We start from the raw sequence: 66,540 nt of genomic DNA, 5'->3' as shown, positions 1-66,540 counted from the left end.
CCTTCGTCTAGGTGATTAGAGAAGGATAGGAATAACACAGTGGGAACAAAGAGGTCAATGAAGTCCCCTTCGTCTAGGTGATTAGAGAAGGTGAGGAATCTGCACCAAGATTGGAGATTGATGTAGAGGACATGCTGAGAGAAGCGAAAGATGGTGGAGGGCTTGCTAAGGGAGATGGTGTTCTAAAAGAAGAGCACGGTGAGGGTGGTGTGGGAGGCATAAGGGATTTTGGAGAGCTTGCTAAGGGAGATGGTGTTCTAAAAGAAGAGCACGGTGAGGGTGGTGTGGGAGGCATAAGGGATTTTGGAGAGGATGGTGGAAAAGGTGGTTCTGGAGATCTCCTCATTGATGAAGATGTTGTGTTGGAGGAGGTTGAGTTAGAGGGTGCAACTCAAGGAGGCTAGAGGGTGTTTGGGGAGGGATGGCAAGGCTAGGTAGGTGGATAGTAGCCATATATCCATTAGGTTATCCACCTTTTTCTCAGTGGCAAGGCTAGGTAGGTGGATAGTAGCCGTATATCCATTAGGTTATCCACCTTTTTCTCAGTGAGGCAAAGGTGACATGCTCCTGTTGGGGTCCAGCTTTGAGCTCTAATAAGTGTTTTTTGAGTTGAGCAATGGTCGTGTCCTTACATTGACGGCCCTTCAAAATTCCTTTGTGGTGCTCAGACATGTGGTTTTGTGGACATTGTCCATGAGCTGCTGTCAGTTGCATGCCATTGTCCTAGCTCTTTGGAGTGCTGTAGTAGCTTGGGTGAGGTCCTCTGCTCTGGCAGCTCTAGCCCCATTCATCACACCTCTATGTGAAGAACCTTCAGCTTGTGTTCTTTTAAGTCTCATGCTAGCAGGCGATGTTGGCATGCGAGAGGGAAGAGCTTGTTGCATTGCTTTTTATTGGCAAGCCATGTAGGTGGTCATGTTTCTAGCAAGGTTCTAGACAAGCGAGGAAAAGGTGACCAGGAAGTCTAGAAGGCATCCTTGAGTGGAAGAGGGCTTGCGAGAAGCTTTTTGCTAAGGAGAGGTGTCCTTCCTATATCCAGCGGCGGTGGGTCTTAGTAATGTTCTGTGCCTCATGAGAACTAAAAAAGGGGCTTTTGAAATGGACCGCCCTCCTGGCACTTCTAGGTACATTCTCAATGAGAGGGTCTGAGTTGTGGGAGGGGCCATTGAACTGAGTTGGTTTTGCATGGTCCTAGCTGAAAGTTGGGCCTACTATTGCCTATCAGCCCTTTGGGGGTATCCATCAAGTTGGTTTTAAAAAAAATGGTAAAAGTTTTGCTAGTAGTGGCCTCTTGGTCTAACCTCTACTTCTTAGGATTCAAAGAGTTGATTGGGGAGGAGGCCTACTCGTCGGGGTGGTAGTGTGTTGGCAGCTATAAGGTTTGGGTAGCTCTTCCCAGCCCGTGACGACATAGTAAAGAACTTTGGTGAGGATCATGGGTACCCCACTAGCCGGGTTCACCTAGATGCCATGGAACTCATGTGGTAAACCTTTCTTAAGATGGGCAAGGAGGGAGAGGTTGCATCTAATGTACCTGTCCATCCATTAGAGATTGGTCAGCATGGTGAGGATGCACACTAGGGTGTGTAGGTTCGGGCAAGTGATATCCTCCCATTCGACTCCATCCTTATTGATCATTGGGCCCCTTGATCTTGTCTTGGACCAGGCCAAGTGCTTTACCCAGCTTCTGGTCAAAATCTATAGTTTGAGGCAGGTGTAAAGCCTCATCATGAACCACGTTGATGATGAGGGCTAGGGTCAAGTCGACACCTGTGGTGTTACGAAGTGTGCCAGTGTTGAGGTGAGGAGGGTATCATAAGATAAGATGAATCAAAAATAGGTGGTGAGGTCGAGGCTCCGAGTGGGAAGAGCTGCCAGCCCCCACCAACTTCAAGTCTGGGAGGTGCTCTACGTCCTTTGGTTTTCTAGTGATCTGGTAGCACTCATGGGTGTGGTAAGTGAGCTTGTGCTCCACCTTCTTATTAGACTAGATGTGGCTATGGATCATGTGGCCGCCGACTTCACGGAGCAGCTTCACTCTCCTAGTGGGGAGCTTGGCGACTTTGGTGGACTTTCTCCTAAGGAGCACAATATCTGAACAAGTCTCTGAGGCACCAATAGCAGCCTCATCATCATGAGGATAGTGGGAGGATGCTGAGGGTGTTGAGATTTGAGGTGACATGAGATTTGAGGTGACATGAGAGCTAGAGAGAATGTGATAAGAGTTGAGAATTATTCCACATTGATGTACAAGCCCAAAAGTGTACCTCTTCATATAAAGGGGGCCATTTGAAGCAATGAAATATGAAGCGAGCTCTCAAGCCTCTTTATGAGTACAAGTCTCAATCTTGTAACCTAATTGTGCTTGAGTCTAACCTTAATTAGTTTAGTAGTTAATCATTATGTTTAAGCATAGGCATCATCCACCTTAGATTAGCTTAATAATAACATAATGTAAGATTAGGACTAATCACCATAATCATGCACATGGTATCCATGATTTTCAACTTGGTATCAAAGCCTTCCTTATCCCCACATCACTAATCTCAACTCATATCAGCTTAACCTCTTTACTAATTAACTAATTAGCCACTAATCATAATCTTATCCATTCTTCCCCCTTGTGGTCCCAATTTGAAGCGCTTGGCATTTCTTATTCTCTTAACCATTAGCCAAGACATTTTAGGATTGCTTAACCCTAGGCGAATCTATAGCTCGGAGGAATTGCCACAAATTGACGTCTACGTCCAGAAAACGGTGCTTCTACGCTGATTGGTTTTTTGATCCATTCTCGATCCACACTTTCAATTGGCCTAATTTCTCTTAGAGGTAGTTTAGAAATGCTATAAGTTATCTACGTCTCAAATCTTGAGCCATTTCATCCATTGTGTGAGCTACAACAAGCAGAAACACAGTCGTGGATTTGTGCCATTTTAAACCTAATTTTTGGTGGTTTGAGGAGGATTTTTAATGTGCCATTTTTTCTCATCAAGGACAAGAAGCCTATGCAAAAAGCCCCATCAAATTAACTTTCCACCAGGTCAATTGAAGGCTCCAAGTTTCAACCTTGTTAATCACTATGGATTAGCACTTAATCACTATCATTAGTAGTCAAGTAGGAAAAAATTAGGCTTAATTAAAGTCAAAATTGGAAAATTAGAGTACTATTCCACTGTGGGAAACCCTCTCTTGCATCAAAATCTATCTTATCCACTTGCATTACTCAATTGGAGTGAGTTTTTATCGCCAATTGTACTGAGACTAGACACTGGCCGCGTGAATCATTATCACATGTGCAAAGACCTTCCCGACTTCTCATTGCATATTGTAAAAAGGGATAGACATTGTCGATACTATCAGTAAGATCCCCTTGTTGTACATGATGAATAAACTCATATTAGAGCAAAATAAGTTTAATGGGGATAACTTTTACACTTGGCAAATGAAAACCATGTACACATTGATGAGAAAAGGGCTATGGGATCTAATTGAGCCTAGTGAAGATAGTGATAGCACGTCAGTTAACACATTCAACAATCACAAAGCACTTGGCATAATAGCTCAGAGCTTGGGAGATGAAGTTAGACATCACATTGCATGGATAAAAGATTGCATTAAGGAGTGGGAGGAACTCAAGAAAGTCTTTGGAAGTGAAACTAAGAGCTCCAAGATTAACCTTTTAATGCAGTTTTACAGATTGGACAAAGAAGAATCTGACACAATGGCAACTAACATCAAGGCACTCAAGCAACAACTAGCGGGAATCAAGAATAAGATTGAAGACGACGATGAAGTGGTTGCAGTTCTCCTCAACAACATCGACAAAATGTCCTCTGATGTTCTTGTGTCCACACTAAAAAATGTCGAGAAAACTCTAAGTGAAGTTGAGTCTTCACTACTTGAGCGTGAATCTAAACCCAAAAACACATCAAATGTCACTTAAGGAATCAGTCACAATGCTTTGCTTGTTGGAAAAGGAAAAACTATCAGATGTAATCATTGTGGGGCAAGCTTGGTCACATCTTTATAAATTGTCATTTAAAAAATAAGCCAAAAAGAACTTGTAATGCTTGTGAAAGGATTGGGCACCTGGAAGAACATTGCTACTCCAAACAGAATCAAGAAAATAGATATATGGAAGAAGATCACTTTGTGGTAGAAAATGCAATTCAAGATGCCTTTAGCTCCAAAGCTGTCCTCTAAAATCATTGTATGTCCTATCCTTTGGCACCAATGATGTAGCCAAGGTAGAAGAAATAGCCAAAATTTGTAATCCTATTCTTAGAAGAGACCTCTAGACCTCAAAGATAGGTTGAGTCTTTATCAAGGGGGACCTCACTCTTACAGATGACCTCTAGGCCTCAAAGATAGGTCAAGTCACCATATCAAGGGGGGGTGTTGAGATTTGAGGTGACATGAGAGCCAGAGAGAATGTGATAAGAGTTGAGAATTATCCCACATTGATGTACAATCCCAAGAGTGTACCTCCTCATTTAAAAGGTGGCCATTTCAAGAATGAAATATGAAGTAAGCTCTCAAGCTTGTTTATGAGTACAAGTCTCAATCTTATAACCTAATTGTGCTTGAGGCAAGCTTAATTAGTTTAGTATTAATCATCATGTTTAAGCATAGGCATCATCCACCTTAGATTAGCTTAATTATCACCTTAATGTAAGATTAGGACTAATCACCATAATCATGCACATGGTACTCATGATTTTTAACTGAGGACTCAAAGGTAGAGAGGATTTTGGATAAAACTAGCAAGAGTTGGTTGGAGAGGGAATAGTGAAAAATGAGAGGGGAGCCCTCTATTTTTATAGTATTTTACTTAGGAACATATGTATGTAGTGGTGGGTACGTACATTTGTAGACAATTCTTAAGAACATGCATACACAAAACAATGTACACACGTTTAGAACTCTGAACATGCATGCTAATATGGTAATGTATGTGCATAGAAAGTGGAAACGTGCATGCATAGATGTGCATGTGCGTGCGTAGAAAGTGGGATATGTAGATGTGAACATGCACGTGCATCTTTCACATGGTTTTTTTGTGCCTTAGTTAATGATGTTTTGATAATGAGCAATCAAGGTGATGGGCCATACCATGGACTAGGTTCTCACCCAGCATGGCCCCCCATCCTGAGATGTACCTAGAAGGCCACTGATTAGAGAACCAATTGACAAAGACCCTCCTTCACCAGTCTCCTTTTCTTTGCTTTCTTCTTTTCTCCTTATCACTGCTTTCTTAACTTTTTTTTTTGGGGGCTTATTCTTTGACATTTTTCATTGTTTTTCTAATTGGGTTCCTCTTCATCTGGCATGGGTGAGGTACCTATTTTTGGCCCACTTAGCGAGGCTTAAAAGGTGTCAATTGTAACAGGAAAATGGGTGGTGCAAGGCCTTTGATTACATCATAGGTTACTGAGTTCAAGGTGGAAGGAATATCATGTCCTCGAGGTATGTTTGGAGACAGCCATGGGGCTTCATGAATTGGTCAAATTTTGCCTTACCCTTTACTAGGGTTACAGGTAGGGTTTTTGTGTTTTTGGCAGCCTTGTGTTACCATTGCCATCTCTCCTTTGTTCTTTTTATCGTATTTGAAGAGGTCACGTGAATCGATGGTGTGACCTTAGGGACCCAAATGCTTCTATTACCTTCATAAATACCCTACCCGTCATCTTTGGTTAGTGCATTTTTGTTGGGGTTGTCGTGTTTGATGAGTCAGCTTTGACTGTGTTGCCTTAGGTAGCCAAAGTTTTTTTTGTTCGGTATAGTATCCATGGGTTTGACTATCTCTTCTGGCATTACATAACTTGTAAGCTTGGACATTTCCCATAATTATTTTACATGAAGCACATCACGTGGTACAAAAAAATGGCTTGAAGAAGTTATCGCATGTTTTGGAGTAATGTTAGCCCAATGTGGTAATACATAGTCTTTGATTAGAGCCTATTTTGGATACCCATAAGAATCACACTGCTCATATAAGACTTGTTTCTCATAAGATGCGTAGCTCTCCTATCCACGAGTTTCCACCCTATTGGTAGATTCACCAGTACTATTGTATTGGTGAGGTCCTTAGAGGAATTGGTAAAGGTGGTAGGATTGAAGGTGGATTGAAGGTGGATATGGTAACTATGGAGCTCTATACATACCTCTTATAGTAATGGGGATTAAGTAGGCAGACACTATAGCTTGTGTAACCTATACTACCAGATGTGAAGAGTGGTTAGTGGGGCTAATGGCTACCTTGGCATGAGGAGCATCTATTGTGGTGCCAAAGTCCACTTTACTGGGTTTCCTTAATAGCACATGAGGTTCACATGGCACTGGCAACATTTGAGCATAATGTTGTACAAGCCTTAATAATGCTTCATGCTTATATACTTTTGGTGCTAAATTATGTACCAGACGATAGCTCTTGATGGAAATAGATGTGGGTGTTTAGCATAAGAAATCGGTTGGGGTAGTCCTTCAGGCTGCCCTTGCCAATGCTGGCCTAATCAGTTTAGTAGATTGTTTGACAACTTATCCATGATCATGTAACTAGGAATCATTTTGGTGGTGGACCCCTTAGCTAGAGGCTTTGGATGATACATCCCTTATCTCTATATTTGGGTGGGGATGACTTCTACATCCTTATCTTGTAGATTGTCGGTACACCGCCTCACTCTACCTTGTAGCAACACTCATCAAAGATGTGGACTCATCGAGATAGTCATGAATCCTCTTTCTCTTAAGACCAATCATGGATCGATCAATGAGCGATAAGTCATCTAGCCTTTCTCTGGGACTATGTCTAATGACTAGAGCGATAAGTTATCTAGCCTTTCTCTAGGACTACATCTAATGACTTATCAATCATCGATGATGAGTGAAAGTCACCTAGGCTTTCTTTGGGACTACATCTGATGACTTATCGAGTAATGAGTGATAAGTCATCTAGCCTTTCTCTGGGACTACATCTAATGTGGAGAGGTTTTGGACGATATATCCCTAGAGTCTTAGTTTGCATGGATGACTTCTACATTAAGATTGTCCCCACTAGGTACACTACCTCTCAGGTAACACTCATCGAAGATGTGGACCTATAGAGATGCTTGTGACGCCTCATCAAAGATGTGGACCTATAGAGATGGTTGTGAAGCCTCTTGCTCTTAAGGCCAATCATGAATTGATCGATGAGCGATAAGTCATCTAGCCTTTCTCTGGGGCCTACATCATCATCTCACTTGGAAATACTTGGCTTTAGTAATGTAGTTCCTCTTGGTCTCACCTTCCTCTTACTTGAGGTTGTAGATTTGAGTATTGGGTTTCCATTTTGCCCCATTGAGTGAGAATCCCATAATGAAAGCACATTTTAAGACCTTGTAGTTATCAAGTGGGTTTAGTGCCTTAAACCACTTGCCTACTTTGCCTTCTTCAAGGAAAAATCCAAATGAATAGATCTTGGTGGGATCGTCTATCCTCCCATGGTTTTGCAAACTTGATTAAACTTCTCTAGGTGTACTAAATGAAATCTCCAATTTCATCCTTCTCTACCTTAACCTTGACTGTATTGAGCTTGTCTCTAGTGGTTTGGTAGATTTTGGCTTGATTTGGAGCTTATGGTCTCCTTGTCATCTTTAGTGGTCACTATCTTGGCCTAAAGGATGCGTTTGTTTAGGTTAGCATTCCATTGGAGTAGGTCTCATGTCAATCCATGGCCTGAACATAGCAAAGCCAATGAATCTCATGTCATTTCATTGGCCTGAGCATAGCAAAGCCAATTAAGATCTATCTGTCAAACCCTTAGTCAAACCCTTAGGTGTCATTTCATTGGCCTGAACATAGCAAAGCCAATTAAGATCTATCTTAGTCAAACCCTTAGGTGGCTTAAACTTTATATCTTGTAAATGCCTAAGGGCATCTTGTTCTCATTGACAAGCTTGACCACAAGGCTCATGCCTATTATTGGTGGGGTTTTGGAGGTCTCCTAACAATCCTTGTTGATTATGTTGACACCTTCACCACCATCCAAGATCATAGAGATTATCATTCCTATGTATATGATAGGTAACATGACACTCTCAAGAAAACCTTAGAAAGTGCACTAATCCTAAGGTCTCCCAACTGGGATATTATTTTTTATGTGCATATAGATGGCTCGGCTTTTGTAATTGGCTGCATTTTAGCTCAACCAAGAGGAGCATAACTTGGATTTTCCTGATAGCTTTGCTAGCTGTTAGTTTAATGATGTTGAACAAAACTACACCACAATAGAAAGTGGACTCTTAATGGTCTATATTGTATAGACGTATTGCCATTATGTACAAACAAATTTGTATTTTTTATAGACCATTAGGCATTAGTCAATAAGCCATGTGCTACAGGAAGGGGGAAGGATAACTTGATGGATTATGATTCTTCTAGAGTTTGATTTCATGGTGTGACTATAAGATTCCTCCCCAGCCTCTCAAGATGTCCAGTATCTTCCCCTGTAATCAAATCCCTCTTCAGATATATAAAAGATTTTGTTTCCACCTATTTTGGCTTAGAGAGAGAAAATGTTCTAGAGAGAGGTTATTCAGATTTTAGATATTGTTGGATGGAAAAATATCTTTTCTTATTAAAATAAATTCTCCCGAAAGAGAAGTTCAAAAAGATATTCAGAAGGTGCATTAGAAATTAATTATAATCTGTTCAAAAGGCCTTTGAAAATTTTAAATTAAGGTTTTGAGGGGCCAATCAGATTCATCCAAATGTGTGGAGGAGATAAATAGAAGAAAATCCGCCCAAAAATGAGTAAATACTCACATAAGATGAAGAGTGGACTAAGGATCGAAGGAAATACTAAAAAAATAAATTTTTGACACCTCAGAGTGGGGATTCCCCCTCATGAAGGAGGCGCCTATTTCACGTGTGGTGGAGTTTTAAATTCCCAAAAATTGAGATATTTCATCTCTCCTCTCTTCTAATTCAAGTCTAGTTCCAAAAAGTAAGCTAAACTGACCCAAAAATGAGCTTAAAGTGGATCTTCACTCAGAAGGATCTCAACATGGGCCAAAGATGGTGGATGTAGATCCTGCAAGAATTTGATTTTGAAATCAAGTACCGCCCAGGCAAAGAAAATGTGGTAGCAGATGCCCTTAGCAGAAAAGCTTCCCTGCTTGCAATTACTGTAGTGTCAAATCCTTTGATTATTGAAGCAAGTGAGAAGATCATGCAGGATAGATTCTTTGGCCCTATTGCTACCCTACTTATGCAGGAAAGCAACTCCACAGGAGTTGAATCGAGTTTAAGGGTACAGCCTGGATGATGGAATTATGTATTATAATCGCAGACTATGCATTCCCAAATGATGGGGGAACTAAGGGTCAAATTCTGAATGAATCCCATGATAGCCTTATTGCAGGACATCCAGGTTTCATCAAAACCTACAGGTCTGTGAAGAAAAGCTTCTTTTGGCTTGGTCTAAAAAAGGATGTGCTTAATCATGTACGTCAATGTCTGACCTGTGTCAGAAAGTCAAGGCCAAGAGAGTAAAAATGCCTGGGAAGTTATATCCATTAGACATCCCCCAGATGAAGTGGGAATGCATCAGTATGGATTTTATTACTGGATTACCCTCAGTGCAATCAGGTTACAACTCCATCTTCGTGGTAGTTGTTGATAGACTAACCAAAGTTGCCCATCTGATTCCAGTAAAAGAAATTTACACTGCAATGGATGTGGCCAGAGTGTTTCTCAAAGAAATCTTCAGATTGGATGGCCTACCTAGAAGAATAGTAAGTGATCGAGATCCCAAATTCAGGTCAAGATTCTGGACTGCATTTTTTGAAGCAGTAGGAACTTTCTTGGATCTCAGCACAGCTTACCACCCTGAGACTGATGGTCAAACTGAAAGGGTGAACCAAGTAATCAAAGATATACTTCGGTCATGCTGTGGGGCAGGGAACCCAAGAAGTGGCTAAGCTATCTGCACCTAGTCGAGTTCGCCTACAATGCTTCTTATCATAGAAGTATTGGGATGAGCCCTTTTAAAGCTTTGTATATAGACAAGATTGCTTAACTCCATTAACTTGGTCCGACCCATTGATTAGGGTTAAGATGTCCAGACAAATGCTTGATGACATGGAGTAACAGATGCAGTCAATTCGTAAAGATATAAAAGCTGCCCACCAGGATAGATAGAAGCAGTATGTAGATAAGAAGAGGTTAGGCAAAAAATTCAAAGAAGCAGATATGGTCTTCATTTGAGTACGCCCCAAAAGAAGTTCTCTATCTCTTGGGAAGTACAAGAAGTTATCCCCTAGATATTGTAGACCATATCTGATTACAAAGAAAGTAGGTGACTTAGCCTACGAGCTTCTTCTACCTCCTCATTTCAAAGTACATAATGTATTTCATGTCAGCCTTCTTAGATGAAATCTTAACTTCTTTAATCCAAGGGCAAATGGAACTCCAACCTGAAGAAATCCTTGATGTTCGAGAAAAGATTCTCAGGAATAGAATTCTGAGAGAATTATTGGTCAAATGGAAGTTCTATCCTTTTGAAGATGCCACCTTGGAGAAAGAAGCCAAACTGTTACGAGATTACCTCCACTTTGTTAGATGAGGACATCTCGCATTTTTCAAGTGGGAGAGAATGTAAGATTCCTCCCCAGCCTCTCAAGATGTCCAGTATCTTCCCCTGTAATCAAATCCCTCTTCAGATATATAAAAGATCTTGTTTTTACCTATTTTGGCTTAGAGAGAGAAAATATTCTAGAGAGAGGTTATTCAGATTTTAGATATTTTTGGATGGAAAAATATCTCCTCTTATTAAAATAAATTCCCAGAAGTTCAAAAAGATTTTCAGAAGGTGCATTAGAAATTGATTATAATCTGTTCAAAAGGCCTTATCCAAGGGGTCCAGATTTTTTGAAAATTTTAAATTAAGGTTTTGAGGGGCCAATCAGATTCATCCAAATGTGTGGAGGAGATAAATAGAAGAAAATCCGCCCAAAAATGAGTAAATACTCACATAAGATCAAGAGTGGACTAAGGACCAAAGGAAATACTAAAAAAATGAAATTTTGACACCTCAGTGGGGATTCCCCCTCATGAAGGAGGCGCCTATTTCACATGTGTGGTGGAGTTTTAAACTCCCAAAAATTGAGATATTTCATTTCTCCTCTCTCCTAATTCAAGTCTAGTTCCAAAAAGTAAGCCAAACTGACCTAAAACTGGTCAAAAAATGACCAAAATGATTTGGAAAATCTAGAATCAGTTTGCTTGTTTAGAAGCTCACTTTTTCCTATAAATAGAAGCCTCCCCCTTTGTTGAAGCCTCCCCCTTTGTTGAAGCTTAATGGTGTTGTATGCACTGTTACTCTACTCTCCCCAGAGCCAAAAACTGTGAATTTATTAATAATTCATTAGTTTTTGACCATTCCCTCTTCTAAAGAATTGGTGGCCACTCTTATTGCAAATAAGAGTAGATCTCTCAAACCATCAAGCCAAAGGAAAACTCCTAGAAATTCATGTAAGTTAGAAATCATACTTTTTCTTTATTCTTTTAATGGTTTTCTAATTTTTGTTATCTTTAAAATGATAAATTGATGCTATGCCTTGTTGGAAAGGCTTTCCCCCTCACTCATTCTTAAAATCAGCCTTTCTTTATCCTAGATAAGTAATCTAATTGTTGGAATTAAACTTTTCATATTGTTTCTCTTTTAAAAGTGGAATTTGATTAGTTTAGAATGCTTCGAACCATTTGGGGATAATTTTTAAGTAATTTAAGGTTAGGAAAAATTGAAAAATGGTCAGCCATACAAAGGAGGTTGTGGCAAAATTTTCTAAAATTTTGTGAAATAAGTTTTATCTTTTATTATTCAAAAAGAGTAATCCCCATCCTTTAAGTATTCTAAAAGTGTCATTTTAGGCATAGAAAAATGCATAGTAGAAATATTTTATTATAAAAGTGTTATTTCCATTAAATTTAAATTCTATGCATAGAAAGATGCATATTGATTATTATTTTTATTATAAAAGAGTGTTTCTCATTAGATTTAAATTCTATGCATAGAAAGATGCATATTGATTATTTTTTATTATTATAAAAGAGTGATTTTCATTAGATTTAAATTCTATGCATAGAAAGATGCATATTGATTATTTTTTTATTATGAAAGAGTGATTTTCATTAGATTTAAATTCTATGCATAGAAAGATGCATATTGATTATTTTTTTATTATAAAAGAGTGATTTTCATTAGATTTAAATTCTATATATAAAAAAAAATATTGGATAATTTTTTATTATTATAAAAGTGTTACTTTCATCAATATTGATTTTTATGCATAAAATGATGCATAAAAGAATTTTTTAATTATAAAAGTGTTACTTTCATCAATATTAATTTTTATGCATAAATAGATGCATATTTTTTTTTAAATTATAAAAGTGTTACTTTCATCAATATTGATTTTTATGCATAAAATGATGCATAAAAGATTTTTTAATTATAAAAGTGTTACTTTCATCAATATTGATTTTTATGCATAAAATGACGCATAAAAGAATTTTTTTAATTATAAAAGTGTTACTTTCATCAATATTGATTTTTATGCATAATTTTTTTTTAAAATTGCAAAAGTGTTGCTTTCACCTATATTGATTTTTATGCATAAAAGTGTTACTTTTATCAAAATTGATTTTTTAATGCATAAATAGATGCATAAAAGGACTTTTCTTTTATATAAAAGTGTTATTTCCATAGAAGTTGGATTTTATGCATAAATAGATGCATACAGAATTTTTATATCAAAATAAGAGTTCTCTTTAATCCTATGTTTAAATCCCATGAATATTGGAAAATAAATATGTAAATACCCAGTGAAGGAAAATTATACCGTTTCATATTCTCTAGGATGGTAATGAGAAAGTTCAGAAAAACTATCGAAGTTGGAATTTTAGATAAATGATTAATTTATTCCTCATAGGAATTCGTGACTAGTTTTGAATTCAGTTAAGCAAAATACTTAATGAATGAATGACTAGTTTTGAATTCAGTTAAGCAAAATACTTAATGAATGAAATTCAGTAAAGTAGTAATTGAAATATTACCCTTCGAGAAAGATAGTTCAGGGAGAACCTTTCCAAACTCAAACCCTGAATAATCAGACTATGAACAAGACGTAACTCCTTCTTCAATTTCAAGAAAAGACGATGTGACCAGTTCAGTAATCTACACTTAAATCACCCACCGAATCTGAAACTAAGTTGGGACCTTTGATTTTGATCTGAGGATCAAGAATTCGGAATTCGAGGAATTCTGCTTGGGAATCCAGACCAGTGATCTAGAAGTCTTGGGATATGGAATTAAGATATACTCATTGTATTCAAAAGAAAATCAAAACTGAAAACTTGCATAGAAACGCTGTTTTCTTAAAGGACTGTCTTACGCCAGAATGTTGGGGAGGGAGCATTTGGTATATGTGTTTTCCAAGGGAAGTTCAGTTGCAACAGCTGGCGGGGAGTGTTCAAAGCACGGCTCACGCGGCAAAAACCTACCCAGGTCTTGACCAGCCTAGGTATGGTGTAAAATGGTTTGCTTCCGGTACGATGGGCGAGGGCCGACGAAGCGGTCCTGGAGTGAAGTGCCAGGACACCTAAGGCGGCGGATCCTGGAGGGTTCTGACCAGGCGATGCACGGGCTCGCGGTGCTTAGGACACCCATGCGTATGTCGTGGAAGATATATATATGTATGATGACGAGAAACTTATTGTAATCTGTTACTGGATCTCGTTGTTGACCTGCTGGTCTTAACGGAGAGTCCATAGTGATACTGTTTTTGTGAGAAATAAGGATTGAATGGAAATTTTGAGTTATGACATCTGTAATCAATAATTGTTTATCAATGGATTGTTTTATAAATTAAAGTTTAAAGAGGAGTGTGTGCGTATCTGTATTCTAAAAAAGCAAAATTTAAGAAAGGCATTCAATTATGGGTGGGTGAGTACTTGTCTGGTTCTACCAATTCCAGTGGGCGGTGGCTAACCCATGGGCCGGATGGGGTTAGGCTGGAATCAGTAGAGTTTTGATAATAAAATTGATCAATAGGAATACACTTAGAACTCGAATAGTTAAATAATAACCTGAAGACTTCTCAAATGAATAGATCAACGGCTGTGCCTGATTTAATTATTAGGAAAAAAGCATTGATTTCTTCAAGTTAAGTCTGTAATAGTTTCCCTTCTATCTGGTTTATTCAAATGAAGGTTAGTTCAGTATCTTGATCTCATTAGAAAAATTCGTTAAGAAATTCAAAATGGTGGAATCGTCCCCGTTTTTCGGGCATGGGAAATTTTCCCGGTTTCGATTTTCGGAATGACCACCAGCTTAGTCTCGTGCCCAGACATTCGAGGGCGAGGCCCCAAGTGGGAAACCCTGCCCCGTGCAAGAGGGAGCTGCCAGCAATCAGGAATCCACCGCTGCGCGGAGGGGGCAGTGGGATCTCACAGTGTGACTGTGCAAAAAGGCTTGTGGCATGTGCATGCAGATCAATTGTCGTGCATCTCCAATGAAGAAACATCAGTCTGGGGGGCAATTATACAAGCTAGGCGGCCAAGATAGGATCATAAGGTGCTATCCTCAATAGTTTGAATATGTCAATGTCCTTGAGTAAGCCCACTTTGGCATTGCTGGGGGGGCATTTCTTTGACAGACACCACCACCACCAAAAAAGTTTCTATTAACAAGCTTGTGGTGGCCCACTTTGTTCAGAGATACAACTAAATTTATAAAATGTTGTGATGAATGTCAACAATTTATTGGGGTTCACAACTGTGATAAAATGCCCATGTACCCTGTAGTGTCTCTACAAAAATTTGAGAAATGGGGCATTGACTTTATTGGGCTGTCTAGCAGCTCAAGGAACTCAAGCACGATTTATCATTCTACCATAAATTTACTATAACAAATGAGTTTGAGGCCCATGTTACCACAAAGGTTGATGCCAAAGCAATAGCCAAATTCCTTTACGAAAATATAATTACTATATTTGGTTGCCCATTTGAACTAGTAAAGCGATAGACGGATCCACTTCATTAATGATCTAATCAAGTTTCTACTGAAATTCGTGGTAGTGCATTGAAAATCCTTACCCTAGTATTTCGAAGGCAATGGCCAGGCTAAGAGTACCAATAAGATTATCTATGCTATCTTGACCAAGATAGTGATGAAAACATAAATTACTAGTTCCGCTTTGGGTTTACAAAACAGTCTATACGGTAGCCATATACATGACACCTTTCAACTTAACATACGAAACAAACTCTACCATGCCAATGAAATTCTTAATACTAAGCCTAAGAATTACCATCAACGAAAGGTTGATAGTAGGAAATGTACTGATCGACTAATTGTTTGAACTTGAATGCTTAGATGAAGCTAGACTACACACCGTCTACAGGATGATAGTCAAAAAGTTGAGGCGCAAGGAATGGTTCGATGAAAAGCTTAAAGACAAAGATATCAAAGTTGAAGACATGGTTTGATGAAAAGCTCAAAGATAATGATATCACAGTCAAAGACATGGTTCTCATGTACAACACAAAAATCTAAAAGCATAAAGTAAAGTATAAAGGGATGGGACCATTCCTTATGTACAAACTCACCCTGCAAGGATCAACATGCATCCAAACTCTTAGTAGTGTGGAAATGCAAGGATTCTTCAACATTAGAAAAAATAGATACTAATATGCCCCTTTAAGTGTGAATGCCTAAAGGCCATTCATTAGAAGAAAGAGGTGAAAATAAAAAACCCATACTAAAACATGAAGCCCAATGAGAAGCTAAGGCTAGACAAGAAAGTTTGCGCAACCGCCTCATTTCTGTTAACATGGCCTAGGTCATTGCCCTAGAAGAGAAGAGAGGGATTGGGAGGTGAAGCCCACCAGCCTCTAGCTAGGCATGACCACAAGAAGTGGCCTAGAACACAAGTTTGCACTCGTTAACATGAGCTAGCCATAACCTAATGTCCCATGCAACTTGGTGTGCATTGCAAACAACTGTTTGACACCCACAAATGTGAGAGTTAAAGTAGTATCCATGGCACAATCGATGCTAGATAGAGTGGGAGGTGCAAACTACTACCTTGTAACTTGTTTGCTTAGACAGGTAATTGTCCTAATGATTGATGAGGAGCCCATTTCTTGTCAAAGTTAAACAAGAGAAAACCATTCAAGATGTCTCCAACCCATTGAACATCCAAAAATTTTCCACACTCTAGCCATGTCGCTTAAAAAGAGGCCCATTCTATACTTGACCCCGTAGGGGTAAGTCCATTAAAAGCCTCGCCTAAGTAGGATCCACCTGTACCATCGAGTATCTCTCTCACATAAGTGGCCTCTCCAAGAACTATCACAACTAACACTACTACTAACATTTCTAACCTTATAGAATTAGGATTGTCGGTGTCAACCATCCATTCCCAACAACCCTAATGTTTCCATGATAAGGGCGATACGTGGTTGGTACAAAAGTAACACAAGTAACACTAGTACTACTAACATTTCTAACCTTGTAGAATTAGGACTGTCGGTGTCAACCATCCATTCCCAACAACCCTAATGTTTCCATGATAAGGGCGATAAGTGGTTGGTACGAAAGTAATGCTCCAAGCATAAGGTTACTATGAAGGGAAAAAGAAAATCTAGGTACCCAAGAGGAAGATCCAACATAGACCAATAAAAGCCATTCCACCGACTAGACCACATAGCAAAACATTGAACCCCAACCTCAAACCAAAAACATGGTTCGTCAACTCGGAGTGATTGGAAAGTGAATGATTGGGTTGATGCATGTTCTCTCCTTCTTCCTCCCTTTCTCTTCCCTTCCCCCTCATTCTCTCACTCATCATGGTATTGAAGTAGAGGAGGTTGAGATTTTCGTCTCTCTCTCTCTCTACGATTGTAAGCTCCTTCGTAAATGACAAAAAAGCAGGTAACGTTGAGGACCCTAGCTCTCCCACAAGAGAGGGATACTTTACCAAGAGTTGGCTAGTGGTGCAAATCGGTAAGACCCTTGCATTCTTCCTCTCCTTCTCTCTATCTTGCAAGGCTGAAGTGTTCTCAAAATGGTGAATATGGTGTATGATATTGAACACAAGAAAGCCAATCTTGCATGGGACTATGGTCATGGCTTAGGGCCATGTATGGGGGCCAAGGAGAGTTGATTTATAAGTCATGAGCACCTTCAATGTGGTGCATGATATTGCGCACAAGAAGGCAGGTTACACACATGGGCTATGTGGTGCATACATGCGGGCCTACATGGTGCATAAAGCCATTGTTCAATGGCCACTGCTTAGGGCCATGCATGGGGCCACCTTTTTGGGCACCTTGAATGTGGTGGGTGATATCATACACAACAAAGTAGGTCACACATGGGCTATGTGGTACATATACGATGGGGGTCTACATGGTGCATAAAGTAGTAGTAGAACTAGATAACTAGACTAACCAATTAAGTAGCATTAACCAAACTATAATTAAGTAGCAATAACAAGAATATAATTAAGTAGCACTAATAGGACTAATTTGCACTTAATATGCTACTATTGGTGTTGAAATAGCAAGTGATGTTGGGTAGATGTTAGGAGTGTAAGGGAGTGTTATGTGACCTTGAATCAATTGTATGAGTTGCATAAGTCATAGAATATTTTTCAAAGGCTCAAAGGGAGCCCAAATATGATGGAACGTCATGTCCATGTGGAGGCCAAAAGTAGGAGCCTAGAAGAAGGTGGGAAAGAGGCCAAGTGGGTGCTCACCAAGAGAGTTGGTGCTCAAATCTAGGAAAGAATAGTGGCAACCCATTCAAGATTATGGGCCACACTTAGTGGCTAATGGAGATGTATTCAAGCCTATAAAAGGTCATCTATTTAATGGATTATCATATGAGCTTTTTGCTAAATCTTTTACCTTTGTCATTATGCTCTACTTTTATCACTAGTTTTGTCATTAGTCCTAATCTCTTTCCTACATTTCTACTATGTCAAGATGTTGATTCTAATCCATTTCTACAAACCTAAACATGAAATTCAAGTTGATGCTAATCCATTCTATATACCCTAATCCTTCTACTATGTCAAGATGTTGATTCTAATCCGTTTCTACACACCCTAATCCTTTCTAGACATGAAATTCAAGTTGGTATCAAATCCACTCATTATCTCTTGACTAAATATGCATCCTACTTAACAAAATCATTAGCTTCACTAATTAGCTACTAAGCTATTTTCCCCTATTTTCCCAAGCTCCAAAATCATCAAGAATCAAAAGTTCTTGGCTCATCTATTGAAAGAAGGCACTATTTGGATTATATTTTTCAATTCAAGAAGCTACAAGACATTAAAGGGGGATAAGTGTGATCAACCCACAGCTTCAAAAAGGCTCTAGCATAGGCAGGGTGCGTCTATTTAGCGAGCCAAGAGCAGTGAGCACTGAGCAGTGAGTAGAAATAAAGTCCTTGTGAAAGTGAGCAAGTAGGGGCATGGTATGATGTTAAGCGAGCATGTAATGTTAAAGAGAAGAGTGAAACCATAGTGCAACTCTATAATGAATAGAACAAAGAAGACTAAAAAAGTTTAAAAATGACTATTGCCAATAAAGCATTTTCAAATGAATGGTGCGGATATAAAAAATCACTACAAAACTCATACTACTTGGCTCGCTAAAAAGACATTGAATTGGTCATTGAGCTACTAATAGAAACAAACTATTGTTGCAACCACATGGAAACCACAGCGACCAGAGAGCATATAAATCAAGCCATTAAGATGCACACCAATTTTAATAGCCATACCACTGACACAACAATATAATACTCTTTAGAAACCATAACCATAGGATTTAAAAATTTTATAATCCAAATAAAAATTGTCCAACAATCAGCTACATGCTATTGTAAAAAACATTCAGAAGCATAACATCCATCAAAACATTACTTCCATAGTCCCAAAAAAATGATTGTCTCAATTAAAAAAAAGACTATCTCTAATGGCATTTTGATGTAGACATGTGATCCTCATAACTGCAAGAGACACAAAGAAAAGAAAATAAGCTTTATCAATACAAAATTATTCTCTACTAACATATTTATCTTTTCAACATGCATACCTTTGCTGAGTATGGTTCTAACAGGTGATCATAGATCCGCTCATCCTTGTCTAACATTATGACATTGCGATCCATAAATGCTGCCACTAGCCCAAGAGTTCCAGTGCCAGTAAACAAATCCAAAATCGTGTCCCCAGGACGACTGAAGATGGAGACGATGTATTTGCTAAGCCGCTGACCTCTCTGACAACCGCCCCGCCATGGTCTACCCTTTCTCTTCACCAGATCCTCCGATGGCACTCTTGAAAACGCACACAAACCATTAACCATATGCCATAAAGATCACCGAAAATCATTTTAAATTCTATCTTGATTTGAATGCATATACATACATGTCAAAGATAAGATCTTGCCCTACATCAAGATCATCACCTAGTGCCAAATCCCTTAGTTGATCCCCATGCATCACAAAGCTTGTAGCAGGAGATGTTGAGCGAACAAAAACAGCCAATATTAGACAAGTGACCTACAAGCAAAGACACATTGGTTGTTCATGCATTTTCACCTTAAATGGGACAAAGAAGATTTGCACAAATGACAGCCCCAAAGAGAACAACACCAATACCTGGGTAGTAATCATTTGCCCCATCTTCTTCCCAATAGGTGGAGTACACCTCACAACCTGTCTATGATAAATGCCAAACCCAACGCTCTGTGCAACCTGCTCAATGGTCACTCCTTCTTCCATAGTGTAAAGGCATGTAAAGAAGCCTCGATCCAAGAGACAAGAATCAACAACTTTAAAAGTAGAGTCGTACATGCCATCCCCAATCTTATTCCAATATGGAACCTTGTTTGCAACACAACCTCCAATGATGATATTTGAGGGGAAGTCTGCAAATATCAACTCCACACAGTAATCGGACCCTCTACTCTTGACATTCCCTACTGTGCAAATAACATTCATGGCATCACGCACTTGCTTTCCCAATGAGGATGCATCCTCCATGTTCACAAAAGTAGCTGCAAGGTCCTCAATACTGACATTGAAGGCATAAATGGTTCCTATAGACAGGTTTTTGACATTTAACACACATAGTCTTAAGTCAAAACAATCGGATCACGATAGAGATGAGGTAGGAAGCTCACATACCTGGAGCTTGCAATGTCTTGGTTATGATGTCAGTTGGTTGTATCCCACCTGTACTATTATTGGATGTCTGTTGTTGACTCTGCTCCTTATTTGCTTCCATTGCTCGATTCACCTCCAATGCACGATTCACTATTTCCCTTCCTAAATTCACTGGCAATGACTTACGAAAAGAAGCCGATGCAATCGATGTTGCATGTGATGTGGATGTGGCCTCATTATGATCAATTTGCTGGCTACGAAGCTCCAATATAGACTTATGTTGGCGATACAGATCAAGCTCCTCCTCAGGCACATGGTTTCTTTCAAGGTCCAACCACCACGGGCAGAAACGAGACTCTATGCTTGACATGGCCTGTTCAATGACAAACATGGGTAAACACAACTCACCCTCAATATGAACATGTTTCTCAATCATGGATTCAAAATGACAAATTCAATCACTTACTCTTCCAAGCTTCAAATCGGCATACATATAAGATTGATTGTCAACACAAAGCCACACACTAGCGAGAGGGGGTAAAATATCCAATTGGTGCTCCTCAATTTCAGAAAGCAACCATCTGCAAGCCAAAGCCCAAATGATAAAACAACACACAGAAAGAAGCATGCATGTTTTTTAACAAGGAATATCTGGGTTATGTTGTAGGAAAACCTATAAACGACTCACCGTGCAGCACTTTGTAGGCCTGGTTGATGGTCAATATCATGGCTAAATTTTATGCCTCCTTCGTGCACTTTGAAAGCCCTTTTGAAGTACTTTCTTCTGCATAGAACAACAAAAGAGGTGAATCGGCTCTCACCTGGCAACCTGACTCGATCGGCATTTTTAATATCATTTTGGATTCTCAAACCCAGCTCCGTGATCTGAAGCCAGTAGGAGTACATGTGCAGCCATTCCCTAACCTTTGTCTTATCATTTGGCATACCCTCAAGTGATCGCACTGCAGCCTGAGAGTTGTCCAATAGCTTGACAATGTGAGCCTTATCTGTGTCTCTGATGCAAGCAGAACCTATCATATTGAGCTTTTCCTCTGTGGCCACATGATTGGTTGACGCGTGCCATGGGAGGGAGAGCACTGCACACCAAAAGGCCTCACCATTGGAGGGATCAGCAATCCTTGCATATTTTGATGTTTTTCCTCTGTAGAGAACTTCTACCTTTCGAGTCACATTCTCCCTAGCAGACTCGGCAAGTGGTCCATTTGATGCCTCATCAATTTTTTGCTCCATCTCGTCCTTGAACAAGAGCCAAGTCATAATCTGGATTGGCAAATGAAGCCAACTAGGCCTTCCTCTGGCAGATGCACTCTGCATCTCTCTCTCAACCCACAGCTTGTCCTCATTGTCCAAATGTGCCATGAGAGTTGTTAGGTCGGACTCTCCCAATCTTCTTAGTTGAAATAGACGATCACCAAATGTGGTTGGCACAAATGCATAATCATGCGTCCTACAAAACAAAGAAAAAATATGTTAATATTCTTGAGTACAAACAACTTACTTGACATAGAAGGAGACTCTGATAACAAATTAACTTACTTGTTCAACCTGGACAATGAAAACAAAAGCTCACCCACATCCCTCCGCTCGAACACATAAAATTTATAGAGAACAGAACAATGCATGGACAAATCCCCTTGAAACCCTGTAATAAAACACAAAATTAGGAAGGACAAAGAAGCATAAGAAACTATAACATCCCAATGAGAACTCACCTGTAGAAATGCAGTCCATCCAAGCATTGTGTCGATTATTACCATCAAGAATATGCACCATTTTTCGGCTCAAGTACGGACCCCAATCAGGGTCAAGTGCAAGAGTTTCCTCAAACTGTTGATTCACAGTCCTCCAATGCTCATCCCAAGATTCCTCCCTCTCTTGTGTCAATGGTGTCTCCTCCCCTTCCAAGTCCATAATTGATACTGTGAAAGCTCCCATGCTCTCAATGTACCCACCTAGTTTTTTGAAGCTTCGAGTAAGAGACTTATCTATTGAGGGAGAAACCTTTCGGATTGCCTCCGTCTGGATCATCCTACAGAGAGGAACACGTGGAGGTGGAGACCTAAATTTGACTCCTATCCTATCTAAAAAGGCTTGTGGAGTAGATGTCTCAAGAATCTTCCCAAAAATATCAACCTTATTTTTTTTCTGCTTGCTTCCTTCACAGTTTGGGTTGTGACAACTGTTTCTTCTTGATCCTCTAGTGGATGTGTGTTCTCTTCCCCCTCTATCTCTCTCCCAGTATCCTCAGTATTCTCACCTTCATCCTCATTATCACCACCTTGAGTATTCTCACCCTCATTTTGATCACCTTTATTTTCCTCAATTGCCCCCACTACATTTTGTCCATCCTCCTCATTTCTTTCATCACTATGTAGATGCTGCCTATCCATATCCACCTCCAGGTTAGTGTCATCTATGATATGTACCGCATGCTCCGTAGTAGGGTTTGAGGAGGCGGCTTGCTCCAAAGTGCTGGAAAAATCAGCTTGCCTCCTTGTGTGTCTCGATGAGCTCTCACCTGGGCCAACCTGCACACTCTTTTTCCGCTTAGCAAGAGGTAACTCATCCATTTTTGCACAACAAGAACCTTTCAAGCAAGATGCTCTAGTGAAATGACTCGAACTCATTTGAAAACCAGATAGCCATGCAAAAATACAAGAACAAATCTTCAAATAGTATTCTACTCGTATTGTATAATTAATTGATTATTTTAACAGCAAATTCAGTAATACGACACAAACTTAAAGAAAAGGTGGCACATTCACTAAAGAGATTAAATTCAGTACTGCAACACAATCATCAAACAAAGGTAGCACATTCACTATCCAACAAAACGGCCAACTCATTAACGAACAGAATATCTCTGAGATTATCATATGGAGTGCTTTGGCCCAAATTCCAAGGCATTCAAAGCCGTATTGAATATTTTAAAAAAATATTCATTGGAAAATATTTACGGAGCCCTTTTCAGGTGTTCAATTCAAGGCATTCAAATTTATTGGAAAATATATAAAGATTCGATAGCCCAAATCTGAAGGCATTCAATATTGAGTACTAATAAACTTTAGAAGTGATATTTCGCAATCCAACACTTTTTTAAGGACAAACTTTTTTCTTTTTGTGCTATTGTTCTTTAGATGCACATGTTTGCTGGTCTCCTCTCTCGTCTGTGTGAGCCGTTTCTCAACCAAGAAGACATCAAATGTGAGTTTTTTGAGCTTCTTGTATACTCAGAGTCTGCATAATATAGACAGTAGTAAGAGAGACAGTCTATGCAATGTGTTTGAGACAGCACCATATAGATAGCATGTTCTTACACTACTCTCTCCAAATTTCTGCTGCCGGGGGGATCCAAGGGGGGCCGGATTGAAACGAACTCAAAATCGTGATGATTTTTTCAATGCTCAGCAGCAAAACATCCTATTATTTTGTGCGCTGAGCGCACAAATTAATTCAAGAAAAATAGCATGAAGTAACGCCGCACATCTCATACTGTGTGTGGAGTGTGGCGGCAGCAAAACATCCTATTATTTTGTGCGCTGAGCGCACAAATTCATTCAAGAAAAATAGCAAGAAGTAACGCCGCACATCTCATACTACTGTGTGTGGAGTGTGGCGGCAGCAAAACATCCTATTATTTTGTGCGCTGAGCGCACAAATTCATTCAGGCAAAATAGCACAAATTCATGGATGATGATACCTTTCTGTGTCTCTTTGTTGGGGAGAAAGATTGGAGTGGGGAGAGGGCCCTGCGCATGAGATCAGCGTTTCTTTGCTGGACGTATGATGCTTCATGATCGCTTCTCTGCGTGTGTGTTCGAGGGAAGATGCTTCTGTGCAGAGGACGACTAAAAGCCTTAAGTAATTGCTTCATAAGAAGTAGCCGACTACTAAAAACCCTAACTTAGGCACTGGACAAATTTCTTTATCCTAACACTAATGAATTTCAACACTAAAATTTAAGGGTTTGGTCAATATTTTTTCGATTTTTTTAAATCTATAGCACAGTTATGCTACGGCATCCAACTGGTAGAGTTTTTGAAATCTAACAGGAGATTATGAAAAAGCGCAAGAACTAACACAAAGCAAATATGTGTGTGTGTGTGTGTGTGTGTGTGTGTGTGTACGCGTGTGTGTGTGTATACATACACACACACACACAAACATATATACATATATACATGTACTCTTTTTAATACCCTTCATTATGACTGTTTTTGCAATAAATATTTTTATTTGCTTCTACCCATAGTCTTAAAATGAGCCTGGTAAAATTGTATTATGGCTAGTATATGCTATTGATTAGAGCAAGAACATCTAGTATTAAAATATTTTTGGCTAATATTCAATGTAAATTCCTTAATTGTTGTTGTGATTGCATTATGCAGGGAGGCTCGTGTTTTCCTCCATTCTACAATGGGTGCATGCATCCGAGTCCCCTTCTCGAATGGCAAATGTCTTGTGTCAATCAACATGATCCGGGGGAAGCTTGGAACTATTGGTGGGATAAATGTGGAGGCCTTACTTGAAATTGGAGGAGAGTATGAGCCCATTTGTCCTTTACACTTGTATGCAGGGATTGGAGACGAGGCATATTTTATCCTGGAGCATTCATTGTCCTCTGTATATATTGCCAAATCAGAGAATTATTTTGAGACCCCAGAACAAGGCCCCTCAACTATATTTCCTCCCGGTTCTCGAAAGAGTACTCCAATGTAAGTGGCATTAACTTTGACTTTGACATTTTTTGTTTTGCATTGTGCATTGAATTAGAGAGCATTGTGCTTTGCAGTGACTTGGACACTGAAGAGATAGAAGAAATCAATGTCCAAGCACATGGGTCATTGCAAGAGGAGATAGAGGTCTCTCCTGTGGAAAAGTGCTTTCAACATTTGGAAGAGGAAGATGTTCAGTTTGATAATGCGGTCTCTTGCTTTCAAATAATCCGCATGTTACCTCCTACTGATGTCTTGCACACTTTAATCCATGATTGTGATTACAAAGGCAAGGTAAAAGAGCTTCCCAAGGTGTACCCAGAGTTCAGTACATATGAGCTTGAAGGTGGGAAAGGTATGGAAGGGATGGAGCAAAAATACGAGGGCAACATTTGGACAAAGCCACAAACGCAAACTAGGGCCAATAAAACTTTTGTTCTTAGGAAGAGCTTCTGCGGGGGAACCTTCCAGTGCATGAATGAGCACTGCTCCTTTAGGACACGTATGAATCAACCAAACAAACTCCATTGGAATGGGCAGCTGATAAAATCTCCAAAATATGGGAATTTAGCAATTGGGAGCTTCGGGAACCTTGAGTGTTTTTTCTGCAAGCATGTGCCAATGTGTCTTAAAGAATGTCCTGCTTGTGTCTATTATTTTATGCCAAAAGAATCAATGCACAGCAGACTATTTATTCATTATGGCAAACATACACACATGGTTTCCAAGGGAATGTGCCGAGCATCGATACGAAATATCAAGGCCTTCGTAGCACGTGCAGTGGGCATCGACCACAACGCTGGGCCCAGAAAGATACAAATGATTGTGGCAAGGGAGGTGGTTCTAAGAGCATTCACTGATGATGACAAGGCACAGGGAGAATTCATGACAGAGAGGGAGCTACAGGAGATGTCGCAAGAGTTGCAAAGTTTGATAAATGTCAAAAAGTACGTAGGAAGTGCAATTTAGCAAAGAATAGTATGCAATTATCATCTTTAATACACTAAGTATGCTTTTATGAATGTAGGGTGAAGCAGATGGTAATGCAAACACGAAAAACAACACGGCCTCTGGGTGAAGGATATGAAGCCATTCTTAATCTAAAAAGAACATGCCATTTTGAGTTCTTCCATGGTTCTCGATTTCCATTGCAAGCCACCACTACTACTGAGCGTTGCTTTATCTTTAAGATGTCTACTACTGGACCTGGTTCTGGGATTGACATTGTTCGGCGAATGGACAAGGATGGTAATGGGGATCTTAATCAAGCATGGGTCTGCTTTGATCATGTGCATCGAGTGGATACTGGATACTGGATGGCATACAATGGGAGCACATGTTTATGACCACATGTAAGTTACAAGCGGTAGAGAGCATTGCTTAATTTGTGTCTTTAATATAACTCTGTTTCCATTTGTGGCATGCAGGATTGGTGAGCTATTGACAATAGCAACTTGTGAATTTAGAGAAGAGGATGAGGATGCTCAAGTCATGTTTTGGGAAAATATGAATTTGGTAATGGTGGAGCACACAGGGAAGGTAGCAAATTTTTTTGGGTTTATGGCGGATGAGGCTGGCGCTAACTGGAATGCAGTGAGACGTGTCTTCAACGACGGAAAGGAGATGATTGAAAGGGAAAGGTCATGTTTATGGCATTGGGAAGACAACCTTTGTGTCCACACGCAGAGGTACATCTATAGCCCACATCAAGAAAAGCACAGGGAGATGTGTGAGAAGTGGAGGACTGCCCCAAACAAAGAAAGTGCCCTTCAGCAATTTCGCAGGATACGAGCATGGTGGGCAACTGGGAAGGCAGCTGATAGAAACATCCCTAAGCTTCTTAGCTGGTTAAGTTGGTGGCACTATAGGGTTAGTCGATGGGGTCATTTCATTTTAAAGGTAATGTTTGTAAGAGATTATTCATTGTATTATTGTGTGCCTCCTGCATTGTTTTTAATCAATTTCTACCACTCTTGTAGGATGGAGAGCCTATTGTCAATGCTCTTGTCCCAAGGACAAATATGTTAGAGACCAAGCATGCAAGCTAGCAGGGGAGGGGTATAGGCAAAAGATTAGTCTTTATGATGCTTGTGTGACAGATCTAATCAATGCTTACTTCCAATGTGCCAGACAACTGGCTTTCTTGGAAGGAAAATACACAGGTTGTGGGCCTACATTGGAGCTTTTGGTTGAGAGAGCTCTTTCTCGACAGAAAGCAAGTCCATCCCCAATAGCTACCTCACGAGCAGTGGATGATGCAGTGGGGCGGGGACCCCTATGTTTTCAAATAGGGTAAAATTCAAGGGTGAGAATAAAACTATTCGAGCCAAAAGGCCACTACACGACTCGACAGAAGAAAACTTTGGCAACTCTAGCCATAGGCCTGAGTTTAACTATGTGACAAGAGAGAGGTTAGAGCCTGCAATAGAGGTCGATGAGCAATGCAAAGTTTTAGAGAGCCTTGAAAGTGATGTGCATGATACAAAGTGGGCCTTGCGGAGGATACCAGCAGTGAATCGAGTTGAGTGCAACCACTGGGCATCGGGGAAAAAGTGTAGCTCAAGGTTGCGAGGGGGTGATGTCAGTCCTTGTTTTTGGAGTGATTGTCAACTATCCTCCTGGAAAAAGGAGAAGTATTGCTATTTTTGTAATACAGATGTTAGGCACACTTGGAAAATTACAAAGACAATATTACATCCACCAGAGGATGTCCCTTGTGTTTGGCCCATTGCTAAAGGTACCAAGTTACAAGTGAAAGAAGCCTGCAAGCTTATTAGAGCAGGATATGACATTGGTATTCCTCTTGAGTTTTTTCTAGAAAAGGAGCTTGCAAAAGGCACTAGCGAGACAAACAAGGAGGTGAAACAATTTCCATATCGACGAGGAATTTCAAAGGCTGCATTTTGTCAAATCACTGCGGCCTTAGATATGCATGCAGAAGTTGTAGGCAGCCATATACATATAGAAGGGGTAAAGGAAACATTTAGTATTAATCCATTGACCAATGGGAGCTAAGACACACCTCTGATAGAGGTCACTATTCAGAAGAATCCAATGTGTTCATGTGTGGAGTTCAGAGATAGAGTGGCCAAGAAAAGACCATATCTTGCATGCAAGCACATATACTTTGTGTTCTTAATGATTCTTGGACAGGATGTGAACAACAATATGCATATTCATCAAGTTTGTATTTCTGAGAGAATTGTAAAAGACATGCTAACTAAGTCTATTAGAAGTCATCCTCAACAGCTTTAGGAACCTGCAACCCACTTTAGTTGAAATATGTATGGGGGTCATGTCATACCAGCTGAACCGTAGTCCGAGTTTATTAGATATTGTTTTGGAAATGTTTTGGTTATTTTATAAATTTTCCTGTCTATTGTCTTTTGTTTGCTAATGGCTCTCCAACATTGTGAATACTATAGATTCAACATCTTTTTAGCGAGCCAAGCAATATGGGTTTAATAGTGATTTTTTGTATCTGCACCATTGGTTCGAAAAAAAATTATTGCAATGGTCATTTTAGAACATTTCATGTCTTCTTTGTTTGATTGCTACAGAATTGCACTGTGGTTCCACTCTTCTCTTTAACATTTCATGCTCGCTTAACATCATACCATGCCCCTACCTGCTCACTTTCACAAGAACATGAGCTCTACTCATTGCTTTGTGCTCGCTGCTCTTGGCTCGCTTTTTGACCATCCCCGCATAGGCAGCGATGAAATCTAGCTAGTGGAAGGGGGTAAAAAGCTCAAATTTCTCATCATTTTTGCTAAAATTTGACTCAGGGTTTATCATATATGGCGTGGAGAGTGTACACATTAGTTTATTTGATGAAAGCTTGAACAATAAACACTTGACTTTAATCTTCAAATCATTCTTTGCTCTATTAGCAAAAAATTACCTATGTATTAACACTAATTATAGCCAATTGAGACATTAAGGGTTTTACTTTACCATTAGGGTGGTGCTCTTATACATCATCAAAATCACTTTTTCCCATGGTTTGGTACTCCAATTTTCTCCCAAAATATGGGTATTCTCTAGTTTCACAATTTTTGAAATTGAGAAGTATTAATCAAATGAAATGCATCTTTGTGAGGGACTAGACATTGGCATCGGGTCATTCCATTGCGAAGACCTTCCCATCCCCATAAGGAAATCATGACAGCTCCTCTCATAGTTGATAAATTTAATGGTAATGGTTTCTATACATGGCAAGTAAATCTTAATTTTGTACTCATGAAAGAATACTAAGTGGAATCCTAGATTAGAAGGAGAAGGAAAAAAGTTTTGGCTTGGAAGAGATGAGAGAGCCCTAGCCATTATTGCATTAGGCCTAGGAAATAAGTTCATCCATCATATTGCATTGAAAGAAAAATCTAAAGGAGCATGGGATAAACTAGAGAAGCTATTTGGTGCCAAACAAAAGAACTCTAAAATTAGTCTAAAAATGTATTTTTTGGGGTTAGACATTAAAGAGAGAGTCACTCCATGCTCAATTAAATAAAATGAAAAGTGTTATGCAACAACTTGCACGTGTTGGATCTCTAGTGGGAGGAGGATGCCATAGCAATCCTTCTCAAAAGCATGACCTTAGAAGCATTCGGCCCGTTGGTGGCTACCATGAAGAATCTACCCAAACCAACCTTCATTGGCATTGTTAAAGCAATCTTGATCAAAGAGGAGAAAAGACTCAAAGTCAAAGTGGGTCGACCTTCATCACACTATGAGGAGAAAGTAGTCTTCACTAAAGGACCAAGCAAGAGTGAAGTCCAACTTTTGTGGTAGATTAGGCCATATAGAGTGAAGTCCAACTTTTGTGGTAGATTAGGCCATATAGAGAGTGAAGTCCAACTTTTGGGGCGAAAAGAAGACTCCAAACAATACTCACCCATACATAATGATAAAAAAAAGAGACAAATGGAGGGGCTTCCTATAAGAAGGAGTCTAATCATTAGAACATCTCATTAATTTCCTAATCTTGTTTAAAACTTCAAGCCCTAGGCCAACATTGTAGCCTATAAGGAACCTATGAGTGATAGACCACTCTAGCAAATGACTAAGAGTGTAGATCCATTGTATGTATGGTGGTAGTAGTCCATCACTTGAGGGGGAGTGTTGAAATAGTAAGTGATGTTGGATAAAGGTTAGGAGTAAGGGAGAGTGATATGTAGCCTTAATCAATTTTATGAGTTGCATAAGTCATAGACTATGGTTCAAAGGCTCAAAGAAAACCTAAATATGATGGAATATGTGGAATGTCCAGCCCATGTGGAGGCTAAAAGTATGCACCTACTAGAAGAAGGTGGGGAATAGAGGTCAAGTGGGTGTGAGATGGTGTAAAAATCTAGGAAAGGTTAAGGGTAGCTTAATCAAGATTATGGGCAACAATTTGTGGCCCATGAAGATGTACTCAAGCCTATAAAAAGGCCCTCAATCTAATGGGTTACCGTATGAGCTTTTTGCTAAATCTCTTGCCTCTTGTCATTATGCTCTACTTTTATCATTAGCTTTGTCATTAGTCCTAATTTATTTCTTGCATTTTCACTATTTCAAGATGTTGATTCTAATCCATTTCTACACTAATCCTTTCTAGACATGAAATTAAAGTATTGGGAGAGGTAGGTTTTTAGGATCCACATATCGCTTTATGGACGTTGATCAAGAGTTAGAGGGTTAAGAAGTGATGTAGCATCACTCAAGTGTGCCTTCTGGAGAATGAGGGTAACCTACTTGACAAAGGAGAGTTCATTTTCTCATTATAGCTCAAGTGTGCCTTCTAGTGTGAGGGTTACATACCTAAGAAAGGAGTATTCATTACCTCATTGTGTGAATGTGATGGTGACGAGATAGAGGTGACTGATGAAATCAAGAGATCGTGGCTCACACTACCATAGAGAGAAGTGGATGTAGAATTTGAAAAGAAGATCACAAGAAAGAGATAATTCAAGTTCATGTTGAAGAAAATGTTTTATGTTTGGGAAGGCAACACCTGCACCATGGCATGTATAGCTTTAGTTGAGAAGATCTACATGGAGATAAAAGCAAGGCATATAAGGGTGATGTGTGCATGTTGTAGACCCTAGAAGGACTAGTGTAATTGCCTTATTAGTATGGCTTTAGCGAATAAACTTATAAGTATCTCTTTTTTTACTTGAAAGTTTCCCTTTAAGTCTCTTGATAGCTTTGATTTCTAGAAGACAATTCGAGTTGTCATTGCATGTTACTTTCTACTATTTAATATATTTGATTTCTAGATGATAATTTGATTGTAATTATATGCTACCTTCTACTATTTGATAACATTGATTTCTAGAAGATAAATGGAGTTATAAAATTGCATGTTACTTTCTACTATTGATAGCCTAAATGAACATGCAATTATTAAAGCAAGCTTGAGAGGCACTCTCATAATGTAAAACAAATTTATGAGTGAGACCCAAGTCTTCATGATATATTTTCCATGTGAGGAGGTCGTTGTGATAAAAAAGTGGAAAGCAAAGGAGGCTAAAGAAAGAAGCCATGGTTTCCCTTGACTCGTGAGCTTACTTGGCTCATCTTGTGTTTTAGGTGAGAAGGTTTAAACACTTTTTTCCCTTGACTTGGGTTTACTTGGCTCATTTTGTGTTTCAAGTGTGTGGACTTTATTGGATATGGGAAGTTATAACATTTTTCTTAACTATTGTTTAAAGGAATATAATGTTGTAGAATTGAAGAGAGAAATGGATAGTGTGGCAAAAGTAAAGTACCTGAGGAACAAAGATGTGAGGCTACAAAGAAACAACAACTTACTATCCTCAAGAAAATCTTAGATAGAGTGGGCAAGGTAACAATCCTTTATATGTAATATATGTTGGAATTTTATAAGTGGATAAAGTTTCTTCCTTTTGAGTGAGGGTGTTGTGCACGTGTCCTACTTAGGTATTGCACTGTATTGATCCTAGGCATGGGATGTATGGAAGTCTAGATTATTTGCATTGCACTTTGATAATTTAGAATCCTTCATGACATTATAAAAATTAAAGTCTCTAGCCATGGAAGAATTTAGGATGGAGGAGAAGCTTATGTTTCTTTCTTTTGAGTGAGAGTATTGTGCATGTTTCTTGCACTATACAAATCCAAGGCATAGGGATGTATGGAAGTCTAGATTATTTGCATTACAATTCCATAGTTTATAATCCTCCATGACATTATAAAAATTGAAGTCTCTAGCCATGGAAGAATTGAGGATGGAGAAGAAGCTTATGTTTTTATCCTTGATAGAGGAAAATAAAGTGATGAAGTATATGTGCTATGTGACTATGTGTGGAAGAGGTTATTGTGGATAGTCCACAATAACCTATGACTATGATGAATTATATGTACTATGTGACTATGTGTGGAAAACGTTATTCTGGATAGTCCACAATAACCTCTGACTATGATGAAGTATATGTACTATGTGACTATGTGACTGTGTGGAAGAGGTTACTATGGATAGTCCACAATAACCTCTGACTATGATGAAGTCTATGTACTATGTGACTATGTGTCAAAGATTGTGGATAGTTCACCACATGAAGATCTTGACATGACTATGAAGAACATTGGAGACAAACATCATGATGGTGTGCCTATCCTTGAAGTCATGTTTTTTTGATTGATAATAAATTAACTATCCTTTGCTTTGCATTGTCTTCAAATAGTGAAAAATACTTTGGCACCTTAGCAATTCATGGGGAAACAAGTATGCAAAGTTATCTCATGGGTGATTACATCAATATGGGAGTGACTTTGCATTCGGCAAGAAGTATTCAGAGTATCTAAAATTGCAAAGGCTCTTCTTATCTATGGTTGTAAATGAGTGAGTTTATATGAGGATGGGTAAGAAGTTCAAGTGGGCTGTAAACTTTATTCTACTTGATTTTTTGACTGGTCATGAGTTTGAGAGCGATGGATAAGAAAGTCAAGTGGGATGTAAACTGTATTCTACTTGACTGTATTCTACTTTATTCTACTTGATTTTTTGACTGGTCATGAGTTTGAGAGCGATGGATAAGAAGGTCAAGTGGGATGTAAACTATATTCTATTTGATTTTTTTGACTAGTCATGAGTTGGAGAGTGATGGATACCTAGAACACATTATTTGAGTGATCACTTGATTTACCGACTAGTTATGAGTTGGAAAGCGATGAAGGAGTTCCTACCTAGAACACATTATTTGAGGGATCGCTTGAGGTAGAGGCTAGCAGTTGCTACTGCTAGCTTAGTTAGTGGGATAGTGGGTTAGTTGGCTATTATTTGTCCTTTTCTAGATGATAAGCTTGCCTACCTATTTTAGTATATTATGGAATGCACACAACTTTTGAATTTAATTTGGTGTTGGAGTGGGCTTTCTATGATGTAATATTTTGTATGCGAAAAAATATCTTTTGCGTCTATTTTTGCCCTTGACCTTATGGAATGCAAGGTCCATGTACTATCCTTGTACTAGCTTTAAGTTCAAGGCTTGGAGGTGGAAATGCGGGTTGTTTTGTATGATAAGTTTCCATGTGAAGTGCTATGTTCATGTTCAAGGCTTAGAGGTTGAAAGGTAGGTTGTTTTGCATGATAAGCTTCCATGTGAAGTGCTATGGTCATGTCCAAGGCTTGGAGGTTGAAAGGCAAGTTGTTTTGCATGATAAGCTTCCATGTGAAGTGCTATGTTCATGTTCAAGTCTAGGAGGTTGAAAGCCAGGTTGTTTTGCATGACACGCTTCCATATGGCTACACTATGATACATGGAACAAATGCCTGCGAGTATTTTTAATACAACAGATACATAGCTTTTGCACTAACTTTATTGTATTATCCTAGTTGTGTTCCTCTATGTTTGTGTTCATGCATCGACGCACTAAATAAAAAATCTTCATTTAGGATAGCATCCCTTTATTTAAAAAGATCACATTGAGACTATCATTCCTTTATAGACAATAGGTAACATAGATTTCAAAATAGTACCCTAGCTTGTTCAGGGGAACTTTTGGTTGTCCTTTGGTTTTGGGTATGGAAGGAGAGCATGCACAATGTGCCATGGCTCATCCTCCTCCTTTGGTTTTGGGTATGGAAGGAGATAGTGCACAATGTGCCATGGCTCATCCTCCTCCTCTTTAAGTTCAACTGTGTGGGCTTTTAGATTCCTATTCATCCAATTAGATAAGTCTCTCCAAGGTTGATATTTTTATGTTATGTCCCATGGGTGATATTCATACTCATCACTTGGCTTACACTCATGGGTGGGCATGGTCCCTACCAACATGTAAGGGATGTTTTATGTATTGAAGGTAATACCTTTGAAGGGGATGGTATGAACTCATTACAAATCATCTTGGAGAAAAATATTATGGTGATTATGATACCCTATGGAAGGCCAAGTTTTGCTTGCCACTCTACTAAGTCCTCCTTCATCGAATCATCTAGCAATGTGGGTGTGGGTGAATCGGTTCCAGAGGACGTAGAGGCTTGAGAATGAGAACTAGCAGTTTCTATGGACTCTTGAGAATGCTTACAGGTTTGGTCAAGGCTTTTTGCACGTTTTGAGGCTCCCTCACTAGTTCTATTCTTGGCTTTGTAACAGGAGCGTCTGGGATATGCTCAGGTAGGATTAGTGGTTCATACTCAACCACTTGCTCAAGAATAGGCTCTAATTTAGCTACACTTTCCTCACAAGTTCTTAGTCTTTTTTCATTCACTCTTTTCCCACACAGGGTTGGGGTACTCTTTGAGCTTCTTGAGAAGGTTTGCATAATCAATGTGTTTCTTCTCTTTTGGGAAGAGCTAGTTTAAGTGAGAGATCGCTCAATATTTTTCCAAGGGATACAACCTCGGCACTCTCTTGATATGTGGATTAGATTTGTTTTACCCAACTATGGGCCTCTAGGTGCTATGTTTGTGTGGTAACCCCCCTTCCCATTTTGAACACCACTCTTATCATGTGTTTTCTATATTCACATGGCATATTTATGTGGTGATGGAACATAAGCGAATGGTTTCTCAAAACCCAATGTCCCAGGGTCCTTGCGGTAGTTGAGGACACATATTACTCTTTTGGAGAACACCTATTGAAATAGTTCTTATCATTGGCTCTTTACCTTTCCCCATTTGAGGACACATATTACCCTTATGGAACACTTGGGTTTGAAGTATTTCTTATCATTGGCTCTTTACATTTCCCCATTTGAGGATCCCTTATGGAACACTTGGGTTTGAAGTAGTTCTTATCATTGGCTCTTTACCTTTCCCCATTTCAGGATGCATGGTTTGAAGTAGTTCTTGTCATTAGCTCTTTACCTTTCCCCATGTTCCATGTTCCTCATCCTAATGGAGAGAACTAGAACTTGATTCCATGGTGGGAAGAAGCTTCCATAATGGGCTCCTTGAGAAGATGAGACTCCACCTTACATTATGCGTGCTTGCTTGTGGAATGCTCTTCCCTAATGAAACTGGGATGGGGTTAGGGACATGCTTAGAGTTCTACAGCTCAAGTTATGAATGGAAAAAGATAAGAGTGCAAAATAGGGATGCCTACCTATAACATTTAGTTGAAGGTTGATGTATGTGAATTTTGCCCACAAGCTTGGTTGAAGCTTGATGTTACAAATTGAACTTGATAATTGGAATGCATGCAGTTGATTAGTAAAAGCATTTGCTGTTGCTAAATGGTTTTAGAAGGCTCTTGAGAAGCTAATTTTCATGTTGCTATAAGAGGGGACTGATTTGGAGCCTACAAAAATTCTACTGGATAGTTTTTGAGCTTAGAAAAATTCCATAGGATAGTTTTTGAGCTTCTACTTGATGTCTAATGCAGCTATGTGTATGTATGGAGAAAATTACAATGTGGAAGTGAAATGTAGACATGTACATTGTTTGATTATGGTTTTTGAAATGCTTTTGTATTGAGCAAGTGAATGTACAAGTAGGGTTGACATAACATTAACGAGATTTATGCATGTACATGTATTAGTAGTGGGGTGCCTGGCATTGTACCACATTGGTTACATTGGTGGTTGGTTTAGTGTGCTCATTAAAGCATTGTATTTGGTAAGCATACGTGATGGTTTGGTGCAAATTATGGGTGAAAATTTTGACCGGAATGACTTCCAATATGAAACTTCTCTATATGTGTGATAGATTCTATGCTATGTCATATATGAAAGATATAGATGGGATGCTTTGGTGAAATCGTATGACACCAATACACAAGCAAGGAAGATTCAATTGAAGCAAAATATTCATAACATAACCTTGAATAACAAAAGCATACATGATTATGTGCAAGAGATAAAGGGATGTGTAGATGCACTTACATCCATAAGTGCACCTATGGATGATAATGATCTTGTGGCAGCAATCACATTGAATGGCTTGGAAAAAAAGTATAAGTTATTTGATACCTCTATTATGATTCAGAGGTGGCAATCCCCTAGATTTTGAGGAGTTATTCCCATTGCTTATTGTTGAAGAATTGAAGCTTGGGCTTGGTACATCTACTAGTAGCGGCGATGAGCACGTAAGGGACAACACATTCTACTCTCATGGAAGGTCAAGAAGTAGTACGATGATAAATCTTGGCAAAATCCAAGTAGCTTACAACAATCTACATAGTTAACAACAAATTAAGTTATTGAAACCTCTACTAGATTAGTATAGTTTTGCAACAGCTTGACCAGAGATCTTTAAGTTTGATTGAGGCCTATTTTGTTGTCAAGGCCAACCAAAAAGATCTTGTTGGGAACCGAACTGAACCCAAACCAATAGCAAGCTAGTTGGCACCTTACACAACAAGACTTGTTAGCCTGTTGGGGAATGCTATTGGGGAGGAAGGGTAGCTAATCATTGATTGACTGGCATCCATAAGGATTTGTAGTAGGCCAATGCAGATAGAGAGAGAGAGAGTATTCTGAATAGTTTTTTTAATTTTAAAAGTTAGTGAATAGTGTGTGTGTGTGTGTGTGTGTGAGAGAGAGAGAGAGAGAGAGAGAGAGAGAGAGAGAGAGAGAGAGAGAGTATGTGTATTTTGTGGGTGTGCATGTGTGTTTTTAAATATGTTAAAAGTGTTTTTAAATATGTTGAATGATTTAGCTTTGAAATAGTTTGAGTGTGCGTGTTTTTTTATATGTGTGTATGTGTGTGCGGGGGAGAGAGAGAGAGAGAGAGAGAGAGAGAGAGAGAGAGAGAGAGAGAGAGAGAGAGAGAGAGTTTTGAATGGTTTTACTCATTTTAAAAGTTAGTGAAGTGTGTGTGTGTGTGTGTGTGTGTGTGACAGTGAGAGAGTGTATTTTGTATAAAATAAAAAATTAATTTTTAAAATTTTGAAATGGCATGTGTGTGTGTGTGTGTGTGAGAGAGAGAGAGAGAGAGAGAGAGAGAGAGAGAGAGAGAGAGAGTGTATCTTGAATAGTTTGAGTGTGCGTGTTTTTGTGTGTGTGTGTGTGTGTGTGTGTGTGGGAGGGAGAGAGAGAGAGAGAGAATTTTGAATGGTTTTAGTCCATTTTGGGAAGGCCAAGCAACAGCTTCTCTGATTATCGAACTGTTAGAGAGCACTGGTGTTTTATGATATATATAGAAACTTTCTTTTTATGTAACTTTTGTGTTTTGTTTGATTAATTTATATTTTTATTAAAACATTCATTTGCAAAACAGGGAATATCTTCACTTTTTAGAACCCAGATTATTGTTGGGTTTGTATGGTTGTCTCGAGACAGTTACGATGAGAGCTTTGGGCTCCTAGGAATTTACAATCTACGATTGTGGAAGGTTGTAGATCAGCTTCATGTACGTGTAATGTTTGTGGATTATGAAAAGCCTAATAAGTTAGATTTTTAGTGCATAGGCACTGGACAATACAGAATTTTTCGATTTGCTGTTTATAAGCCTGCTTAAACGCCGTTCGCCTCAAATATTGATCCACCAAATGAGTTTTGTAAGCTTTTATCCGTATCCAACTTTTTTCTACGAGAGTTATATTTTCAATACTAATATTTTTGATGGCATACATTTTGCCAGATGAAGGCACGGTATATAGGCTACCAAGGAGAGATAATCCAGTTGTCCGAAGATTGTTTTGAGATTGTGTTCAGGTGTGTTAAGATACTCATCATTTTATGGGTTTGTAATGCTAGACGCTTCTATATGGATATATATGGCAATCACGATGTTTTTATATATTAGTTTGGCAAATTGAAGGCGATGTATACATATATGTATGAGTGTGACCAGTATCTATGGATATTATAGGTGCGTATGCATACACAGACACATATTTACATGTGTATGTGACATGCACATGCATTCATAGGCACACACACACTTACACATATCTTCCAGTTGTGGCATGTATGGTTTCAATGGATTTTATGTACACGTACTCATACGTACATGTACATACATACGTACATCTTTATGCGTGTTTGTGTGTAACTCGACGTGCCTAGCTTCTAAAAAGAAAGGAAGGGTGATTTTACACATATTTTTTTTGCATGTACCTAAATGCAAAATGCTTCTTGATCGTCGGAGATGGGTTGCGACACTAGTAAGGAAGAGTTTCATAAAAACTGCCACGTGGCAAGAATTTGGAGGTTAGGTAGAGGGAGGAGGACATTTAGGTAGCATTTGATTTTAGAAGCCTCAAAAGACTTGCAAAGCAAGGGTTCCCAACTGAGTGGTGCATCAAATTGATTAGTTAATTTTTAAGTTTTTGGCGTAAAGAAAACCCTAATCATTAACACCATAGCCATGGCGTCGACCTTCTTCTCGTCGATTGGTTCTTAGCTTTCACTTCAACCTTTGTGCCTACCCACGTACAGTGTCGCCTCTTCAGATGCTGCACTGTCTGCACCCGCTGCTATCGCCAGTCTCAGCTTCCAGGCGGCGCCGCTAGTGCGCAGATCCCCAGCAGAACCAATTGACGGCGGCTCTGCGTCCTCTTCGCCAGCCGACGCTCAATTTCACCACCATCTGCTGTGCGTGTACATCGTCACCTCCTGCACCAGCCCATAGTGATACATTTTTTTACTGATTTGGGGCTTGAAAAATGTCTAATTGAAGTCTATGCTCTTCCACCAAAATTTAGGGCTTTTCAAAAGTTGCCAAATTAAAGGCAGTAGTTTGGAGCTTTTCCAAAATTGATCCTGCATCATATTGGCATGGAGATCGAGAGAAGTTGGAGAAATTCAATAGCTTCAATTTTCCCACGTGGCAGACGAAGATTCAGCTTCTCCCGATGAGGGATGGAGTATGGAATGTGCACCGACAAGGAACCAGAAGAAGGTGAAGGTGCTGATAAAGTCCAAATCTGGCAAGAGAAGAATGACAGAACGAGAAGAATGACAGAACACTTGCACTAATTGGTCTTGGCCATCCGCCACATAGATTTTGACAAATCCGCCAAGGAGGTAAGGGACAAACTTGAGAATTTATTTGGTAACAAAAAAATTTACTATTCTCAAGCCAAAGTTTTTCAATTTGAAAATGAATGAAAGTAGTACCCTAGAAGAATACTTGAGCGATATAGGATCAATCCTTCAACAACTTGCCAATCTGAAGGCAAACGTTGATGAAGATGATATGAAAGCAGCTTCTATCCCCATCATAGAAAAAAATACTCCGAAACCTTGGCTGCACTGAGGGCGGCTCAAGGAATCTCATATGGTGAAATGATAGCTTCCCTGATAGATGAAGACTATAGCCATCCTTGTAGATGAAGACATCCACCTTACAGAACAAGAAAAAGCTGCATTCTAGCCAGAGAATGCCATGTTCATAAAGGGGAAAGGCAAAGGGAAAACATCTAGGTGCAAGGAGAGAGAGAGAGAGATGTGATATAACACACACACAAGAGAGAGAGGGTTGTTGCACAACACAACAATGATTGTATTTTGATAATACTTCCACCATGTACAATGCTTTATATAGGCACCAAGGCCCTATCTTACGTTCTCTTAATAAGAGGGGGACCTTTCTCTAAAATATCCAACAAACCCCCTTTCGAAGAGGAGGAGGTGTCATCTAAGAGACAGATCATCTAAGAGAAAGACCTTCAGTATGATTAGACTGCAATCATGTGATACAAAAGAACACATGAAACGCCAATGTCAAGCTTGATACAAGAGCTTGACCATACATAATGCCCACATCAATCTATCCATAGACTGACTCTAAGTAGGTAAAGTAAGATAAAAAGGAGCCAAGCCTTTTATAGAAACAAGGCTTACAAAAAGACATCTAAAATATTCAAATTTTGGGGGACTTTTTGGGCAGAGAACCCATGACTACAAAATATTCAGATTTTGGGGGACTTCCCGGGCAGAGAACCCATGACTCATACATTGACTAGTGGTGAAGCTCTTTGCATCTTATGGTACTGATTTACTTCTTACAAGACCTTTTTGAATGCGTTATTAATGCCAGTGTTGAATTTTCGGACTCCACTTCTTCACTTTGCTGGTCTGTACTAGTTGATGTGTTGGAAAATCATGAGTGGTCCCCAGCACGCTCAGGGCTACTTGAGTAAAAATAATATTATACATAGTGACTTTTTCACTCAGATTAAGATCCCATTGTTGATGTTTCCAGCTATGCATGGCCATAGATATCAATGCCCCATTCTAGCTCTCATGCAAGCTTGTACAAGTTATGCACTGAGGGACGGCTGCACAAGGCAGTCCAAAGTTTAAATTTCTTGCTTAAACAAGGGGGGCAGGTCTCCATTGACATTTTTACTTGTCTTCTCAAAGTATGCATCAGAAAAAATGACTTGGCGACAGGCAGGCAAGTGCAGTCTCTGATCATGGAAAGTAATCTGCAACATAACATAAAGCTCAGGTGTTGCCTCATTGAAATGTTTGCCTCTTGTGGAAGCATGTCAGAAGCAAACCAAGCTTTTGGCAGCTTGCCTGAACAAAATGCTTACGCATGGACAGCTATCATCTTGGCACATATGCAGCATGGCCATTGTGAACAGGCTATACACCTCTATGTACAAATGCAGGCTTCAGCCTTAGAACCAAGCTCATACACTTTTGTTGCAGTCCTTAAAGCATGCACCAGTGCAGCAGCACTGCCTCAGGGCAAGCTAATCCATGCTGACAGCATAAAACAAGGGCTTGAGTTACACCCTTTTGTGGGAAGCACATTAGTTGACATGTACGCTAAATGTGGTTCTTTGATTGATGCACGGAAGGTTTTTGACAAACTTGCTGCTCGAGATGCCGTTTCATGGTCTGCAATGATCGCAGGGTGTGCCCAGCACGGGCACAATCTGGAAGCTCTCCAATATTTTAGAAGTATGTGGCAGGAAGGCTTGGAAGCCAACAAGGCAACTTTTCTTAGCGCCCTCAAAGCATGTGCATGCACCTCCAATCTTGACCAGGGCAGATTGATTCATGTTGAGGTTTTAAAAGTAGGGCTTGAGTTAGATTTGTTCATTGGAAATGCCCTGGTGGACACCTATTCCAAGTGTGGCAGCCTTCATGATGCATGCAGGGTCTTTGATGGATTGCCTTTACGGAGTGTGGTTTTATGGTCTGCAATGATTGCAGGATACGTGCAGCATGGTCGTAGTCAGGAAGCCCTAGAACTTTTCAAAACAATGCGACAGGAGGGGACACTACCGGACAACATCACTTATGTGTATCTACTAAAAGCGTGTGCTAGCATAGGAGATTTAGATGAGGTGGGACTTGTACATACAACTGTTGTAACTGTTGGACTTGAATTCGATTGCTTTATTGGAAGCTCTTTGATAGAATTGTATGCTAAATCTGGCAGGCTGGTTGATGCACGGAAAGTTTTTGGTATGTTGCCAAAGCATGACAGAGTGTCATGGTCTGTAATGATCATGGCATACACAAATAACGGGTATGGAAAGGAGTCTCTTCAACTGTTCCAGAACATGAAACAAGCAGGTACTGAGCCAGATCAGGTCATTTTTGTCTGCATAATCAAAGCATGTGCAAACATAGTAGCCATGGAACAGGGCAAGCTCATTCATGCTGACATCTTGAAACAAGGGCTTCAGTCAGATCTACGTGTCGGAACTGCCTTGATTGACATGTATGCAAAATGTGGCAGCTTAGATGATGCTCGGAAGGTGTTCGAACGATTGCCAGAACATGACAGTGCATGCTGGAAAATATTTATTTCAGGATTTTCTGATAATGGGCATGGTGAGGAGGCCCTACAATTGTTTAAGAAAATGCAACAGGATGGTATACAGTTTGACAATACCACAATTGGTGGTGTTTTCAAAGCATGTTCCAGCGTAGGAGCTCTTGACCAGGGCAAGCTATTCCATACTTATGTTATGAAACATGGGCTTGAATCAGATTTGATGATTGGAAATGCCTTGGTGGATATGTATGGCAAATGTGCAAGCATAGACAATGCATGTGCAGTATTTGACAGGTTGCCAATACGAGATGTGGTGTCTTGGAGTGCCATGATTGCTGGCCATGTAGAGCACGGGCAATGTCAGGAAGCCCTTAAATTGTTCAATAAGATGCAAGAAGAGGGTTCAGAGCCAGATGATGTGACATTGGCATGCATATTAAAAGTATGTGCCAGTACAGCAGTGGTAGATCATGGAGAGCTTGCTTATGGTGAAATCATGAAACGAGGGCTTGAGTCAGATTTGTATCTTGGGAATGCCTTGGTTGACATGTATGTCAAGTGGGGCAGTCTAGACACTGCATGTAAGGTGTTTGAGAGCTTGGCAGTAAGAGATGTGGTTGCATGGAACACAGTGATTGGGGGATTTGTGGAGTCTGGTGAGACTGAGAAGGCCCTCCAACTCTTCCAAGACATGCATGTTCAAGGTGCAAAACCAGATGAAGTCACCTTTGTAGGTGTTCTCAAATTGTGCTCTGGTATAGCAGCTCTAAATGCAGGGAGATTGATGCATGTCGACATAGCGACTCAGGAATTCGAATCACGTCTTATGGTGGAAAACACACTGATTGACATGTATGCCAAATGTGGCAGCCTACAGGATGCTTGCAAGGTGTTTCAAATGATGCAAGTACGAACTGTGGTCTCATGGAATGCTCTTATGGAAGGATATGGTGAGCATGGACATTGTGATTTAGTGCTGCAATGCTTTGAGACCATGCAACAAGATGGGATTCACCCAGATGGTGTGACTTTTGTGTGTGTGCTGTCTGCATGTAGCCATGCAGGCTTAATTCAAGAGGGCCATCATTTTTTCAACTCCATGAGGGAAGTCTTCGGTCTGACTCCTACAAGGCAGCACTATGTCTGCATGGTGGATGCTCTTGGCCGTGCAGGATGCTTGAATGAGACAGTGGGTTTGCTTTTGAGAATGCCCCTTCAACCTGATCTAATTGTATGGATGGCTTTGCTAGGTTCATGTGCAAGATGTGACGATGTTGTGATTGGAAGGTGGGCTTTTGATCATCTTCTACAATTGGATTCTGGAAATCCTGCTGGATACCTGTTAATGTCAAACCTTTATGCGGCTGATAACATGTGGGGGGGCGCATACAGACTACAGAGGTTCTCCAATCACAATGGCTTTGATGCTGCACATGGTTATGTGAAGTAGAATTTGTTCAAGGTTTTAAGCCACTCTCTGAATGATAAGTTAATACAGAGTTTAACTAAATGTACATGGTACTTCGTATGCTCTCAATGACATGCATGCTCGAAAGAAAAGGTGAGAAAGGCCAACTGTGGATCCATCCTCACTAAATATTACAAAGTTGATTCTATGTTTGTCAAACCAGCTTTGTCAAGCATGCAAGAAGTCCAAGCACAAAACCGTCGGAAGAATGAGAAGAAGCTTGTCTCAAGGATCATCAAATCAAGGGGTGAGGCCTATGGACATGAAAAACAAGCCCCTAGAGTCAGCCAAGCTACATGAGGCTTAATTAACCACAAACTGGAGCACTTGATCGTTAAGGTTGTCTGCTTTTTAGCACAAAATGAGCTTCTATGGCATGCAACCAACTTTAGCGGACTGCTTTATGTGTTCAGTTGAGCAAGGCAGAAAACACAACCAAAAAGGTATTGTAACAATTCCAAACACTGATCCTCCTGTCATCATCACCAGCTGATTGAGTGTGCACCTCACTGTCTTGACCTTTTAATAAATCAACTAAATGCGACACTGGTTAAAGAGGTAGTTGTTCCAGTTGTTGAAATTCAATGTGAGAGGACATTGTGCGACATCTTGGAATTTTGGGGATGGTGGTCTTTAAAAACAGCATTTTACCCAGCCCTAAAAAGGGGATTTTTCTGGGTTTTTTGGTAGTATTCGGGGATTTTGTGTCTTTGCTGCTGACCGACAGCCTTTAGGCTAACCGACCAGCAGCCCCCCTCAGTATATATAGCTTTGCCTATCATTCATCATCAGTGTACCACTTCATTGCACATATCTGGTACCATATGCTGCTGCTGCTGCTGCTGCTGCTGCTTCTGCCGGGCTCTACACAACACAGCTTCATCATCCTCGCCTGATATTCAACACATCAGCATTTCTTATCTGGCCACTACACGGGACAGCAGCCCTCTCTGCTACCTTCAGCGTTTACATCAGCACTGACATCAGCGTTTATCATCAGTGTTTTACATCAGCGCTTTACATCTGCGTTTACATCAGCCTACATTCAGCGCTTACATCATCCTTTACATCAGCCTATCATCAGCGCTTACATCAGGCCTTACATCAGCTTTTACATCAGCCTATCATCAGCGCTTACATCAGGGTTTTGCGTCTGCGTTTACGTCAGTGCTTACATCAGCACATCAGTGTTTTCTCCACAGCTCATGGGACAGCAGCCCCACAGCTCATGGGACAGCAGCCCCCTCTGCGCTATACATAGAGCACTTCAGCATTTTTGCCTCAGCTCTCACCATCGGGACAGCAGCCCACTCTCTGCTACATCACACCATCGGGAAACGGCAGCCCACTCTCTGCTTATTGCCTTAGCTCTCACCATCGGGACAGCAGCCCACTCTTTGCTACATCGCACCATCGGGACAGCAGCCCATTCTCTGCTTATCTGCACCATCAACACCAGATCAGGTACGCAGCACCCGTGTCACTAGAGCTTGCACCACTCAGGAGGGCAGCCCACTCTCTGCCACATCACACCATCAGGACGGCAGCCCACTCTCTGCTTATTGCCTTAGCTCTCACCATCGGGATAGCAGCCCACTCTCTGCTACATCACACCATCGGGACGGCAGCCCATTCTCTGCTTATTTGCACCATCGACATCAGATCAAGTACGCAGCACCCGTGTCACCAGAGCTTGCACCACTCGGGACGGCAGCCCTCTCACTTTAGGTACGCAGCACCCGTGTCACTAGAGCTTGCACCACTCGGGATGGCAGCCCTCTTTGCTCCTTATCACCTCACATCAGAGGGCTCTTGTACATATGTTCACTCACCATTATATATACTCACTCACATATTTCATGCTGTGTTGTTTTGCTCTGATCTCTCATACATATGGTCTTTTCGTCCTTTTGCCCCCGTAGGTAGTGCCAATGTTGATGAGAATTAAAATTTTTTTTTTTGCCAGAAAGGATAAATGAGATTGCATCTGAAAGATCTTAACCAACATGTATACAAATGGGCGATTAGCAATCAAAAATGTTTCGCAAACCTTATGAAGAAAGTGCCCCTAACCATGGTACTCGTTCAGTAGGCTGAAAGCATATTCACTTCTATTTGACTGTTGAATAGGGCATGATCATTTGAAAAAATTGGCTTATGTTTGACTTTATCTTTTACCAAACTTGAAGGCTTGCACAATGATTGTCAATCATCTGAGACATCTCACCTTGCATGGTGCTTTTATGATGTGTGATGGACGTCTACAAAAAACTATGGGTTTGAGACCAAAAGTGCTACAATAAATCCATGCCGTATGCAAAACAAAAAGTAAACTAGCTACTTGAATAAATTTATCACGTGAGTGTTGAGAGAGAGACTTTATCAATGTCTATGGAAGGTTACGATAGCCTTTGATGCCAAAGTGGTTTTGAATGTCTACAAAATTGTACAAAATGGAGGATGCCTATCACATCTTCTAGATCTTTAATAACAAGATAATGAAATGGAAATGTGAGGTGAGGTGAGCATGTGAATATGGATATCGCACATCGTTAAATGTTTTTGAATATGCTACTTTTCCTCACTTTCGGTCAATGCAACGAGGTTACAAGGAAGCGTGAGAATCTCAGGATTGGGTTGATCCCTTGGTGCATCCAAGGAACATATCTTTGGTTTCTCTTTGGGTTGGTCTCGTGATATCTTTTCTAAATGGATGTGCTTTAAATTCAAGATACTTAGTAGCTAGTTGTGGTAAGTGTGATTATGATCCCCTATGGTGGAGGTCTCTTGAGTCTATTGTCAAGGCTCAGTGTGAACTTCTTCTTGTAAGGTTGCAAAGAAACTTATTAAACCACCAAGTCGATTGTTAGCCACTTCGTAGCTTAACATGGTTTCATTCGCTTGATCTAAGGTTAGGCGCTTTGTCATCTTACATGTGCAAACGTGCACTTAATCCTTGCAAGACAGGGTTGGAATATACAAAGCAGTCTTACCATGCGTTTAATGTTAAATAGGGAAAATCTATAGACTTAGTGCACATAGTTACTTAAAACTAGTAATAGAGTCGGACCATTTTTAAGCTGGTTGGCCTACTGTGAAAAGTAGTCATTTGTATGTAAGTCATTTTTTGCAATAAGCAATACACAATCATTCCCTTGCAATATTTTACTTGTGAGCTTTCTTTCTTTCCTCTTCTTGCTTACTTTCATGCTTTTGAATCTTGCTTGCTTGATGGATGCATGCTAGATAGGTTTGATTGGGGATTTTCTTCTTTCGTCTTCTATGAGAGAGAGAACCATTGCGAAGGACCACGATTCTCTTCTTGTCTTTAGCTAGGAATTGAGAGCTCACTCTTCATCCCTTTGGCAAGGAGCATTCTAGTGTGACCATGGAGTGAGGACATGACGGATGAGCTAGCGCACCCACAATGGAAAGTTGTGTTTGCGGCTTGAAGGCAAGACCTAACAACACATGCTTCCACCTTGACTCTTGTGCCGACACCACCTTCAAAAAAGTCAAAAGAACTCGTGCACTCGGAGCAACAAGAGGCAACACCTTGCTCATGTGCAATGGCCCTATTTGTCCTTATTCCCATCAAAGAAGAGTCGTCCATGGTACCATGTGCACACATTTTCAGTGTGTCACGTAAGTGTACCGTGATTACCTTCACTAGGAATGAGAAGAAACATAAAAACCCAAGAACATATCAAGAATCATCAAAACACAACTAAAAACATGCATGTGTATAATCTACATGGCCACGTGCACACATCCATTCACACATTTACAACACTTGCATTTCCACATGCACGTGCACCACCCCCAATCATTCGCATGCACGTGTATATACACTTACATCCCCCCGTGCACGTGCACATTCATTTACACACATGTACTCCCCATACTTTTCCATTTGTGCACATTTGTATATTGTGCATCCATTTACAACTTTTGTATACACGCATGTGTGCACACGCCTTTTTTAGTGCATACACCCGCATGCATGTGCTCCCACATATTTTCACACCATGCATGTGCACATTCACTTACACTCGCTCGCATGTGTATGTACACTTGCTCACATGTGTATGTGCACATTCACATGCCCATTCACTTGCATGTGCACACACACTCCGTGCGTGCGTCCACATTTATATTTACACACACATGCACACTCACATTCCCATTCGTACACACATTTGTATGTGCATACACCCACATGCATTGGCACCCACACATTTTCACATCGCACATGTGCACATTTAGTTACACTTGTACACGTATATATTCCCACATCCCATGTGTGCACATTCACGTGTCCACTCACTTGCACATTAACTTGCATATGCACACGCACACACTTCGCCTGTGTACCCACATTTATATTTACATGTGCATATGTACACTCACATTTCCACTTGCACGTGCACACACCTTTGCACATCTTGTACGTGTACATGCCCTGTGTACATACACATTGCACGTGCATACACTTGCATGCGCGTGTACTTATACATTTTTGCACCGCACATGTGCACATTCACTTACACTCGCTCGCGTATGCACCCATTCTACGCTCAATTTCACATTGAGCGGCCACTCTGCGCTCAATTTCACTTGCGCGTGCACACACACACACACTCTCTGCACATGCACCCACATTTACACTTAAATGTGTACGCGCACACTCGCATTCCCATTTGCAAGTGCACATACCCTTCATTCGCACTTCGGACGAACGCTTCGCATGTGCACATCACCCCTACATGTACCACACCCCCATAGGCACCACCCCCATGTGCACACCCTCTTATCCTTTCCCATGCGTTCGTGCACACACATCCACACCTACACATTCACCACGTGCGTACTCACCTGCACACACACTTGTGCGCATGCACTTACATTCACGTATTTGCACACATGCAAGCACATTCACCCACATGCGCACACCCTATTTGTGTATGTGCATATTCATTCACATGCACACGTATGTGCACACATATATACACATTTGCGCTCATATGTGCACACACCTTCGCCCATTTGCACCTCGGGCACACACCATCCACTCGTGCATGTGTAGGTACATTTACACATGCCTGCACACGCATTCCTCGCGCGCACACGGACTCCCATCTACACTACTCGTGCATGCACACACCATTCACACGTGCGTACACCTACCTTTGCACTTGCACGCGCATGCATCCCACACTCATCCACGTGCACTCACATACAAGCATGTGCACCTGCATTTTCACTTTTTCATCGGCACGCATCCCCAATGCGTACACACTCCCCCACAATCACTCTCGCACACACTTTTGCATGCACACCCGTCTGTCCACACGATTGCATGCACATCGGCCTCCTCTCCTTTCAAAAAATTCAACAAAAATCCCTCCTCCTCCTCCTCTCTCTCTCTCTCTCCCCCCCCAACCCCCTTCAATTCAATTGGGCATCCCCACTATGAACCAATCATCATTATCCCCCTCAGATACCTCAATTGGTGCCTCGGATGGACAATCCATAAAAGATCCTCTTGCTTGGCTTGTAGCTATCCTCAATTGTTTATGAGGTTAGCACAAGCTTGAAAGAACCACTTAGGCATCATGGAAGTCAAAGAGTCCACAAATAAATCTATTCTAGGGCTATGGGCAAGTGTCTAGTTGGTCTGTCATTATTTTTGTCAAAGTTCTTGCTATCTATATTGCCCCCCATACCAATATGACATCAAGAATAAACACAATAACAAAGCTCAATGTTCTGAAAGTTTCTCTTTCTATATAGAAAGGTAATAAGTAACATATATTCAATGGTCCATCCATGAAACATATGAGCATTATTGTCCATTTACACTTTAAAGTTATGGCTTCTCAAGTCTTGGTAGCAAATAATGTTTTATTATGTATTTTCTTCCATGGCTAGAGAATACTTCACCATAATTGTTTCAAGTGTTTTCTCAAGTCTCCAGAAGAGGGTTTTCTCACCTCGGGAGTTTATGTATGTATGCATATACATATACATATACATATACATATACATATACATGTATATGTATATACATACATACATACATACATACATACATATATATAATATAAATCTAAAGGTCATTTACTATAGTCATTCTAAGTCTGTACTTAAAACGATCATTCATGTGTAGTGTCACTAATGATTTTTTTTTTCGTTTTACCATATGATGGTTTCTCCCTCTTGCACGGCAAGAGAGTTGTGGCTATACTTTTCTCTTTTACGCATTAACGGTGGTATTTCAACTTCAGTATCATGTGTTACTACCTACTCTATTCGAGTTTTTTTGGTCTTGTTCTTGCTTTACTATTAGAGTGTGACTAGTACTAGGATAGTGTGCTTGATTGTAATTTTTTCCTCTATAATGGTAAAATTAATGCTATAAAAAACATTTTTAAGTTAATGAAAGAAAGAAAGAGAAAAGATATTTCTTATTTCTTTCTTGAATTGGTTGTTGAACAAGTGTTGTGAACACGAGAAATTTGGTTGCCTTGTGTTCACTTCCATTCCTGAGCCTTCTTGGATCACTAAATTTTTTTACCATAGCTATTGTTTCCTATTAGGTTCGCTTGAATCACGGTTAACTACTTAAGCTCTTCCTCTTCTTTAAACATCCACATGTTGTAACTCATTTTATTTGATACTATTTTACACCATCATTACTGCTAGTCTCATAATTGAAGAATTAAGCAAGCCAATATGTATCAATAAAAGATGAAAGAATCATTGCCGCTAGTCTTATAATTGAAGAATCAAGCAAGCCAATATGTATAAATAAAAGATGAAAAAAAGAGATAATAACTCAAGATAGTCAAGTAACACAAAGCAAGTCAATGGCGATTGATCTTATATTAAATTGTAATGCCTCTTGCATTTACATGGCAGAATGTCAATCCTCTCGTGTCTCGTGTTTGTATCACCAACAAGTTTAAAATTGTTTGAATTATTGGTTTTGATTGGAGTCCTTGTGGAAAGTCTAATCAAAATTTTTAAGTGAGATTAGTCTAACATAAAGTTTAATTAATCCTATACTATGATAAGTTTTCCTTAAGGTCATTTCATTCTGATGTCAAATCACATATTAAATCCAAGCAATCTTGTAATATATACACTAACCGCTAGTAACCCACCAAAAAGGTAAAGAGAGTAGGTTAGATAGATAGAGAGGGAGCGAGTATGAGAGAGAGAGAGAGAGAGAGAGAGAGAGAGAGAGAGAGAGAGAGAGAGAGAGAGAGAGAGAGAGAGAGAGAGAGAGAGAGAGAGAGAGAGAGAGAGAGAGTGAAATGGAGCAGTCACTTGTGCAAAACATGCAACCAAGATATGGAAAATCACTGTGAAATCGTGCATGTATTTAAGATGATAATCACATACAAATCCATGATGCCCAACAGACCAAAAGGTCAAAAGATAGAAAAAGGTCATCCAAAGGTACAAAGTACATAGGCCATGTGCCTTTTAGTCCCAAGGCCACGTGTGCCCAAATCCCACATGCATAAAGATGCCCTTGGTCCATGTGCCTAAGCCCATGCCCATGTGTATATGATAGAATAGCACTAGCGGAAGCAACAGAGAAGAGAGAGGGAGAGAGAAAGAGAGACATCAGAAAATAAACATCATAGATTATGTAGCATGAGGCTTTACAATGGTAATACCAACCATTAGATAGGTCTTAAGCAATGTGCTTATGAATGGATAATTACAAGTGAGGGAAAGGGGGATTTATAAGCAATGGGTAGGATTACCTACTTACATGACAAAATACCCACGACCCATAAATCAGCCCATGACTGTAAATCAATTGGGAAAAAACATATAAGCGCTAACGAAAAGCCCAATTTCCACCAAAAGAGATGCACAAATTCGATCACCCCCCTTGCAGCTCATATTCTGCAAATGTTGGAAGAAGAAAAGCTGATGAAGATGCAACCATGGAGACTCTAACATTCGGATTATTGGATACACCTTGGAATAAGCACCTCTAAAAAGGCCATTTCCCACACAAATAGATGCACAAATTCTAACACCCCCTTTGTAGCTCATAGTGTGCAAAGGTTGAAAGAAGAAGAGTTGATGAAGATGCCACCATGGAGCCTCTAGCATCCAGATTACTAGATACACCTTGGAAATGTACCTGCCAACCTGTCTCTTAAAAGATAAAATGCCACCATGAACAACAAAGTAATCCGCTTGGCTTCAAGCATAGATTTATGAGTCTATAGAAAACATCACTCCCATCATCCCCCAACAGTACACACGATGAACATATCATGTCTCAAAAGACCTCGAACAATGAACTTGTAACTCATCCAGTCCATAATCTCTGCTACACCAAGCAATAGACTTGGAACACATCCAGTCCCCATAAATCCAACATGAACTTGTCTTGACAGATATTTTACTTGCTTGGAACTCTGACACACTGGTCCCATGCACCAGAATTCGGGGCTAGTGATAACTCCCTCTCCCACCCACACAAGCCTCCTCTGGGCTAGAAGCACACGGGGGGAAACTATCTGTATAACTATAGAAGCTAACCATCCAAGTCCTCCCTGGCTATTTGCACTCTTAGGGGCATTGGACGATCATTGGGACTATCAGAGTCATCATCTTGTATATGATCCCTTCTTTGAAAACGTGACCTTGGCATTGGCTTTACCTTTGATCTTGCAAACCTTGTCCAAGTGACCCTTCTTTCCACAAGAGTAGTAGCATTGGCTTTACCTTTGGTCTTGCAAACCTTGTCCAAGTGACCCTTCTTTCCACAAGAGTAGCAATGATGTCGTTCTTTCTTTTGCACTGTAGCAAGTGCTTGATCACATCCACTAGGAGTGAACCTTATCTTTCCTGAGAAACAAGGACTAATACCTCTTTATTTGTACAAGGGGGACCCATATCCACAACAATAGCAATCCTCTGCAAGTAAGCCTTTGTGCCACCGATGATCCCAACATTCCACCACCAATCTCTAGCACTTCTATAGCAATATGAACCACAAGGACCAATCATTATCCCCCTAAAAAATGTGAGGTAAAGAGCTCCTGGATAGCATCAAAATAGTCCACAAAAAATCCTGTTAGAATCACCCACCACTGAGAGAGGAGGGAAGCCAAGGAAGAAGATGAACGGCTATCCAAGCTGTAAAAATAGCCCACTAATCTTATCAACAAATGCTGTAAATTGGCTCAAGAAAGCAAAAAATGTAGCCCCTTTCAGGTTGCACCATGATGCTACGAGACGAAACCGCAGGGCAGGAGCACCAAAAGATGAAACCGACCGCTGATGAAGAATGGGTGCCACTACAAAAAGTGATGATCCAATAGAGAAGAAATGCAGCCACCTGACACACAACTCCACAAGGTAGAAAAACCCAGTTGTGGGCAGCTAGGTACTTAGATGACTGATACCATGATAAAATAGCACTAGAAAGGCAACACATAGGAGAGAGGGACAAAAGTAGAGAGAAAGAGAGACATCAGACAATGAACATCATAGATTATGTAGCATAAGGCTTTACAATGGCAATACCAACCATCAGATAGGTGTTAAGCAATGCGCCTATGAATGGATAATTACAAGTGAGGGAAAGGGGGCTTTATATAGGCAATGGGCAGGATTGCCTACTCACATGACAAAATACCCACGACCCATAAATCATCCCATGACTGTAAATGAGTTGGGAAAAACATATAATTGCCAATAAAAAGGCAAGTTCCCACATAAAGAGACGCATAAATTCTAACAGTATGTGCACCAACTTCATTACAAAACCATAGTACGTAGACCTAACTAGTAAAGCTACTACTTCATTACAAACCATCCCCTCTCCTACACTGATTTCGTCCTCAAAATCAAAGGGTGGTCATGCATAAACAAAGAATATACAATAGGTTATATAAAAAAATCTAAAAGTTGACCATAACTAGGTGTCGCACACGAAGAAAATGGATGCTAAAACATGAGTCACACGATTTGTTGACACTGAAATCGCATGACCCCCAAGATCAAATGGAAAGGAAGGTGGTATGCTATCTAAGATGAGGCTAATCATGTAACCACCTAAATCCAATGGGAATCCGAGCCATGCAAACTCCAAGAGCATGGCTCTCCAGCCACCTGGGTCAAATGGTAAATGTAGAAAGTCAATGTCGATGATGAGGCTATTCATAAATCCTCTAGGGTTGAATGGATAATGTAGAACATATCACCCATTTATGGAACAAATGTGTGACCACCTAGATCGAAACATAGTATCCCTACTCATCCAAGGTGAAATAGCCACTAGAGATGCCATCAAATCGATGGCCAAAATATCTACTATGATGGTAATGATAAAGCGATGTCCAATCATACAATCTTACAATGACTCCTAGGTCAAAGGGAAGACCAACAAGCTCATCCTCACACAACCTTTATGTTAATCCAAATCATATGATCCATTGAAGATCTGATCAATGTGCATAGTCATGCCTCTCTTATGAGGTCTCATCTCAATAAAGTCATCACTACTCTCATGCACTATGCATGATTGCTCAAATACATGAACTCTATCCACACGAACACTTCTAGGAAAGCTATGAGATCTAGGAGTAGTGGTCAAATCAAGAATGAACCCACATGCATAAGCCCTATAAGAATAGTCTAACATATCTAACGCAAGAAACTAAGGTCTATGCTCCTCATAGGTATCCCATGATCCCACATGTGAAGTATCACTAACCTCGTGTGTAATAATGGATGCATCACTAGTCAAATGCTCATGATCCTCTAATAGACCCTCATAAATGTCTAATGCATCCCCATAATCCCTAGGAAGGTAGATAGACATATGTGTACTCATGTACTACTTGATGCTATACTTGCCCTCAAGATCATGTCCACATGATCTAGCTCACACACAGCAATACCATGTAGATCATCATCATGTGCACCATGTGCATGTGTCAATGTCATCATCATGTGCATGTGTATCAATATCATCATGTGCACGTGTATCAATATCATCAGGAGTATGTGTGCGCAATACAAGATCATGTGTATGTGTGTGCAATGCATTATCACAATCATATGAATCTATGATCGGAGTAGTCTACATCCTCAACAATATAATGATGATGATGACTCAAGAGTGTAGGACACTCATGCAAGTATCCAAAATAAGAATCATCCCACGCAAACAATGCTAAACTATCCATGTCGAGGTAGCCAAGTAATGAATCAACAAAGTTACCATTTACACACCATCTGGACCATCAAGCACATATCCCTCTCATCAAATAACTGCCTAAAATGGCTAGGCATCAAACCCTCAAGCTCGAACATCCAACCATGGCACCAGCTCGTCATAACACGAAGCCAGCGAATGAGGATCTAGAGGTCTAAGCCTTGAAGTGCCAAAGGTATGTGTGAACTCGGCAAAAGAAATGTGATCCAAGACACAAAATGGCAACCAGCGAGATAACGAGCCTAGAGCCATGATGACAAAGCATGAGAAAATCTCCTACAATTGGGATTTGAAATGGAAACAAAGTGATATTGATGATGACGATGGCATGTAACATGTCGATCATCCAATGAAGGATAGTAGTAGTAAATCATCCAATGAAGGATAGTACTAGTAAATCATGGTGGCTATGTGTGAACACCGTCCAATACACTCAAAGCATGTGAACACACCCAAAGTGCTCAAGTCAAATGCTAAAAACTTTAGAATGTGAAGCACATGTGCGAAACCTCCACAAAATGCAAGGCGTGTGAACACCTCAAGCATGAACAATCCTCAACCATGAGGATTGTGGGTGATGAACTGAGTGCTGAAGGTGCACAAGATGGCATGCACAAGCAAATCACTTGTGTCGATTTGATCCAAATTTTCAGGAGAGCTTTTGGCAGAGCTCGATGATGCTTGTGTTTAACTTTGCTTAAGTCTGTTGTGCATACTGCTTATGCCCTGCAGAACAGCAGCTCTGTGATGACTTTTTAATTTATAGCGCTGCTGACCTCACCACACCACAATAACTTGTTTGCAAACATGATTGCAGAGAGTGTTGGTGGTGGGGGGTAGGCTTCTATTACTGAGGTGAAGAAGGCGAGTCTATTTTGCTTAGGTGAAAAAGCGAAGAAGAAAAGAGGAAGCCGAGCTTGTAACCAGACTATTTGGTTGTGGTGCTTCATGTCTTCTGCACCATGATCCATCCAAGAAGGTTATCTCGATAGAGTTGCCACGCCTGCAAATGATGCACTCAACTCAGTCTCAAACTCCACGTCGTCTGATCCAGGCAGAAGTTTTTTGAGTATATAATTTTACACAATAGCCTGGTGTGTTTCAGTGCTTGTTGTAAGCAATCCTACTCGTTCTCTTTCATGAAAGTCAGAAGCTGCGTGATCTCCTCGTTGAAGGATGCTGCAAAACCTGGAGGTCTTTCATAAGAATGTCAATAGGCTTTCCCTGATCTCCAAAGTTTAAGTTTTTCTGCTGAAGAAGATCTTCATTCATGGAGTAGTAATTATCATCCCCTTTAGTGAAACCACATAAATCTCTCCGGAGACCTTTCTTATTAGCGCCTCTCTTGTTCAGTTCAGCTTTGCTTTTTGCTACAACAAGGCGATGAAACTCTTTAAAAAAAAAAAAAAATTTATAATATTAGAAGTTAATGATGATCGGCTTCTTTATGTGATTCTCAAGGAGGCTCCGACCCATATCTACATCTTCTTCTTGCTTGCTTGTTGGCTAGCATAGCTGCTCCGTTCACACAACCATCATAGATGATGCGAAGTAGAGTCATTTTTACTCATCTAATCTCGAATGGACGTTGCATGCACTTCCTAGGAAGCTTACAGAGGTGTTGCTAGCTTGCCAGTACCAATAGCCCACAAATTCGCCCTCTTGTGTTGCTCTGTGCTATGGTTTGCTGCCGTAAGAGTACCAATGTAGGCCTTCTGCTATGCCTGTAAAAGCGTTGCCATTATGATACGGGGTGACTTTGCCAAATTCAGTGTCATTTCACTAACTTTTAAAATTAAAAAAACTATTCAATACACACACACTCTCTCTCTCACACACACACATACACTCTCTCTCAAAATTTAAAAAAATCAATTTTAAAACACACACACAAATGATATATATCATTATTACACAAAAATGATATATATATCCTTTATATATATATTATATATATTATATATAATATATAAAGGATATATATGATATATATATCTGCATGCGCACCCGGGACTGCATGTGCACCACCCACACATGCGTAGAAACAGCCGGGCTTCCTCAGACGCGTGCACAACTTGCGGGAGCAGACGGAGCCGAACTCGGGGGGAGCAGACGGTGCAAAACTCGGGGGGAGCACCTAAGAAGAAAAACCATAGATCTCTCTCTCTCTCTCTCTCTCTCTCTCTCTCAGTGCTGTTTAATTAGATGCATGTTTAATTAACCATGCATGTTTTACAGGTTGAGAGAGAGCCCCGGCAAATGAAGACAGAGCGAGAAAGGCGGACTAAGGGGAGGTGCATGCTGCTCTCTCTCTCTCTCTCTCTCTCTCTCTCTCTCTCTCTCTCTCTCTCTCTCTCTCTCTCTCTCTCTCTCTCTCTCTCTCTCGTCTACTAATCTGCTAATCTGCTGCATGTTTTGATGATTAAATTGACTAAATTTGCTGCATGTTTTGATGATTAAATTGACTAAATAGCATGTTTTGATGATTAATGAGATGCATGTTTTATTGCAGGTTGAGAGAGACTTACCTCTGTAGACGAAGAAGGAGCAAGAGAAGAGCGAGAGGTGGACGCGAGGTTGAGCGAGATAGACAAAGAAATACGATTACAAAACGTCTCTGGCTGCCTCCTTCAATTGGCGGCCGCCGCCTCGCTCCTTTGCATCTGCCTCCTCCGCCTCCGGCAATAAAGTTTGGCGCAGTGAACGGTCCGCCTCCTGCAATGAAGTTGGCGGTGACTGCATGTACATAGAAGAATTAGCCCTGTAAAGATATAGTAGAAGATAATATAGAGATATAGAGAAGATATGCTCCAAGAATCAACAAAAACAACATAAATAACCAAATTAAACAATTTGTGGAGTTACATAAGACTCCCCTAAGCAAAGTGAATGAAAGGGAACCCTAAGCTAGGGCAACATCCCTAGGGGGTGGTGCCAAATATGTTCACGAAAACGGGAATAATCTAGTGTCTTGTACAATGGGAGGGAAGGGAAGAATTCATGGTCGATTACGGGGCTTTGATGATAACCCCCTCTTATGGGGAAGCTAGGAACCTCACCTTGCACACCAAGGTTGTCAATACAATGGTGCCTTGGTAAAGTGGGTAGGGATCAAGGAGCTACAGAAGTGCTCACTTAAACCTCAATGTCATGTGTGCTTGTAAAATGGAGAGAGAGAGAGAGAGAGAGAGAGAGAGAGAGAGAGAGAGAGAGAGAGAGAGAGAGAGAGAGAGCATACACCAATAAGCAACCCATCAAGCAAACACACGTAATCCATAACATGCACCAAGCAGAAAAGGAAAGCATGCGATCTATCAACCATAAGAGCAAGAATCTAGTTAACCTAGACTCTCTACATATACAAAAACCATCATAGTCAGCAATACTAGCCGACAATATGCAAGTCGTAGGCTTGGCTAGACCCGAGAATCATAAAAATATGAAGCATTAGTGTGGTTACAAAGGATTACAAAAAAGGTGCCACCAAACATCAAGAGGTCATGTTAACCAATGTGGTCAACATTTGCACCACATATTGTTCACCCAAGGGATTCCATGGAAAAGTTGGTGGGATAGGTTTCACAAGCGTTACCCATAATTGGTCTTTCATGTGCATGAGGGCTTGGAGAAATCTAGGGCTGTTAAATTTTTGGCCCCACATTGTGTGGTCTTTACACGAAAACTTGGGATTCCCACCAACATTTAAAACACACACAAAATAATGTTCCAAGGATTAAGAGACAAGGGAATGAAGGTTCTTGCAAGAAAAGGGTCCAGGGTTGTTTATGGGCCAACCATAAATTCTAGAGAGTGGTTTATGTTGGTGTGAATGCTAAATGTCAAGCTATTCCTTCCGAGTACTAGATTTTCAAGGGGAAAAGAGTTGGAGGGCAAATTATGTGGGTGAATGTGAAAAAGAGTGTTGTAATGGCTATGCAAAACAAAGCAATGATGATCAGAGATCTATTCAATGCATGGTTAGACCATTTTTGCAACACTATCAAAAAGGGTGTGGGCTTTGGTAATAGCTACTTACTTATGCTAGATGGTTTGGTAGTCATGTGTCCTTGAGTGTGGTGGAGAATGCCTATGAATGGGGCATTGATATACTCACATTTTTAGGTCACACATCTCACAAATTGGAACCATTGGATGTGTTCATCTTTAAGTCATTGAAGACACGACAGGGTAACATGGCAACATAGAACAAAAAATATCCAAGCAAGCAAGTCAGAGCTAGCAGGGATTATTATATCAACAAGGACATTCAAGATATCATGCATAGAGAGCATAGAGAGGAGAATATCCAAGCTATATTTAGAGTAATTGGGATATGGCCACTCAATGGAAATGTAATTCACTTTGAGGGAATGCTTGAATTTTTTTGAATATCCTGTAGCCTCAAGACAATCAAGTAGAGGAATAGAGCGACCAAGCTCAATGGCACATTAAAGATATACCCCACTTAGCCTTCACACTTAGCCTTGAACTTGAAGGTGCAACCATAGAAGTATTAATTACAATGGGGATGGACCAGCCTCCAATATATGGGGACCCTAATAAAGAGGCTATTATGAGAGATATAACTAAGCGTGGTAGAGTGCTAGATCTCTTACGGGTGTGTACAACAAAGGTCATAGTTCTCGACTTCAGGTGAGGGGTTTGTGGATTACACCAATAGCCTAATTCTTACGTCCGAATCAATAATGAGAGAATGAAAACAAAGAAGAAGGATGAAATTGCAAAGGCAAAAGAGAAAAAGAGAGCAAAGAAAGAGAGGAAGTGGTGGTTCAAACCGAGCTCTACCATAGAGACAAGCAAAGAAAGCAGGGAGAAATGCAATCCCTTACTTCACTCCTCCCTCTTTGTCTCACAATGCATCTCCACTTCTTTAGGCTCATGTGGATTACACCAATAGCCTAATTCTTACATCCGAATTAACATTGAGAGCATGAAAACAAAGAAGAAGGATGAAATTGCAAAGGCAAAAGAGAAAAAGAGAGCAAAGAAAGAGAGGAAGTGGTAGTTCAACTTAGTTGTACCACAGAGACAAGCAAAGAAAGCAGGGAGAAGTGCACCCCCTTACTTCACTCCTCCCTCTTTGTCTCACAATGTATCTCCACTTCTTCTAGGCTCATATGTAGCCCCTTGCTTGCTGGATTGTTCTCTAGCAGTCAAAGGCTCCCCATCGTTGCTTTCTTGTAGCCCTTGGGATTCTTGTAGTAAATCATTTCTAAATCCTAGCAAAGTAGGTTGTGTGATTTTAAGCTTTAGGGTTTCTCATCTCTAAAAACCCTAGCACATGTGAGAGAAAGAGAGAGAGAGAGAGAGAGAGAGAGAGAGAGAGAGAGAGAGAGAGAGAAAGAGAGAAGAGAGGATGCTGGAGCTTCCCCTGCACGTGATTGCATCTATTTTGCCATCGCTCTTTACTCCCTGTTCTTGTGCAAAGCCCCCCACCTTTGCTCTTGCACCCCATGTTTCTGTGTGCAGCCCCCCTCCTTCGCCCCCCATTGCCTCCCACCCCAATGCTCCCCCTCCCTCATCTCACGCTAGTGACCCCCTCGCTTTTGCCTCTCCTCTACCTCCCCTCCCTCATCACCTTTCTCTTTCGCCTCCCCCTCCCACCTCCCCCTCCCGCTTTTCCCCTCCTTCACGTTGTTATCCCTCCCTCGCCTCAGCCCCCACCTTTGCTCCTCTTTATCTGCCTCATCCATCCCTCACCTAAGCCGCTTTACTTTCTCCTCCTTGTGCTGTTTGTTATCCTTGCATCCTTCTGTGTAGCTCGCCAGGCTGTGAGCTGTCCCCTCCTTGCCCTTCCTCCTCTTCCTCCACCTGAGTGCGTTGCCTTATCCCTCTTTCCATTCTGTGTTTTCGCTCGCTTCCTCCTTGCATCCCGCACTTGGATGCCACGTGGACATATCTGTACAGCACCCAGGTGCAGGATTTGGAGTGGAAACTAGTCCCTTGTAAGCCCCAATCAAAACGAGTCAGCCAAGGTTCCACTCTGAGCATCAAAGGTGTAAAAGTCTTGTACGTGGTCTAAGTCAAGTGTGCAAGTCCCGCACATGAAGTAGTGCTAGTCCATACTGTGAGTCACCTTTTGGAATGATGTTAGGTGTTTCGGGTGTTCGGCTTGTAACCAGATATGAGGTGTCTGTTGAGTAGGAAGCATGTAGTTGCACAAGGGGGAAACCCCCCTGAGGGCCACCCTAGAATAGGGTTTGATACCCTTTCCTAAGAAACGGGGTAGGCCTTAGGCCACCTAAAGGGTCCTAGAGGCCCATGGCCATTGGCCCAACAACCTAAGAAGAGGATAGGCTTTGGTCCGTCATGCCTTGGGGACCTGGGCAGCTTGTCAGTTAGTCCTTATGGGCTTGCCAACTAGCCATGAGGGTCAGCCCAACAGGCGGCTAGCCTCATAGGCGGCCTAGGCAGGTAATCACTTCCCTCTTACTTCTTCTCTCCCTCTTGCTAAAGTGATTAGGCTAACACCACGTTCCTCTTCCGTGGAGATCCCACACGATCTTCACAAGAGAGGTTGCACCACCTGTTGGACTAACAACCACCTTGGTATGACAACAACGAGTGTGAAAGGATAGCGAGCGACGAGCGGCTACTGTGGAGCGACGAGCGGCTACTGTGGAGCTCTTGAGCATAACTCGAGCTCGGTGGTGGATAGGTAACTTCCCACGACACATTAGTGTGCGCTTAACAGATTTGCATGTCAAGGCCATAGAGTAACTCCCCTTTCTTATCCTTATCATCACGGATGTCCAATTGCAAACATAAGTTTGAAATTTTATTGGCATACTATAGGACTAGTTACGTGTTTTTGACATGCTCCCTTAAACTCGTCTTCGAGTCGCTCAAGGTAATGGGGTGATAGAAACTGTCACTTAAGATCTAACATGAATTCGTCCTAGACATAAGTTGCCACACCAAATCTGGTGTGGGCATTAGCCGATTGAGTCCACCAGGGGATGGCCTCGCCCTTTAAATACCAACTAGCCAAGATCACTCTATCACTATCATTTTTCCTAATAACAGCAAAATAAGCTTCAAATTGATGTAGCAAAATAAGCTTCAAATTGTGAAAGACTTTTCAGAGACTTTAGGAGACTAAAAACCAACCGTCCTTTGAGAGATGGGAGACACACCAAAAGGGGTGATCCTCCGGAGTTTAAAAACCAACCACAAATTGTGAAAGACTTTTCAGAGACTTCCAGAGACTAAAAACCAACCGTCCTTTGAGATATGGGAGACACACCAAAAGGGGTGGTCCTCCGGAGTTTAGAAACCAACCACATAAGTGAAAAAATATTCTGGTTTTCTAACTGAATCTTCACTTCAAGAAGAAGGCTCTTATACCACTGTAACATGCGGAAGCTTGATGAATAGAATCGGTACTTCAATGGACATAATTCAACAATCTTTTGTGACGAAGATAATGCACAAGATAGAGAGATATGTGCACAAATAGAGAGAGGGATAGAGAGTGAGTCAAACATAGTATTGGGTCTTGAATACCCTTTGTAGGCCCCCCACCACGGATGGTGTATTTGTTTTTTTATAATGATGCAAATCTATAAATCTTATGGCCCTTGACCTTCCATCTTCACCTTGGCTTTAGAGTCCCCTTTGGCTATCTTGGCCCTTGGAATTCTCTAGCCCTTTATGAATTGTAAGATGCCTTAAATAAATACCTAGCTTTTCTTTTATAGTCCTTTTTATGCTTGTCAGTTGGTTCCAACAGGGGTTGGCTTGCTTTTTATTCTCCAACGACCTAAATATTCATATTATCTAGGTGCCTCTTGCTCATTGGTTCCAACAGGGGTTGGCTTGCTTTTTGTTCTCCAACAACCTAAGTATTCATATTATCTAGGCGCCTCTTGCTCATTGGTGTTGACCGCCTTTTTCTATTGGGCTGGCTGCCTTGCATAGTAAAGACAATAAGAAAGAATCCTAGTGTTGAATCCTATTTAGGCTGTCTGATTGGAGCATGGTTGTTCCTAATATTGTTGGCTAGTCCTTTCTACTATCCAAGGCTATAAACAGTCCCCAAACAAGATGCCTATTGAGGCGATGGCCATGGATTAGCCTTCGCTTGGCCCGCCTGGCCAATAAGCATGTATCTAGCCTCTACATACTCTGTACATGTTGGATGCATCTATGTACTGACACCCAATGCTAGCGTAGGCTTTTATATGACTTTATTTGATGAATTCTCCAAGTGGGTAAAATGAATCACACATGCAGACTCTCCATGGTTATGTGGAGACTGACCTATGTAGCTCATGCTTGACATGTCTCGGATTGGGACTCACAATGGGGTCACGGAATACGATAAATATTCCTAAAAAAGGTAATCCTACTATATGAGTATTGCACTAAGTGTATCATATAGCACTCTGCTGGTGCAAGGTGCATGTGACATTCCTTCCTACTTAGCAACAGGTTCATTGCTTCCAAGAAGTAGTCCGCCAGAAGTTGGGGGTACTTTTGAAAGAACTCTTTGTCAAGAAAGACTGCTTCATGGGTACCTCGATCCTTGAACTCCGTGTAGGATTGTCTTTGTCTTGAATCAGATCCATGCTTCCATTTGTGGAGGAGAATATGTTAATTCAACTTTGTCTACCACGTCCAATTGTTTCTCATTTACAATATCCTGTAAAGTTGGACCAATGTAAGGTGTCAACTAAGAAACATGGAAAACATTATGCTAGTCCAACTATCTGGAAGCTTAACCTTCATAGAGACATCATTTATCTTTTTAATGATAGGAAAGTTTCCAAAACTATGAAAGGAGAGTTTGGGACAATGTTTGCCCACTTACTTCAATCTCTACTTCATTATTTGAAGATATACCCAAGCCCCTTCTTTAAAGTTGGCATATTAGCTTGATTTGTTGGTTTGCCTGGTGTATGCTTCTTATTCTCTGGCAAGGCACTCATTGACAGACTTAATGATCTTTGAAAAAGTTTTAGTGGTCTTGTTGGCCTCCAAGGAAGGTAACACCATTCTCATAAAGAAGCGACAAGAAATGAAGACCAAATGCTGCCTTGTACATAGAGCCCGACCAATGAGCTAGATGAATGACTATTGTTTGAGGATGGACTAAACAAAAGGAAGATAATGCTCCCACTATGATTGCCTTTCATGGCAATACAATTTGAGAAAATCAAAATCCATGTAAGATTCCTCCCCAGCCTCTCAAGATGTCCAGTATCTTGCCCTGTAATCAAATCCCTCTTCAGATATATAAAAGATCTTGTTTCTACCTATTTTGGCTTAAAGAGAGAAAATGTTCTTGAGAGAGGTTATTCAGATTTTAGATATTTTGGATGGAAAAATATCTCTTCTTATTAAAATAAATTTTCCCAAAACAGAAGTTCAAAAAGATTTTCAGAAGGTGCATTAGAAATAAAAAAGGCCTTATCCTAGGGGTCCAGATTTTTTGAAAATTTTAAATTAAGGTTTTGAGGGGCCAATCAAATTCATCCAAATGTGTGGAGGAGATAAATAGAATAAATAAAGAAAATCCCCCCAAAAATGAGTAAATACTCACATAAGATAAAGAGTGGACTAAGGACCAAAGGAAACACTAAAAAAATGAAATTTTGACACCTCTCAGCGTGGGGATTCCCCCTCATGAAGGAGGTGCCTATTTCACATGTGTGGTGGAGTTTCAAATTCCCAAAAATTGAGATATTTCATCTCTCCTCTCTCCTAATTCAAGTCTAGTTCTAAAAAGTAAGCTAAACTGACCCAAAAATGGTTAAAAATTGACTAAACTAATCTGGAAAATTCTAGAATCAGTTTGCTTGGTTATGCACTGTTACTCTACTCCTCCCTAGAGCCAAAAATTGTGAATTTAAAAATAATTCATTAGTTTTTGACCATTCCCTCTTCTAAAGAATTGGTGGCCACTCTTGTTGCAAACAAGAGTAGATCCCTCAAACCATCAAGCCAAAGGAAAGCTCTCAGAAATTCATGTAAGTTAGAAATCCTACTTTTTCTTTATTCTTTTAATGGTTTTCTAATTTTTGTTATCTTTAAAATGATAGATTGATGCTATGCCTTGTTAGAAAGGCTTTTCCCCTCTCTCATTCTTAAAATCAGCCTTTCTTTATCCTAGATAAGTAATCTAATTATTGGAATGAAACTTTTCATATTGTTTCTCTTTTAAAAGTGAAAATTGATTAATTTAGAATGCTTTAAACCATTTGGGGATAATTTTTAAGTAATTTAAGGTTAGGAAAAATTGAAAAATGGTCAGCCATACAAAGGAGATTATGGTAAAATTTTCTTAAATTTTGTGAAATATGTTTTATCTTTTATTATTCAAAAAGAGTAATCCCCATCGTTTGTGTATTCTAAAAGTGTTATTTTCATTCTAGGCATAGAAAAATGCATAGTAGAAATATTTTTATTATAAAAGTGTTATTTCCATTAAAATTAAATTCTATGCATAGAAAGATGTATATTGATTATTATTTTTAAATAAAAGAGTGATTTTCATTAGATTTAAATTCTCTGCATAGAAAGATGCATATTGATTATTATTACTTTAATTATAAAAGAATGATTTTCATTAGATTTAAATTGTATGCATAGAAAGATGCATATTGATTATTATTTTTAATTATAAAAGAGTGATTTTCATTAGATTTAAATTCTATGCATAGAAAGATGCATATTAATTAATTATTATTATTATAAAAGAGTGATTTTCATTAGATTTAAATTCTATGCATAGAAAGATGCATATTGATTATTTTTTAATCATAAAAGTGTTACTTTCACCAATATTAATTTTTATGCATAAAATGATGCATAAAAGAATTTTTTTCCCTATTTTGTCTACACTCAAATCACCCACGGAATCTGAAACTAAGTTGACACCTTTGATTTTGATCTGAGGATCAAGAATTCGGAATTCGAGGAATTCTGCTTGGGAATCCAGACCTGTGATCTGGAAGTCTTGGGATACGGAATTAAGATATACTCATTGTATTCAAAAGAAAATCAAAACTGAAAACTTGCATAGAAACCCTGTTTTCTTAAAGGACTGTCTTACGCCAGAATGCTGGAGGGAGCATTTGGTATATGTGTTTTTTAAGGGAAGTTCGGTTGCAATAGCTGCTGGCGGGGGAGTATTCAAAGGACGGCACACGTGGCAAAAACGTGCCCAAGTCTTGACCAGCATGGGTATGGTGAAAAATGGTGTGCTTCCAGTACGATGGGCGAGGGCCGATGAAGCGGTCCCCTGAGTGAAGTGCCAGGACACCTAAGGCGGATCCTAGAGGGTTCTGATCAGGCGATGTTGCACGGGCTCACGGTGCTTAGGATACCCATGCGTATGTCATGGAAGATATATATATGTATGATGATGAGAAAATTATTGTAATCTGTTACTGGATCTTGTTGCTGACCTGCTAGTCTCAACAGAGAGTCCAGAGTGGCAGGACACCTAAGGTGGATCCTGGAGGGTTCTGATCAGGCACAATGCACAGGCTTGCGGTGCTTAGGACACCCATACGTATGTCGTGGAAGATATATATATGTATGATGATGAGAAAATTATTGTAATCTGTTTACTGGATCTTGTTGCTGACCTGCTGGTCTCAATGGAGAGTCCAGAGTGATACTGTTGAATGGAAATTTTGAGTTATGACATCTGTAACCAATAATTGTTTGTCAAGGGATTGTTTTATAAATTAAAGT

The 66,540-nt window shown here is 40.2% G+C and overlaps 2 protein-coding genes across 6 annotated transcripts; one reads left to right on the top strand and one right to left on the bottom strand.

Annotated features, from left to right (window-relative positions):
• Positions 1-20,908: 20,908 nt before the first annotated feature.
• Positions 20,909-21,822, bottom strand: LOC147624242 (uncharacterized). The gene is made up of 2 exons (XM_086820040.1): positions 21,782-21,822; positions 20,909-21,692 (listed from the first exon to the last, which is right to left on the bottom strand). Exon 2 carries the CDS (start codon positions 21,602-21,604, stop codon positions 20,909-20,911), a length of 696 nt encoding a protein of 231 aa, XP_086676166.1. The 5' UTR covers positions 21,605-21,692; positions 21,782-21,822.
• A 16,758-nt stretch (positions 21,823-38,580) lies between these two features.
• LOC147624241 (pentatricopeptide repeat-containing protein At3g09040, mitochondrial-like) lies at positions 38,581-44,139 on the top strand. 5 transcript variants are annotated; one of them, XM_086819200.1, is made up of 3 exons: positions 38,581-38,943; positions 39,054-39,375; positions 40,556-44,139. In XM_086819200.1, the coding sequence occupies exon 3, from the start codon at positions 40,578-40,580 to the stop codon at positions 43,539-43,541; it is 2,964 nt and encodes a 987-aa protein (XP_086675326.1). In that variant the 5' UTR covers positions 38,581-38,943; positions 39,054-39,375; positions 40,556-40,577; the 3' UTR covers positions 43,542-44,139. The 5 variants fall into 5 exon arrangements, with proteins under 5 accessions (XP_086675326.1, XP_086675325.1, XP_086675324.1 ...); XM_086819199.1 differs by having other exon boundaries at positions 38,638-38,943; positions 40,241-44,139; XM_086819198.1 differs by having other exon boundaries at positions 38,640-38,943; positions 39,896-44,139.
• The last annotated feature ends 22,401 nt before the right edge of the window (positions 44,140-66,540 follow it).

This window comes from Cibotium barometz, chromosome 25 (genome assembly GCF_041138505.1).
Source record: "Cibotium barometz isolate CiBa-2024 chromosome 25, ASM4113850v1, whole genome shotgun sequence".
Taxonomy (NCBI): Eukaryota; Viridiplantae; Streptophyta; class Polypodiopsida; order Cyatheales; family Cibotiaceae; genus Cibotium; species Cibotium barometz.
This window is presented reverse-complemented; position numbering and strand designations above follow the sequence as displayed.

Bases quoted from the DNA above. Each gene is read 5' to 3' on its own strand.
- LOC147624242 (XM_086820040.1), bottom strand. From the start codon at position 21,604: ATGGCACATTTGGACAATGAGGACAAGCTGTGGGTTGAGAGAGAGATG.
- LOC147624241 (XM_086819200.1), top strand. From the start codon at position 40,578: ATGCCCCATTCTAGCTCTCATGCAAGCTTGTACAAGTTATGCACTGAG.